General features: G+C 35.3%; 3 protein-coding genes and 2 long non-coding RNA genes across 5 annotated transcripts; 1 reads left to right on the top strand and 4 right to left on the bottom strand.

Annotated features, from left to right (window-relative positions):
• The first annotated feature begins 7,207 nt into the window (after positions 1 to 7,207).
• Positions 7,208 to 16,730, top strand: LOC136809190 (uncharacterized). The gene is made up of 3 exons (XR_010846952.1): positions 7,208 to 7,430; positions 16,135 to 16,257; positions 16,630 to 16,730. It is a non-coding gene; the product is annotated as an uncharacterized lncRNA (long non-coding RNA).
• Positions 16,731 to 21,057: 4,327 nt separating this feature from the next.
• LOC136809191 (uncharacterized) lies at positions 21,058 to 23,030 on the bottom strand. The gene is made up of 2 exons (XR_010846953.1): positions 22,878 to 23,030; positions 21,058 to 22,197 (listed from the first exon to the last, which is right to left on the bottom strand). It is a non-coding gene; the product is annotated as an uncharacterized lncRNA (long non-coding RNA).
• Positions 23,031 to 30,120: 7,090 nt separating this feature from the next.
• LOC136809192 (N6-adenosine-methyltransferase catalytic subunit-like) lies at positions 30,121 to 46,212 on the bottom strand. The gene is made up of 21 exons (XM_067065711.1): positions 46,039 to 46,212; positions 43,748 to 43,950; positions 42,338 to 42,528; positions 41,522 to 41,595; positions 41,047 to 41,098; positions 40,763 to 40,793; positions 40,197 to 40,227; positions 39,863 to 39,920; positions 39,413 to 39,502; positions 39,018 to 39,137; positions 38,265 to 38,301; positions 37,994 to 38,049; positions 37,371 to 37,442; positions 36,519 to 36,563; positions 35,667 to 35,759; positions 34,303 to 34,436; positions 33,335 to 33,443; positions 32,899 to 32,970; positions 31,506 to 31,581; positions 31,189 to 31,225; positions 30,121 to 30,869 (listed from the first exon to the last, which is right to left on the bottom strand). Exons 1-21 carry the CDS (start codon positions 46,098 to 46,100, stop codon positions 30,737 to 30,739), a joined length of 1,776 nt encoding a protein of 591 aa, XP_066921812.1. The 5' UTR covers positions 46,101 to 46,212; the 3' UTR covers positions 30,121 to 30,736.
• Positions 46,213 to 46,565: 353 nt separating this feature from the next.
• On the bottom strand, positions 46,566 to 60,430 carry LOC136809193 (uncharacterized; the record flags this gene model as incomplete). The annotated part of the gene is given in 19 exon segments (XM_067065712.1): positions 46,566 to 47,094; positions 49,521 to 49,670; positions 50,188 to 50,355; positions 51,089 to 51,235; positions 51,581 to 51,735; positions 52,140 to 52,374; positions 53,233 to 53,373; positions 53,777 to 53,914; positions 54,268 to 54,408; positions 54,942 to 55,082; positions 55,665 to 55,802; positions 56,458 to 56,595; positions 57,153 to 57,304; positions 57,693 to 57,918; positions 58,461 to 58,601; positions 58,931 to 59,068; positions 59,319 to 59,462; positions 59,984 to 60,142; positions 60,287 to 60,430. Coding segments are annotated over 19 exon segments (2,825 nt in total), but the record flags the coding sequence as incomplete, so codon positions are not given.
• On the bottom strand, positions 47,877 to 49,451 carry LOC136809196 (threonine aspartase 1-like). Its single transcript, XM_067065714.1, has one exon. It carries the CDS (start codon positions 49,363 to 49,365, stop codon positions 47,983 to 47,985), a length of 1,383 nt encoding a protein of 460 aa, XP_066921815.1. The 5' UTR covers positions 49,366 to 49,451; the 3' UTR covers positions 47,877 to 47,982.
• Positions 60,431 to 62,939: the final 2,509 nt, after the last annotated feature.

The raw sequence follows: 62,939 nt of genomic DNA on the forward strand, positions 1-62,939 counted from the left end.
CCAAACTACTGGAGCGTAAGTTATTTAGGCTATTACAACTACATGAAAAAGTTTAACGTGCGCATGTAAAGTTTAACGAGTAAACAAACTTTTTTCAGGTTTTTGAGAAAGATTTACCACACTGAAAAGACGTAAAAACACTCTAAGTGAGATAAATAATTTTGAAGACCAAAAGAAAAAGTCAACTACGTTTGGATTCAACTTTACATATGCGTACATTCATCTTTTTTGTACTTTGCCGGTTGTTTTACTAAGTTAAGAAGGACTTTCTCGAGTTACGACCGTATGATGGTATTTAAAGCTCAAGAAGCCCTATAAACAATAAAGGTAGTTATCAATAAAATGACAGACAAAAATAAATTATCAAAAAAATATCAAATGTACATTTGAAAACTTAAGCAAATTTCTTTAAAGATTCTGGAAAAAGAATTGAAATCATTGCTGAAGTGAACTTCTGACTTAATTACAGTAGTTAGTATTCAGTTTCAAAGACAAGAAACCAAATTTGACATACAAAACACTTTTTCTAGTCAATGAATCAGCTCATCATCATCATACATTTGGCTAAAGCTTCAGATGCGCATCCGGCTGGACTTAGAATTTTTTTCAAGTTGAATAGTGACCAAAGGGGGTCTCGAACCGGGAACCTATAGTTTCCGAAACCAATGCCCTATCCACTAGGCCAAACCGTTATTTGGGGTTACTTATACGAAAGTCTTAGTACTATATATAAATAAGTCTGACTGACGAGTTAGGCTAACTGTTATGATCGCCATTACTCTGAAGAAGACACCACACGTGTGCACCGCCGGGTGGGTGCACCGCCGGCCGGGTGAGGGGTGCATGCTACGCGCTACTTTTTTTTTTTTTTTTTTTTTTTTGTAGCATAGTATTTGCAATGATAAAAAGATCTAAAAATAGTACAACGTAATTTTGCTAATATTGATGATAAAGTAAAAATCTTTCCTAAACTAAAAAACATTCGCAGGAGTAAGAAGAAGACATTACTGTCTTTTCACCTAACCCCTTGAAGCGAAGTTTGTTTATTTACAGACTAAGTAGTGAAAAAAGTATAAATGTAATATAGTTTATATAATAATAAAAAGAGAAAGAAGTAGAAGATAAAGTTATTAACAAAGAGACATTTCGAGTTTTTACGATAGTATTAAAAATATTTCTCAATGTCAAGATTCATTATATATTTTTTAGTTGATTTATTGAAACATAATTTGGATTTTTCTGTGCAGGATTTTTTGAGTTCTTTGCTAAGAACATTATTCCACATGAATGGACCCCGGTATTTGATTGCAAACCTTTTTACGGCTAATTTCGCGTCCTGTATTTTAAAAGCATTCTTTGAATATCTTGTTTGATATTTGTGTGATATTGTCGGGAATTGGGTTAAAAACGCTTTTGGGCAAGTCTTGGTTTTGACACTACCCATAAAAGAAATTGTTTGCAAGATATTTAATTGATAAATATTAAGTGCGCCCAATTCTTTGAAACGATGACTAATTGGAGCAAATTTGTTTACACCAAACATAATGCGCAATGCATGTTTTTGTTTACTATAGAGTTTTTTAAGGTTAGTTTTAAAAGTACTACCCCATATTATGTTGCAATAGTTAAGGTAGCTATGAATGAAAGCAAAGTATAGTTTTTTTAAGGAATCTATGTCTAGTACCTGTTTAGCTTTATATAAGATACCTATATTTTTAGAGATTTTATTTTCGATGCTTGATATATGTTTATTCCAGTTTAGAGACTCATCAATTATTACTCCAAGAAAAGTTGTATCATACACACGTTTAATTTGAGTATCATTTATATAAAGAGATGGTAACCTTAGGGGTAGGTCATCTACTTTATTTCGTTTGCAAAATAATATATATTTGGTCTTTTTAACATTTAAGGATAGTTTATTGGCAATAAACCACTCGTTTATAAGGGTTAATTCATTATTTACGATTTCGAAAAGTGTTTTTAGATTTTTGTTTGAGCAAAATAAGTTTGTGTCGTCAGCAAACAGTATAAAGTCAAGTATGTTAGATGCATTGTGGAGGTCGTTCACGTAGATGAGAAAAAGTAGTGGTCCTAGTATGGATCCCTGTGGGACACCACACTCAACTGCTTTTGGTGTTGTAGTCAAGTCTCCGTATGATACACATTGCTTACGTCCTGTCAAATAGTTTTTGAACCAGTCTAAGTTTTTGTCAGTTACTCCGTATCGTTCAAGTTTAGCAGTCAGTATGTTATGGTCAACAGTATCAAAGGCCTTTGATAGGTCAATGAAGACACCAATAGTGAATTCATTTTTTTCAAAAGAGTCAGCAATCCCGTCTATTAGTCCTAGTAGTGCATGTTCTGTAGAGTGTTTTCGTTGAAAGCCGAATTGTTTTTGGTATAAGAGTTTGTTAGTTGTTAGATATTCGTAAAGTCTGTTGTACATAATTCTTTCAAGTAATTTTGAAAAACAAGGTAGGACTGAAATTGGTCTGTAGTTTCCCGGTTCGTCTTTTTCGCCACTTTTAAAAATAGGCGTTACTTTTGCTATTTTCATGTCGTTTGGGAAAATCCCCTGTTTTAGAGAGAGATCAAAGATGTGGTAAAGACAAGGTTTTATTATCTCGTATGCATTTTGCACTACGTTGGTATCAACCTCATCAATGCCTGGACTTTTGTTGGATTTTAATGATTTGAAAGCTTGGTCAAGTTCTTCAATTGTCAAAGGTTCAGAAGACATATTTTTATCATAGTCTTCAATGTAAGATAACACGTCCTTATTAGAATTAGGTATTTTTGACGCCAGGTTTTTACCTATCGAGGAGAAGAAATCGTTGAAAGTTTCAGCTATGGCGGGTTTTTGACTGAGAATTCGATTTTTGTATTTTAATTCTTGTGGAAATTGTATAGCTGATCTTGACCTTCCGATTATGTCTTTGATGATATTCCAGATTTGTTTTGAATTCCCTTGGAATTTGATAATGCGTTTTGAATAATGATCTTTTTTGGCTTTCTTTTTAATTTTTTCAAAAATCTTTTTGTAAGTTTTATATGCTATTTCATTATCATAAGTTTTTTTGCTTAAATATTTATCATAAAGTTTTTGTTTTCGCTTGGAAGATTTTATTAAGCCTTCGGTCATCCATGGAAAATTCAGTGTTTTTGGTTTGATCGTGATCTCTGTTTTTGGAAAATTTTTGTCATAGCATCTTGTGAAAATTTCTTTGAAAACATGATAAGAATGTTCTGCATGATTGGTTTCTGTTACAAGTTCCCAGTTCATAGTTTTTAACGAATCACAGAATTTTTTGATTGATTTTTTGTCAACAAAACGTTTAGAAAAAATCATTTCGTTTTTGAATGTTTCTAAATTTTTTTGACAGATGAGAAAGTTTGGGAAGTGGTCAGATACGTCACACTTGATTACACCTGTGAAGTTATTAGTGATGTCATTTGTAATAATATTGTCGATTAATGTTATTGTGTTTGTTGTAATTCTTGTCGGCTTATTTATTGTCGGTACAAGGTTATGTTGAAGAAGAGTATTTACAAAGTTTTTAACGTGTTTACTAGTTTCACAGTGAAGAAGGTTTAAGTTGAAATCACCTGCTATATAAATGCTTTTGTTATTCAGATTCTTATTAGAGATGTGGTTTTTTAAATGTTGTTTAAATTTTTTTAAATTACCCGATGGTTGTCTATATACACAAGAGATTATAATATTTTCAACTTTATTTATTATTTCCATTGTTAAGATTTCACAATCGTTATCATTCACACTAAGAGTTTCATTACGTTTATAATTGAGAGATTCGTGCACGAAAATACACAAACCTCCCCCTTTCTTATGCGGTCTAGCTTGGTGTAAAACTTTATACTCCGGAATAGAATATTTAGAGAAACTGTTTTTGCTTTGATTTTCTTCGCTTTTCGCTTCATCCTTTTTACACCAGGTTTCAGTGATGCAAATGATTTTGAAATTGAAATTTAGTTGTTTCAAAAGATATTTAAAATCGTTAAAGTTTTTTGAAATACTTCTGATGTTAAGATTAAGAATAGAAAAGTCCTGATTCAAATTAGTGATCTTATTTTTTGTTTCATCGATCGATAAAAAAGATGTCTCATGAGTAAAGTTTTCGTAAAGATTAGCATCAGGATCATTAGAGTCGCTTAGAGTAAGCATTTGATTTTCATTTAAGAGGGAGAAAGTAGGATTGCTCATGGTTAGTGTACGATTTTATCAATATAAAGTGAAGAAAGAAATTTAAACGAAAAAAGGGGAATTACCGTTGAGGTGGTCTAAAATCTCTAACAAAGAGTTTGTCGTAAACAACTTTGGCAAATTTTCCATCGTCCCTTGCTTTTTTCATCTGTTTAAAAAGTTCTTTCCTAATAAGCATTGTTTCGTCTGAAAAGTCTTCGTTCACGTAAATTCCTGTGTTTTTGAGTTTGTTACTATTTTTAATGATTGCTTCTTTTTGTTTCCAAGATTGTAGCTTAAAAATTATCGATCTCTTCTTTCCATCTTCCTTTTTCCCGATCCTATGCGCTCGTTCGATCATAATGTTATCTTCAATTTTCAGTTTTTCCCTTATCAAGTCTTTAACTTTCCGTTCACTCTCCTCCCACGATTCATTATCACTTTCTTTTATACCGTCGATGCGTAAGTTATTTCTTCGGTTGCGATCCTCTAAAGTTCTAAGTTTATTTTTAAGAAATTTCGCCTCTTGGTTGGTGTGATAAAGACATTGGTTAAGGTTGTTGATTTGTAGATTAAGTTTATTGTTCATTTGTTGGTCGAGATCCTTAATTTTGTCGTCCACTAGTTCTTGGGTAAATTCTAGGGATTTCTCAAGTTCTTGTATCCTTGAATTTTGGTTCTCTACAGTTTCTTCTACCTTAGCGACTCTGACACCAATATTCTCAACCGATACTTTTATTTTATCTAAGGCATCATATATCAATGTCGAGTTTGATGATATAAATTTTTGGATGTTTTCATCATGCTTTTTTAACGCCTCGTCGATATATGATTGAATTTTCTTTTCCATTTTTCCATCCATAATCAACACACAAATAAACCAATAAAACAACAAACGAACAAACAAACAAGTGATAATGATAATAAAATAAATAACGAAAATTAGATAGCAATAAAGATGTTTTTTCTCTTTTTTCTTTTCTCTGAAAACACGTCCGTTCTGCTTCGCTGCTCAAGATTGTCTACGCGCTCCGCGCGGCCGGATGCATCTGAAGCATTAGCCGAATCTATCATCATAACCAGTCTGCCATTTTGTTTGTTTTGATTTGCACAAGTAATATTGTAATTCGTGTTATATCATACACTGTTTTGATTTGCATTTATAACACTCGCTTCAGCTTTTCAAAGCTAAATCAAAACTAAAATTGTAATATGTAATAATGATAATACCATATAACGTAATATGAAACCGAACATTTACGGAAGAGACTAACTACGGATATGCTTACGCGACAACAACAACAACAAAACAATTCGCAAAATTTTGAGATTCCAGTCCAATATCTATGCGTGAAACTATGAGTGCCTCCTCGTCGCTACGCTCCTGCGGGGGCAATAATAATAAAACGGGATTTAGTTTGTATAAACGACTGGAAGAATCCGGTGTTCCAGCCTTATAGATACAGGGGCTAGCTACGCAGAAACTTGCGTAGCGAGAAAACAATTTATCAAGCAATAACAAACTCTCAAAACAAAATCAACTCAAATGAAAAACTTTCAATACACAAATCCACATACATGTTTTTCTCAAGAATTATTTTGAGCGGGAAAAAATTATAATTGCAAATATTGACACTTTTCTTTTATTTGGAGTTAGTGCACAAAGGTTTCTAGACGACTAAAATTGTTCCCTTTATTACTTTTGCTTTATTTCTACTATGTATGAATTAGTCGTCTAGCTTGCTAGACTATAGAACAAACCCAGTTGGCACACAACGTTGTTTTAACGTTCATCTAACGTTATGCTGCGAAAGTTATTTTCCAAGATTTTTAAGACTATCATCTTTATCATAAGTTGCATCTGAGACAAAAAAAGCTATAACTTTTGAAAGAATTCGAATTAGATAGCTAGTTTTGCGCTTGTTGAAAAGACAAAAAAGAGTGGAATATTATCATAAATAAAAAACTCAAAAAAGATTGGAAAAGGAAGAAAAAGAAAGTCAACTTTTTCAATAATCGTGATATAATTATCGTTTTCACACGAGCGGATTCTTTGATCTTAAAAGAACATCATTAATGTGAAAAAAAATTTTCAAAGAAGTTTATTCCATCGAAAGATATACCCCAGAGTTTATCACTGATTTACGTATCAAAAACCATAAAAAAAACAACAAAAAATAGCCCGTTTCTAAGTCAACCAAGGCAAAGTATTTGGCTGTATTTTGACTGAATGAATATTTTTTGAATCTTTTTCCGCATTTATCTTATGACGTTCTAAGAAGATTGAAGAATTGCTGATATAAAAATGAAGATCATAGCATTATTCTACAAGAAGTTGATTTTCTTCTATCTACTTCATTTTTCATTTCGTTTTTCCATTTTTTAATTTTTTTCTCTTTTGATAATATTCCACTCCGAATTGTCTTAAAGAGCACAAAATCGCTATTTAATTCGAATTCTATAATTTATAAAAAGTTATAGCCTTTTTTGTCTCCGCTGCAAATTATATTGAGACAGACTTTGATATTCATATGTAGATATACTCCTTTTCCCTTGTCTCTCTTCCTAGAGAAGTTTAAATGATGAAAACATGATTCCTTGATTTCATATAATCTTTTGATACGATAGTTTCCCGGAAATACCGAAATACCGACATAAGAAATGGTATTTCACCACCGATACCGAGATGCTCTTGAAATACTTCGGCGGGTTGAAAATCTAGGTTAACATTTGACAGCAAATAATTTCGTCAGAACAAAAATCATTTTCCGTAAAAGTTACCTTTTCTATAGACTATAATTGATGCGCTCTAAAGGCGCTCTTATCTTATCAAATGGTCATCGCGGTTATGAGGTTAGGTAGGTTATCCCGGGAAATATCAGCCCGGAAATATAGCGGAAATGCAATACCTAAAATAGAAATTATTTTTATATTCACGGCGCGCGAACAGAATTTAGAAAAGGTTTTCAAACAAGAAAGTCCGCTTTCCGTGAATACTACAGAGTTACAGGCTTAGACTTTGGACGGCCATTTTTATATCATATTGTCGTTGGCAAGTTGGTTATTCCAACGCTTACTATCTCACACTTTTCCTTCTCAATTTGAATTTTTGGTCAATTTATCCATCTTAATCTACCTTAATCTTTCACACTATGTCTGCTTTAAGACTCATGATAGCTGAGCTGACGTCAGTTGCCAGAACTTCATTGGAGAAGGGCAAATCATGGTAAGAGTTTTTGTTCTTTTTTTGTAATGAACTTTTTTACCTTCAAACTCACAGCACAAGAGAGAATAATAGGAATAGCCAGAGTGTCAGACGTGATGTATAACCTTCGTTCAACAAATTTTTACTTCACTTATTCAAACGTCTGATTGCAAACAAATCTACTTGGTGGCTTGCATTGCCAATTAATTAGACCCTCCCGACGCTCCAGAAACTTCTGGAGTTTTCCGGAGCAGCCAAAAAAACGAGTGTGATTATTTACGTGGGTCCCGTGCCCTCGTGGGTTCGTGCCCCCGTGGGTCCAAAAAAAAAACCCGTGGGTCCAAAAAAAAACCTGATGGTCCAAAAAAAAACCCGTGGGTCCGAAAAAAAAACCCTTGGGTCCAAAAAAAAAACCCGTGGGTCCAAAGAAATATTTTCTTTATCATCATCCAGACTTAAAACTCTTTCGATATCGTCCAGCCAAAAAATCGTTCCTTTTGGAACGACGTCTTCTTCACCTTATAGCCTCTGATAGAAACATCCACTCGCTTTGAAACTGAATTTTCTTCAAAGAGAGGCCTCCCCAGCGATTTGCGTGATGGCGTGACTGGGGGTTTTTTTCAAGCGTGATGGCGCGATTCTGAATTTTTTTGGCTTGATTGCGTGATTGGAAGTTAGAACGTGATCACGATTTGACAAAATTTTGGCGAGGGATGCGTGATTACATAGTGGGCACCCCCCGTGGATTCTGGGGGGGGGTTGAGGATTTTCAGATTTTTAAAAGTAGGTGGGGGTTGGGTTGATGAGAAATTTCAGGTGGGGGTAACCCTATGTAGGTGGGGGTAACCCTATGTAGGTGGGGGTAACATTTTTCAGGTGGGGGTTGTCAAGTTTTCTGTATTTAACTTCGTTTGATTTTGTACTTTTTTGTCTTTTTCAACTTTCCACATACTATACTAGATAAAAATATAAACAAATGACTGTCATAGGTTCTGAAGGTTAAAAAGAGTTCATTTTTTCTCCAGTCTTTTCCTTTCCAGTTTGTAGTCCTCAGGACTTTTAACTTGGATCTTTAGTGTTCCTAAAAGGAACAAGACCTCCAAATTCGAAGGTGTGATTCGATTGCGCCGTTTTGTGCATATAAGTTGGAGTATGGTGTAGCCCCTTTCTACCGGCGAGGTGTTGGCAGCAGTACACAGCATTGAAGTATTCTGAAACTCCAAGATAGAAGAAGAAACTAATTTTAATGAGTGATCGTTCAAACAAAGCACATCTCTTTATATCCATTACCTATGACATATGTTTCCTAAAGGAAAAAAGGATAAACTGAATTTTCAGGTGGGGGTTCGAAGATTTTACAAATTTAGGTGGGGGTTGCTGAAAAAGGTGGGGGTTGAGCTGATATGAGATTTCAGGTGGGGGTAACCCTATGTAGGTGGGGGTGACCTTTTTCAGGTGGGGGTTGGAGGGGTGTTGCCCACTATGATGATTAAACGAAATTTTGCTCTGTATGTATTGCCGATAATTGCGTGATGAACTTCGATTTGGTCATTTTTCGTGATGAGTGATTGAACTTGAAATGATCGCCTGATTTGGGTCTGATTAGGGGTCTCTTCAAAGTTAATGAAGTTTACTTTCGATTAAAGCAAAAATGAAGCAAGTCTTTTCAACAGTGAGAAATCGCCCTGCAACAAACTTTCTCATTTGTCAATTGCTAGAATCCGGAAACTTTCTCTTTCTGGCGGTATTGAAAGAGTTGATATTCGACTGTTTTGTCCTACCTTGAACTCGAGAAAAAGACTTTCGAACACTCAGTCTCTCCCAGACAATATCTAAAACCGACCCGCAGTTTAAAATACACAAGCAAACAATAGAATGTTTGGAGACATTTATTTTTCCGGAACCAAGTTGGATTTTTTTTTCGGGGTTTTTTTTTGGACCCACGGGATTTCTTTTTTGGACCCACGGGATTTTTTTTTGTACCCACGGGTTTTTTTTTTGGACCCACGGTTTTTTTTTTTTGACCCACGGGGGCACGAACCCACGAGGGCACGGGACCCATGGGACCCACGAGGGCACGGGACCCACGGGACCCACGAGGGCACGGGACCCACGTAAATAATCACACTCTAAAAAAACACTATTCTTTCTCTCCGGAAAGTTCCGGAGCTTCCAGAGCAAGTGATTTTTATCACGTTCTAAAAAACCGTTTAAACATGCCAGAACATGGTTACAAAAAAATATTTGAATCTTGTCCTGCACCAGGTGATAGACACTTTAGTCAAATAGAATACTTACAGTCTTTGAGGATGATGGTTCAGCCATTAATGAAATTGAATTTGTCACATAAGCTAGGTATATTCGAAAGCAATATTGGTCAAAATATTGAAACTAATCATAAGTCGGCTGACCTTTTAAAAATACGTGCGTGCGCAGTTATAGTGGAGGTGTACCGGAACCTTCCGAAGTTCCCAGTTTGCAGAGTATGGCAGAAATCATCGAGATCTCAGGGGCAGAGAATGCTTACTTTTCAAGAGCAGGAGCAAAATTTTGATAATATCTACATTTCAGGGGCAAAATTATTGAAAACTACCATGAGATTGGGTAACTTGCATCAGTGGAGGAGGCTAACATGCATAGCCCTCAAATGAATGACCTGGCTGGTCATTAAAATACAAAGTTAAATCAAAACAAAAATGGTAGAGTAGAGCTGCGAGCAGAGCGGTGAAAGCTTCTTCATAAAAGCGAAAGACATGTATATTTTTCGGATCCGGCATGCGGGAATAGTGCCAGGACCTGCAGGCGACCTGGTAGGTTGGGTATGGGTGTGGTTACGGTGTGGTTACGTATCAGATTGGCTAGGAATTGGGTTATTATCAGTTAGGGTTAGGGTTAGAGCTCGAAACAAGCACTCTTTTGTGATTTTCTCCTAATGAAGTTTGGTCCGTAGTTTGTACAATATAAATAGCCGTCAGAAACACTTTACTGGCATAAATTTGTGGCGCAGTGGATAAGGCATTGGGTTTCTAAATATCAGAACTTTGCATTTAGTGGGTTTGAATCCCACCGGTGACGATCTGTCGGTAAGTCATTCAGTAAGTTAGAAAACATAGAAAATAACTCAAAAAGAACCAGAAAGTCAGAAAAACTACTTTAAACAAGAGACTGGAAAGTATGAAATAAGTCCAGATCTGTCTTTCGTCTTTATGAAGAAGCCACGACCGAGCGGAGCTGCATAGTTGTATTTTAATGACCAGACAGGTCATTCATTTGAGGGCTATGCATGTTTGCCTCCACTGATGCAAGTTACCCGATCTCACTGTAGCTAATTTTTTGTGGTGGAAAACAGATCTCAGGGGCAGAGTTTTGATGTTGGAAATTTTCCTTTGGGTAACCATGACATGTTCTGATGCAGACCAATCGCCAAAAATCTTGAATCTTCCGCTGTTCCAGAGCACAAAAAAACGCCACTTTTCGCTCCGGACATTTCTGGAGCACCGGGAGGGTCCTTGCCAATTGCATCCAATCAGTTTTTTTGTAGTCTTTTCTCTCAAAAAAGCTTAATTTTTAATTGCTCCTTGGGATTTGTAGATGTTATTTTTATTTTTGCCTTTAATAGTAAGGTATTGGGCGGTTCCAGTTATATATAGTCTGTTTTATACCCTCTGTGTACGACATGGACTTTCCTTAACAATTTACTTTTGAAAAAATTCAGGATTTCCGTAACATTAAAGAATTTTTAAGGAAAAATCTTGAATTTTCCGATACTTAACCAGAAAATAGAGCAAATTTTATGGATTTTCTAAGACGGATGACCAACAGTTAGTCACACTACAGTAGCGTCCTGCCAAAATGCGTATCAAAGATTAATGCTGCGAAAACGCTATACATTGATTTATTTACTTTACTTGTTTACTTGACTTGCAGGCAAAAAAATGTGCCGCAAAACTTCTAAAGAGATTCATGAAAAAATTTGAGCCAAGCCAACCTTGAAAACTAATTTGAAGATCAACTTCCCAAGAAAAAGATCTACGGCTGGGAGACGGAACCCACCTAGATCTGCGCACTGCCAGACTTCAAACACTGACCCATTTACATGTGTGGAATTGTCTTTACTTTAGCTTATAAACAAGGCTTTAAAAATCGAAGCGCTGTGTTGGGAATTGAATAACAAATTTTGGTTGGTTTGTAAGCTGGATGTGGGAGTTAGTAATTGGTCATTATGTTTTGTTTCAAGCTTTCGATTTTTACTTAATTGTCTTGGGATCTTCAACTTGATTCAGGTAACTCTCACCCTTGTTGTTTCAAATACATCCTGTAGATGACTGATGTTGTTATTTCTAAAATCTTGATTTCCAAGTGTGACTAACTGACCAAGTACCGTAAGCAGCTGTAAGTTGGTCTAATATCAACATCTCTCTTCTAATTTCGACATCCCTCTTTAGAGATAAGAATTTATAGGAAGATCCAAATCACTGATGATCTTCCAAATGATTGCTAAGCAAAGAAAATTAGTTTCAATCAGTGATTCTGACCTTCCTATTATTCTATCTCTAAAGCAGGGTGTCAAAATTAGAAGAAGGATGTCAGCTTTAGACCAAATTACAGTAGACCTTTGCCGATATAAACTTTTTGCCACCAGATAGGGTATTTTTTGAGCACTTAAAAACCTCGTAATTTCGTAATAAGTTGACCAAATTTGACGTTTTATGACGTATGAATTCATATTCAAATTCAATGCTTTTGACCAAATTTGACGTTTTATGACGTATGAATTCATATTCAAATTCAATGCTTTTGACCAAATTTGACGTTTTATGACGTATGAATTCATATTCAAATTCAATGCTTTTGACCAAATTTGACGTTTTATGACGTATGAATTCATATTCAAATTCAATGCTTTTGACCAAATTTGACGTTTTATGACGTATGAATTCATATTCAAATTCAATGCTTTTGACCAAATTTGACGTTTTATGACGTATGAATTCATATTCAAATTCAATGCTTTTGACCAAATTTGACGTTTTATGATGTATGAATTCATATTCAAATTCAATGCTTTTGACCAAATTTGACGTTTTATGACGTATGAATTCATATTCAAATTCAATGCTTTTTCTTTATTATTATTATTATTATTATTACCTTATTTGGTACAAAATGTAGGTAAAAATTTACTGATGTGGACCTACTATAAATAAAAATATAGAAAATAGTTAGAAACAAGTGTATAAGTGATTTAATAAATAGTGTGTAAATATAAATAAACCAGCTGCGCTGGAAGCTCCGGCTTAAGAGATTAAAAGATGTGAAAGATGAGCTTGTTGAGTTAGTTGTGTTAGAACGTTGCCCACAAACTGCTAATCAGAACAGATCAGAAAGCAAAGTAATAATTCTATTGCAGAGCGAGTATGAGAAACAATCTTAACGAATAAATAAACCAGCTGGAAGTTTAGCTCTTCTAAGTGATTACACATGCACTTTCTTGCCTAAAGAACCAACCCCACTCCCCACCCACTCATCCTCGACTAAAAAGCTCAAAATTGGAGCTAAATGAGATAAACATTTAGAAGTCAATATTTCCAAGTTCTTGATTTGATTGTCCAGATAAAATTTCGGGGAGAAAAATAGCCTAAATTAGAGGCCACAGGCTTTTAGCTAAGCATTATTTTTTCTGTTGGGATAATACTTGGGGGAGAGTAGGATAAACCAAATAAAATGGTACAATAGTGTTAATGTAATAAATAGTGGTATATTTGGAAAAAACCTGTTTCGGGTTTGAAAAATCTTCAAAAGGAACGGTCGCCCCAGCCAATGAAATTACGACAAAGTCCAAAAAATATCATTTTCAGTTATAACACTGTGAAAATTTCTCCGATCTTGTTCAAATTTACACAGGAATTGTGTTTTAGTATCCTTTACTGAATTCTCATAGTGATATGTTTGTAAAAAATCTGTGTCGGGTTTGAAAAATTAAAGGAACGGTCGCCAGCCGCAATGAAATTACGATAAAGTCCAAAAACGATCATTTTCAGCCATAACACTGTGAAAATTTCTCCAATCTTGTTCAGATTTACACAGGAATTGTGTTTTAGTATCCTTTATTGAATTCTCATAGTGATATGTTTGTATAAAATCTGTGCTGGGTTTGAAAAATCAAAAGGAACGGTCGCCAGCCGCGATGAAATTACGAACAAAGTCCAAAAACGATCATTTTCAGCCATAATACTGTGAAAATTTCTCCAATCTTGTTCAAATTTACACAGGAATTGTGTTTTAGTATCCGTTATTGAATTCTCATAGTGATATGTTTGTAAAATATCTGTGTCGGGTTTGAAAAATCAAAAGGAACGGTCGCCAGCCGCGATGAAATTACGACACAAAGTCCAAAAACGATCATTTTCAGCCATAATACTGTGAAATTTTTTCCAATCTTGTTCAAATTCACACAGGAATTGTGTTTTAGTATCCTTTATTGAATTCTCATAGTGATATGTTTGTAAAATATCTGTGTCGGGTTTGAAAAATCAAAAGGAACGGTCGCCCAGTCATAAAATGATGAATACAAAACAGGATCATTTTCAGCCATACACATAACACCACAAAAACTGCTCAGATCGTTTTCAAATTTGCACTGTAATGTTGTAATTTTAGTATTGTCTTTCGAATTCCAATGGATGTGTGTTTGAAAGTTTCACAGAGTTTTATGGTTTTGTGGTTGTTTTGTTGTGGCGTCCATAAAACTAGAGAAGTTAGCCATATGCAAGATTTAATTCATGGCCAAAATTTCTCCAAAGTCTTTCCACATTGTTATAGACCAGTATGCATCAGAATTCTCATAAATCATGTCCAAAACATCATGAATAATGATGAAAATGATCACTATCTTTCACTGAGATTTGCAGCTAAGCCCACTTTCGGCAGCCATCTTTTTCTAAATACTTTCGCAATATTATCGAAATCCAGATAATCCGTTTTTATTAAATCGGAATAGATTATCGGATTAGATAAACAAACAAAAAATGTCTTGACCGTCGGAAGAGAGAATTAAAGGCTCCTAGGCCGGAGCAAATATCTAGTTTTTAAATATATAAATTAAAGTTAAAAATTAAAGTATTTATTAGTTAAACTTCCAGTGATGTTATAAGATTTCTAGAGCTAGAATTTGTTAGTGTTTCAGAGCTTGGATTTTGAGAGTTGAAATAGATTGTGATAGGCGAAAGAGCAAAGGGTTTGAGCAAAGGTTTAGGCAACAAAAGCATAAATAAAATTTGATTTAAAATAGTTGATCACAGATCCTCCTTGAAAAAATATATATAAAAGTGTAAAAATTGTAATATATCATAGTGTTAAAAGAGTTTGTCAAAATTTAGCATTGGGAGTTTTGAGTAAGGCAAAAGTGTTGTTGTGGTTAGGCAAAGTGTCCCAAAAGTTGCAAGGTACTTGTAGAATAAGAGAGAATTTATTAGGTATAGATTAACAAGAAGCTGGTGCAAAATCAAGGCTTATAGTCTGATTTTGATGATCAAATTAAATTAAAAACTTTAAATCTTACAGAATACTAAAACTTAGATTTTGGGAGCAATTCAACGCAGGAAGTAGTATATACAGCCAATTAATTTTTTTGAACGTTTTTAAGCTAGTTTCTAATCGTTTATTATTATTAGAACAAACCATCAGAAGGACTGGCGAATAGTCGTTTGGGAGAATGCGACGGTCTATCTGAAAAGCAAATTACTCCAGTATTATAAACAAGATAAATTATCTTGTCTCAAGGTAACAGCTGTGTTATGATTAATAAGACAAATCAATTATATGACCTCATCATTAAAAAAATTCTGCTGGAGTAATTAGTTATTCAAAAGGCCGTCGTCTTTTCTGACTGGGATTCATGTATAAAACATCAAATTGTAAAGCTATAATTGCTTTGCATATACTTTTCGCTTGAGAAAATGATCGACAGATTAAAAAACTGTCCGTGAGGGAGTTGGTGGGTATTCTGTGGGGATTAGTTAGTTTTTTTAACTTGGCCCAATCTGACGGTGCTGTTTATTGGAATCAAAATGACTAGCAAAAGAGCTATACGGTGGGTGCGACGTCATGTCGAATAGTTAAAAACTTCAGGATCACAACATTAGACATTTTACTAATCACGACACCATTTTGACTCCGATAACCTACTAGCGAAGTAAACATAATGTTGACTCCAAAAAATAACATAACCTTAGCGACTGGATAGCCTAACATTTTTAAATTCAGTTTTTAGATCAAGCAACCAGAAATACAATTTTTCCAATTTTTGCCAATGATACAGAAGTGAAAAATATGGCAAATTGCCAAAAAGACGCGTTGGGGATGATGCAGAGTTTAAAAAAAGTGTTATTTGTTATTATGTATATTTTAATGAATATCTTATCAAATTGGCATTGGGTTTAATTTAGCCTCTTTTTGAGTTCAGCGTTTGTCTACTTCCGCATTTCTATGCACAAAAATTTGTTTAGATTTTGAGTTTTCTGTTAGAAATCCAGAAATGCTGCCTTTCTTTTACAAAATTCTGAAACTCTGACTGATTGTTTGCTCAATTCCGTTTCCAGACTAAAAAGGATAAATTTTCACACTTGAATGAAGTTTTTAAACACAAAGACTTGCTGGAAATACCTTTCCTAAAGGGACATTTTAATGGCTCTTCGAATTATATTCTTGTTTTTTTTTTTCATAGGGGACCAACAGCTGCAGCATGGGGAGGTAGTCTTGGATTGATCGGACTCTTCTTAACGGATTGGAAAGTGATCACCGGAAACATCCCTTACATTAAAGACAAATACAATCACGAAGTACCAAGGTATCTAGCAGATTTTTATTCTTTCAATATTTTTGATGATTTTCATGAAAATGCGCAAGATTGCAAGTCGCAAAGTTTGCTCAAAGTCATATGAATGATGTTGTGCTCTATTTCTCAATCATTTCATCTTCATTGAAAAGAATACTTTGAGAGGTTGCCAAAATTTTCAAGATCTAGTATCTAGACAGGGCTCTTAGTGGCTAGGGAAAGCGTGGAAAAGGATTGTTTTGAGTCTTGGAGATTATTTTTAAAAGCTTCCGGTTTGATTTGTTTAGAGCCGATCCAGCTTTGATGGGGATGAATAAGCAAAGAGTCTTTTCATTCAGGATAAAGGACGTGTTGTGATCAGATTTGTGTTTATTTTTCTTTCAGGTAAATTTCGTTGCCGAATCAAGTATTAGAATGCACTGACAATGTAAAGTTTGTAATTTTTTTTTATTTTATGAATAATAATACCAAAAATACCAAAAGAATATCATTTTTCCTTCTTTCTACTGTATTCTACTGTATTTCTACTGTATCCACAAAAAACACAGGAAATTTAACACAAGATTTATTGTCAGGTTTGTGAAGAAAACAATTTCTTTTGGGCAGTTTGCTCGGGTTGAATTGACTTAATGTCCTTAATTGTTAATATCACAAAATTACCTTAAGAGAAGAAATTTAGATTTATAGGCCAAAATCAATTCTCGCTAAATTCAAGTTTCTTTCACACTAGTCTTTATTTCTCCTGAAAACCCCGTTTTTCATCCTTTTTGGACCTACTCCGGTGGAGGTGGACCTACCCCGGTGGAGGTCCTATAAATTAACCTGTGTTTGTTCGTCCGTTCGTTCGTTCGTTCGTTCGTCTGTTACCAACTTTTCTCAGGATTGAATCATAGGAATCTTTTGATTTTTGGTACAAAGGTGCAAAATGGTGGTGGCCAAAATGTGACGGAGCCCGATTTTCGAAAAAACATTTTTTTGGGCCAATTTGGGCCGAAAAACGGCTAAAAAACGGGTTTTTTAGACTTTGTGAAGAATTGGGTCATAAATTTTTTCTGATTTTTTGTATGAAAGTAGGGTACCATCATAGGTAAAAGATGGCTCAAGCAGATTTTTGCAAAAAAGTTTTGTTGGCTCAAAAAACGCATGTTTATCTATAAGAATCACTATTAATAAGCATACATCAATGTTCTTAGTCAAATTACTCAATTTTTTTATGAGATAGATGTTTTTTTTGCTCATGAGGGCTTACTTTTAGAGAGTATGTGTGTTTAGACATGAAGTTTTGGTTGCTTAGCGTGTTTTTATAGAAAAACTGGCCGAATTCGGTATTTTTTTATAAGCACATTATCAATTAAAGGTATTAGCTTTTATTGGGATTAGCTCTTTCATTCTTTATGATTTTTTGCACAAAGATGCATAACTTTAAACCCTTAAATGTGACGGAGCCTGATTTTCGAAAAAAAATGTTTTTGGGCAAATTTGGGCCAAAAAACGGCTAAAAAAAGGTTTTTTTGGACTTTGTGAAACATTGGATCATTGTTTTTTTCTGATTTTTTACATGAAAGTAGGTAAAAGATGGCTCGAGCAGATTTTTGTAAAAAAAGAATTTTTCAGTTAAAAAAACGCAACTTTATTTATAAGAATCACTATTAATAAGCATACACCAATGTTCTTAGCCAAATTACTCAATTTTTTAATAAGAAAGATGTTTTTTATTGCTCACGAAGTCCTGAATATGAAAGATTATTTCAAGAGCATGAAATTTTGGTTTCTAGACGTTTTTTTTATAAGAAACAAACGACTAATTTTAATAAATCGTCACTATTTCTGTTCTGAATGATTGGTACGGTCATGCTCACGTAGATATCAATTATATTTGTTAAATGCATAACCAGGTAGGTCCATAAAAGTATCACATATTATTTAACAAAAAGTGGGTCGTTCGCCAAAATTAATTCTCGCCAATTTTATATCGCCAAGATAAATTCCCCCATGGGCTCATTCGCCAAAATTTCTTCCCGCTAAGATTTGTTCTCTTAAGGTAGTCTTTTACACACTGGAGAAAGATCCCAACAAGCTGAAACGTAGTTGCTATTAGGATTACTGAACCTCAAAGAAAAAAGCCCTATCGATGCCACAAATGGGAAGATGCGTGTTGGTGATACGATATACTATTTTCCTGCCGTCTTACACTCACGGATAAGATAACTGCAAAGTTTTAATATCAGAACACTTATTTAGTCCCTGTGAAGATATGAGGATCCCCCTTTTTCAATTCACGGTAAGAAAATGTTCTGCAAATGCTTCATCGGCGGGCTTTTTTCTGGTAGCTTAAATGGATTAATTTTAGCATGGATTTAATTTGGCGATTGGCAAAAATGAATTTTTGGTGGGGATTTGATTTGGCGAATGATCAATTTTGTTTAATTTAGTGGGAGTTTAATTTGGCGAATGGGAAGGTTTTAGTCTCTGGTAAACTAAAAAAAAAGTATTTATCTTAAAAAGTTTCGTTAAATTTGCCGGGGATTTAACCCTTTAAGTGCCCTCTAAGTTTTTTGAATAAAATCGCTAGTTCAAACTTTTAATAGGCTTACATCTCCGGATCTAGGTAGAAACTCGTTTATAGTTCGTTGGATAGCTTAGAGTCTCCTCTTTCTTTTAGGCGCCGCCTGATTTAGATGCGCGGACCTGCTTGAATGATGCACCAATTTTTTGACAAAATCCGCCAACTTTAATCCCCGCCAAAATTTATCGACTTAAAGGTAGTTAGCCCAAGTTTTAGAGAAACCTTTGTCAAATTTCAGCTATGTTGGGAATTTTGTTTAGGTTTCAGTGAAATTAACTAATTTTACAAAACTACACAGTGGAATCTCTTTAATTGGAACTTCTATAAGACCTAGTTTGGACGGCCGACTTTCTGCCTTGCCTTCCCTCGTTTTTGACGAAAGTCGGCAGAAGGTCGACTGTTTAAAAAGTCAATGCAATACCTTCTTTTGACGTCGATGCAATGGCTTTTTTTGGGCCTATTTGTTTCATCACTATTTTTGCTATATTTACTACAAGTGCACTCATTTCAATTTTTTCTGTCCAGAACTTTAGCACTTTTTGTAAATAAACTTGCAAACTCCTTATCAGCAAAAATAGTAAAAACCTCAACCCGTTGCAAGCAAAGCAAAGATTGCAATTTCTACACAGTAAAAATTGCATCTAAAAGCAGACTGGATGATGTTTTCTTAGCCTGATTGCCGATTTTAAACCAATAAAATTAGAGAAGTGAAGAGCTGAAACTGTAGCTTGCTTCACGCACGGGTCTATATCTGAAATCAAAATTGCAGTTATTTTCATAATGGCGGGATAATGGCCACACAGCCGTGAATAAACAATTGATTGAAAGTTACTTTTTAGAATTATCGATGGCAATTTTATACACGATATTTAAGCATCCCTTACTTTTAGGTATACAAACTTTCATTGTAGTTTTTAAATTGGTTCTAATTTCTTGGTGTTTTTCAAACCTGGGTAGATCTTTTGACCTATTTTTCAGTGGGTAGGGCTTTAAACGTTTCTGTTACACGGGAGATTGGAGATCCCAGTTTGAAAATCTGAAAATAGGAAATCACACAAAAAAGATTATATTCCCATAGTGATTGGGGTGTGGGGCTAGTGTAGAATTGATGCTCGCTCAGTATTTAAGGGATCTGGACATATTTTTCGATTTTACACCAACTTAAATGGCAATTTCTGTATTTTAAAAAGATTAATGTATAACTTTTTGCATATGTCCCGTTAAGCCTACCTTTTTAGAATTTAAAAATCGAAAAATTGAAATGAAAAAATTGAAATGAAGAAGAAAACGAAGAGTTTTTCGAAGAAGAGTATTTCACCTTTCAAAGCCCTAATCGGGGGGGGGTTCATGGTTGGTGGAGGAGCGGAATCGGCCCTTTTTTCGGACGGAGTGGAGGAATTTGGCGAAAATTTAGACGGAATTACGGAAATTGGGTTCTCTGACGGAGACGGAAAATTAAACAATTTTAGTGCGGAAAAACGGAATTTAGCAAAAAAATTTGCGGAATTTCGGAATTGGTAAAAGATATTCAAAATTTGCGGAATTTTCGACAAAAATATTGAATTTCAAAGGAATTTTCGGTGACGGAATTTTGGTTCAATTTAAGACGGTTTGACGGAAATTTTTTTTGTGAAAAGTATATGAATAGTGTCGTTATGACGTTTTATCAAGGTCCATGTCACACTTATTCCTTAATTACTCATGATGTAATTACTTAAATTCATTTTTTTCAAAAGCAGTTTGTTCTTAAACATGTCAAAGAAGGGAAAACATAAGGTTTTATCTTCAAATTCTGAAATTAATTTTTCACTATAACCAGAGCCCTTAAGGGAAGGTGAATCAATCCGGGAGAAAGGGTGACGCCCTCTCCTACCTTCGGGTAGATAGCTATCAAATATAAAGGAGCCTTCGGGTAGCCTCCGACTCCGTCTTCCATCGCAGAGACTAAAACAATGTTTTGGTTTATTTCGTTAACGCCCTTCTTACCAAAACCTCTGCGCAATATAGACTAGTGAGCCAGAATGAATTGACAGACATTTAAACAATGCGATACTTCACTGTTCCCGTCCTTATCTTAACAGACACAACTGTGTGACACGTGTTTAAAAAATGTTTAAAAAGTGATCCATTGTTGTCAGGTCATTAGCTCACTACTCAGAACTTTGGAAGATTGGAAATATCTGAAAGTGTATTTCATTTTTTCAAACTTACTGGTCACAGAGACAGGGACGTCAACACAAAATATATAAGTAAATTTATATCTATTGTATAGTTTGTTGAAAATACCACTCCCAAAAATTCAAAATAATTATGAACCATATTATATTTACAAAATTAGCAGCAATTGGCAGTTCCTAGTAGCAAAGAGTCATTATTTACATAATCATAATCAATAACATTCGAGGAAATATCTCTTAATAGGTGCACATTTCGACCTGCAAAAAAAACGAAAACAAATCCTTAAAATTGAAAATCTAAACAAAATAGCAAGACCACATTTTCCATGAAAACAGTTCAGAATAATCTGGAATTTTAATTTTTTCAAAAGCTTCTTTGGTGCGTTCACCTTTATTTCGTGAACACTCAGCACAGAAACATTTTTCTTTAGGATAACATGTGTTGAACATCTGATCCCAGAGTTTGAAATGAAATCCACAATGGTATGGTGTATTCATCAATGATTTCGCGTGGTGACAGTAATGCTGGAACGAGGTGTTGACAAACCGGTTGTGAGCGCTCAAATAAGGGCTCTCGTAACCCCAATGCAAATAAACACCGTAACCATAGAATTGAATGGCGTAAATCGAAAACATTACATCGATATTAATAGGCATTACTATAGGTAACACCAAAAGAAGTAAAGCACGCATGAATTGGTCAACCCATTCGTCGGCCACAACAGCGAAGGGTGAGGGGTTGTAAAAAACATGATGATGTTTGTGAAAGTCCCAAAATTTGAAATTGGTATGTCCTAATCGATGATACATATATTCGTAGAAGTCGGACACCATGACGATAAAAACAAACATTGAGGCGTGATGGAGAATTGAATATCCACCCCATCCACAATACGCCTTCGACATGCCATGGCGGGCCAGATAAAGACAGAGTGCGGGGCAAAGGGCGGCACATAGTACGCCCTTCATCATAGCCACGATCTCATCTCTTACCTTAGCGGGCGTTGGAAACTTAGTGTTCGATTTAAATTGCCACTTTTCAAAAGTCACTTGGGAAGGCCAGTAATAAAAATAAAAGACGGGTCCAGAGACCGTGAAATTGAGTAAAATGGCGCCAACAGCAATCGCGAGCCAAGTGACAATGAAGGAATCGGTGTATTCCATCATTTCGCACAACATCTTGTCAGATTGTTTTGGCGGTCAAACTACCTACAAATGAAAGATGAAATTGTGCTTAAAAGTTGAGATGTTTGGTATATTGCAGGATTCATGTCTGTTAAGTGGAGAACTATTTTTATAAGCATATCAAAAATTTGAATAAACGTGTGGATGCTCAACTTTGGAACATGACGCAGAAAAAAGGACGCAGAACTGGGAAGTAGTAAAAATTATTCTAGAATATGCAGAAGACTTTTCCGTTTAGACAGGAGTTAGAGATATATTCATTTTCGTGTCCATTTTACATTAAAAATGAGTCAGTTGGTCGCTTGATGAGAATGTTTTGCTAGATATGCGTTAGCAAAAATTGTGCAGCTATCGTAGCGCGAGCGCTGTAAATTTGGTTTTTTTCTTTTATCTTTGAGTTTTTTTTTGCTAGTCGGTCGAGGGCAACCTCATAACAGATGTTGAGTTTTCTTAACGCGACACGATGAAGCTCTAAAGATCGCTGAAAACTAATAAAATCTATGTTTTCGCCCATGTCTTCAGAGCTTCAGCGTACCGAGTCAGAAAATACGCATCTGCTATCAGGTTAGTCGGGTGACGCAAAACGGAGTGAATTTGAAAGTTACTGGAACTGTTAACTAAGATAAGAAAGAACAGTGCCAATAAAGTAGTGACAAACAAAGCCACAAGTATTCAAGAAATTCAAAAGATAACCAAACACTCACCCAATACAATCTTATCTCTTCACGATAAAAAGAAGATTTTCTGCACAAATCACTGCAAAGGTGAAAACAGACCGGCAAACAAGCTAAACTGAGTAGAATAGTTCATGAATTATGAAATAAGGTTTTCATATCTATTGACGACCTTTATACTGTATTCCGACTAGGGGGTTTTCATCTATATATAATAAAAAAAGTTCAAATTCTAACTCTTGGATAATAATATTACTTGAATCAGACGATGGGAAGGTGGTTCCATTTTGAACGTAGAAGGGTGAAGGGGGAGTTCTCTATCTAACGGATACTGTCACGTGATATATTATTAATCACAAGCCAATCATATGTTTGAAATGAGAGATGACATGGTATTGACAATTTTTGTACTGTAAGCATATATAGCAATATCTTTAAGAACAATATCCATCGTCTTTTTATAATAAGAACAACTTTACACGTTTTTTTATAAGAATACACTTTATAAGAATGTCCATGATGAAAATGGCCAAAAATCAAGAATATGCTAAGAATATCACCATCATGGAATTTTGTTACTCAAGCTAAAAATGCCGTTTTAGAGCATTTTCAATTATAAATTGCCAATTACCCCCAAGTAAGTAATGTCATTTTATGCTTGAGACGTATGTACTAAATGTTAAATCGAACCTATGAATGCTGTAAGAATATTTTAGAATGATTTTCCCAAAAAATTTAAGAATATCCATGATGAAATGGATTTACACCATTTTTATAAAAGCGCAAGTATAAGAACCGAGGGTGTTTATGATAATTTTAATTTTCTACTTGTATCATACGGAGAAAATCAATAACAATTTATAAGCCTTCACCATTTGACCAAGTTAAACGATCAACAAAATTAATCCTCTCTCTACGTATTGATGCTTTCAACACTATACGTTTCTTTTTAAGAACATGAAGCCTTCTGATGTTCTTAACTTTTTGAGTTTTAAGCCTAAAATATTCTTAACATGTTCTTATTTTTACACATTTCGTGATTATTTTCCTAAGAAAATAGGTGTTTTAGGGTCTGCAAAGCCTTAAAAAGTCTTATATTCTTACATAGTTTGTTCTTATAAAAAAGAGTACGGTGAAAAGGGAGACTTTAATGTTTTTCTAAGTCTACTTACTAGAATATTATTATCAGTTCCAGATATACGTTGTATGATTTTAGATCAAATCAAATGATAGATTGAAAGTTTCCAAAAAAATAAGGATCGACGGACCGACCTACTTCAAAGAAAATTTTGTTCCATTTTGAATAATTCATAACCGCATTCACTAATAAAATGAAACAGAAGAGGGAAAATAAATTTTTGATTATAATCTCCATATTATTATATTGAGGATTTCAATCATCGACGATCGCTAGCCAGTCTTTTATAAAAAAAAATTAAACACTTTTTCATTCTTAGAATACAAGAACGTTTTTTAATAAGAACGTCAAAAAGATTTTTCAAAAAATTTGAAGCCCTCAACTGTTCTTAGCCTAAAAATACAAGAACGTCAAAAAGATTTTTCAAAAAATTTGAAGCCCTCAACTGTTCTTAGCCTAAAAATACAAGAAACGTCAAAAAGATTTTTCAAAAAATTTGAAGCCCTCAACTGTTCTTAGCCTAAAAATACAAGAACGTCAAAAAGATTTTTCAAAAAATTTGAAGCCCTCAACTGTTCTTAGCCTAAAAATACAAGAACGTCAAAAAGATTTTTCAAAAAATTTGAAGCCCTCAACTGTTCTTAGCCTAAAAATACAAGAACGTCAAAAAGATTTTTCAAAAAATTTGAAGCCCTCAACTGTTCTTAGCCTAAGAATACAAGAACGTCAAAAAGATTTTTCAAAAAATCTGAAGCCCTCAACTGTTCTTAGCCTAAGAATACAAGAACGTCAAAAAGATTTTTCAAAAATTTGAAGCCCTCAACTGTTCTAAGCCTAAGAATACAAGAACGTCAAAAAGATTTTTCAAAAAATCTGAAGCCCTCAACTGTTCTTAGCCTAAGAATACAAGAACGTCAAAAAGATTTTTCAAAAAATCTGAAGCCCTCAACTGTTCTAAGCCTAAGAATACAAGAACGTCAAAAAGATTTTTCAAAAAATCTGAAGCCCTCAACTGTTCTTAGCCTAAAAATATTATTTCAGAGTGTTCTTACTTTTAGCCTTTTTGAGTATTTTAGTCAGTAATTTCCTAAGAAACTGTATGTTTTAGAGTCTTTGAAAGCATTTAAAATCTTTACAGAATGTTATCAAATTCTTGTACCAGAACTCTAGAAGCCTTATGTTCTTATATACCTTGACCAAATGCTTATAAATAACATGTATATATATACTTATTTGGCCTAATAGAAAAAAGTTGTATCAAATTTTAGAGAACAAGTAGGCTTCAATACATATTTTTTTATAAGCATATGCAGGCTCAGTTTTCAGACTTAAACAATGGTTCCATTGTTTAAGAAAAATAGAGTGCTAAGTATAATACTAGCCGGATAAAGACGTGTTTTTTGGAGCGACAGACAAATTCAACAAAATCAGAATTTTTCTGAAAAACTATGAAAAATCGCTCCTAAACTCACTCAAAAACATTAAAATTCCAACATCACAACATTACAACATCACACTCGATTAACAACAACCATGATGTCGACAAGATCAAGATACACACCTAACCCGCTTTGCACCCAACAAGCTTGCGCTGATGACGAGAATGGGGACTGTTTGACTTGTTCAAACTGCAACAGGATGGTCCACTATATCTGCACTCGACTACCTCCTTACATGATCTCAGCTTTCAAAGACGGTAGGAGACTTAACTGTAAGTACGTGTGTACGAACTGCGTGCAAATATCAAAAGATATCCAGGATATTCCCAATCCTGGACCACAACCCTCGATCAGACAGGCTGCTGAACTTTCTAAGCTGAAAACCATAGTGAAAGAAAAGGAAGAAACGATAGATAAACTAAAGAACAATGAACAGCACCTCCTGGAGATAGTCGAAACACAAAAGAATGAGCTAACAGTACTAAAAAAACAGTTGAAAAACGATCCAGCGTTCCATACTGTTGAATACGTAGAAACCAAATTGGAAAAAAAGCTCGAGGACTTCCGAACACAAATCCTGTCAACGATAAAAGAGGAATGCACAAAATCTTACGCCGCTGTGGCCTCTGCTGACAGCCAAATTGTTTCCTCGAACGACGCTATAAAGATAGCCGTGAAAGAGGTGCACAAAGAGGAAGCTGCGGAAGAAAAGGACAAATCAAAACGTTCAAAAAACATCATCATTCACGGTGTTGAAGAATTCACTGATGATCAACCGAAGAAAGACGAGGAGTGGGTGAAAACACTCACCCAAAATCTTCATGCTAAGGTCAAGATCAAACATATGACAAGACTTGGAGCAAAAGTAGCCGACAAGAAACGCCCATTGCTAGTTTCATTTGACAAGGAAGAAGAAAAGGAAAGTATATTCGGTAACCTTCACGTATTGAAGGGTGTGAATATGTATAAAGGGATAAGTATCTGTGAAGATCTAACCCCTGATCAAAGGAAAGAATTCAAAAATCTTGTAATTGAAGCTAAAAGAAAGAATGAAAGCGAAGCAGGTGGGATCTGGCGAGTCCGTGGCTCCTCAAAAAACGGATTCCGCCTCAAGAAGGTAAACAACCAACGACAAGATTAATTTCCGCCAAAGAATGTAAGAAAAAATACGAAAATAACGAAAGAAATAAAACCCAAAAAAACAAGACACAAGATAATACAATAACTGCGAAGAATATAAAAATCATGTATACCAATGCAGACCAACTAACATCTAAAAAATTGGGAGAATTAAAAATGCAATCACGAAATGTAAAACCACACTTGATTGCAATTTGTGAAGTTAAATCAAAGGTTGGTGCACTGAGAGAACCTCATGAATACGAATTTGAAGAGTATTAGCTGGTGAACCATGAAAATATAACATCAAAAAAAGGACGCGGGATCATTATATTAGCTCACAACTCGATCAAGCATCTTATAGTTGGTGTAAAATCGGCGACAGAATTTGATGAATCATGCATAATCGAAATTCGACTTTGCGGCAGGGATGTGTTAGTTTTTGGATGCCTTTACCGTAGTCCAACAAACAACAATCATTCAGAAGAAAACAACGATAAACTCAACGAGCTGATCAAATCTATTGCTTCCGAGAAGAGATACACTCATAAATGTCTCTTAGGTGATATGAACTATCCAACCATAAACTGGGATAACTGGACAACGTCACACTCTGAGGAAAGTAAGGAAGAAAAGTTTTTGGACGCTCTCAGAGACGCGTTTTTCTATCAACTTGTTGTTGAACCAACGCGATGCAGAGAAACAGACGAACCTTCAACGATAGACTTAATACTTACTCATGAACAAAATCAAGTAAGCGACCTTCAGTACCTGAGCCCCCTTGGGAAGAGCGACCATAGCATAATGGTATTTACGTTTGATTGCTACACTCAACGCAAACCCAATTCGAAAAGATACAGTTATGAAACCGGTGACTACACAAAGATGAAACAACACCTAAATGATGGAGAATGGTCGAAAAATTTGATCAACGAATTGAGAGGAAAATCAGTAACAGATATGTGGACAATCTTTAAAAGAAAAGTTCTTGATCTGAGAAGCCAGTTTATTCCAATAAAATATATTGATAATCAAAGCTGGAAACTCAAGGGAGCTATACCAATCAAAAAAGAGGTCCAGAATGAGATAAAACAAAAACGACAACTTCATAGGCTCTGGTTAAAGTCTAAAGACCCGGAAGAAAAAGCTAGGAACCGTACAAACTACGTAACATCACGGAACAGAGTGAACCGAAAGATAACACAAGCTCGAAGGTCATACGAAAAAGGTATCTGCGACAAGTCGAAAAGTAAACCAAAGATCTTCTGGTCACATGTCCGAAGTAAACTAAAATCTGCAAGTGGGGTTTCATCCCTACTCGAAACACCAAATGACATTTCATCTTTAAAACATGAAGACCATGAAAAAGCAGACATCCTGCAGAAACAATTCTGTAGTGTCTTCACAAAAGAACCCGAAGGAGAACTACCGGAATTCCAGTCCCGCACAGATCGCGTCATCAAAAGAATACCAATAACAAAAGATCTTGTTTACAAATCTATACTGAAACTTGATGACAACAAATCGTTTGGTCCAGATGAAATGCATCCAAAAATGTTAAAAGAACTTGTAGACTATATCGCAGAACCCCTTGCACTTTTAATGATCGAATCGTTATCGACGGGAGTCCTACCGGAAGAATGGAAATTAGCATATGTAACTCCAATTTATAAGAGCAAAGGAGCACAAAATTTGGCTGTTAACTACCGACCTGTAAGTTTAACATCGATCGTTTGTAAGCTGATGGAAACAATTCTACGAGCGCACATTACACAGCATCTCGACGACCTGGAACTCCTTTCAAATAAACAATATGGTTTCATTAGCAAACGCTCGACAGTTACCCAACTGCTAACATACATCGATAGATGCTGTGAAAGTACCTCAGAAGGAAAAGTGGTAGATTGTATCTATTTCGATTTTGCAAAGGCATTTGATACCGTGCCACACCGTCGATTGTGCAAAAAACTAATGGGATATGGACTCAAAGGACCTACACTTGATTGGATAAGAGCATTCCTTAACGGACGTAAACAACAGGTAAAAGTGAGTCAGTCAAAATCAACAACAAATGATGTAGTAAGTGGAATACCACAGGGTAGTGTACTTGGGCCACTACTTTTTGTTCTATATATCAACGATCTTCCTGATAAAATCATCTCATCCATACTACTCTTTGCTGATGATACAAAGATATTTAAAGAAGTTGACTCCATCGATGACTCTCTTGTCATACAAAAAGATATTGAGGAGCTGGAGAAATGGTCTAAAGACTGGTTGCTTCAGTTCCATCCAGACAAGTGCCATGTACTTACAATTGGAAAGTTTACAAACATTAAACATGCACATCCATCCTAAATGGAAATCAACTGGAACACGTTTTCATAGAGAAAGATCTTGGTGTTGTTATTGATGCAGAGTTGAGTTTCGAGGAACATATCTCTAAGCAAGTCAACAAGGCCAATTCGATGCTTGGAGTTATTAACCGTGGCTTCCAAAACCTTAGCCCGCAGATTTTTCTTACTTTGCACTGTACTTTCGTTCGACCGCATCTTGAATATGCACAATCAGTCTGGTCACCGAAACTAAGGAAACACGTCAACCTATTGGAAGGAGTGCAGAGACGTGCGACAAGGCTTGTCAAACTTTACAAAAATCTCTCTTATGAGGATAGACTACGAAGCTTACAATTACCAACACTAGAGTTTCGTAGAACTTTTTGTGATATGGTGCAGGTCTATAAGCATCTTCACTTCTACGATAAAGCTACGATTCCAAAGAAAACTACCCATCGACCACGTCCGAATCGACAACATAAAGATGAACTCCAGCCGAACTTTGCAAGTGATGGATTCCGCGGCCCGCAAACAAAGTCGTTCTACTACAGAACCATCCCTACGTGGAATAAATTGCCGTCTGAGGTGGTAGCTGCCGTTTCCATAAAAGGCTTCAAAGAAAAGTTGAAAGAAGCATGGAAAAGCCATCCAAAGAAATTCGTTACACGAAATTTGTAAATTGAGATCGGTTTAGAGGCCCACTGAGTGCCTACAACCTGTAATATTCATTTTAATAATAATAATAATAAAGGGGCAAAAACGTGCTTATAAAAAACATGTAATAATGAACACGACTTTGGTCAGAAAATCTATTTTCTCTGAGGTGTAGAAAGCAAAAAGCACAAATTACCTGATACAGATCGAGAGTGTTTTTTCTTGACTGGTTCTTGTTGAGTTCAGTTTTGATTGTCTTTCACTATGAAACACAAGAAAAAAATTGTTTGTCATACGATATTGAGGTTTTCATTCTATTCAATGGGTGTCGTTGGGCGGGGGTGTCTCTTCCATCTGAAAATCTCCATCTTGCAAATAATCTAACAAAAATCGGGACTAAATATATAACGATTTAAAAGCAGAAACTTGAAAATTGTATTCATCGTAGTTCAAATTCATTGTATTGAAGAGAGATTTTTGGTAAATTTTACAAATCCGCCGATAAAATTGGCGTGTCTGAACTAGGCTTAAAACATACCTTTTTGTCCAAATATCCAAAAAAGTTCTGATAACAGTTCAAGTTTTAGGTGGCATTTCAATATATTTGTAATTTTCAAAAAAAAAAAGACATCTAAAAATTTATAAAATTATTTGCCTACAACATTGAATTAAAAAATAAGTTTAAAAAATCCTGCTTTTATCTTGAAAGGCATGAAAGCAGTTCAGAATAACAATAACGACCTCCGCATGGCATGGCTGTCCAACTATAAGAAAGACGTCAAATTATCACATCACAAAATGATAAATGAAATCGTCCATTTTCGAAATTTGTACGTATTCTGCAGTGAAGTTCTCCAGTTTTCAAAACGAATCTCTTATTAAATCCAGTCGTTTATATACTCATTACCAATCTTTGAATGTATTTTCATTCTATTATAGCCTATGACATTGAGTTATATTCTGATGCGATTGATATTTTGAAAGCTTACAAGGTAACAGAGCTCAGAATGTATAATAAGATTTCTCCACTTCTCGCTGAAAATGGTATTGATTTAGAAACTCTGAAATGTTACTTTTGGGCATGTAACGTTTTCTTCGTAAGCCGTCTTTCAGATAACGACACAACGTGTTGACGCTTCATGAATAAATGCATGGAGAACCATCATGGTGAAGTTTTTCGATGACAGCATTACGAATCAGTTTCTATTCTGTTTTTGGTGCATCAGGTTTCTTGGCTTGTGGCAGACACGACCCACTTGGATACCGTTCCTGGAACCGTTTGATGACGTCAGGCTCCACCAAATTGACACCTGCTAGCTGATTACCTAGTGTTATCCTGTGGAAAAGAGGAATGTGATGAAAATTTGAATTGATTTTCATACAAATCATGACATATCCAAACTCAGTTCCCCTGATAATTATACCAATTAATTATGTCATTTATTCATCCATTCATTAAAAGACAAGAAAACCTCAGGCAAAAGTGTTTTATACATCATCCTAATGGAAAAGATTCAGTTTTAAGCCTTTCTTAATTCTACATCAACTTTGAAATCGCAGTCCAAACCAGACTTGGCACACAACGTTGTTTCAACGTTTAACTTTTTATGGACGTGAACATTGAAATAACGTTGTATGTCGACTGGGTCACTTACCAATTCGGTTGAACATTATGCATACGGCCAAACATTTCTAAAGCGAAAAGTAAAGGCGTGGATTTTTATCAACATCGTGTACTGCATATCAAGGTACCAAAAAATATCTTTTGTTATTGAGCTTGAATATAAAAGAATTGAGTCAGCCTTCAACTCTGCTGAATTGCAGTATGTTTTTAGTTTTTTTTAGCAATTTGTAGTTTACTTGTAGTGAAGTAAATCTATATAAACTGAAAAAGGGCCTCAAATTCAGAAAAAATATTTCCTGTACATGGTCTATGATTAATTGGGAGGAAAAGAATTGCCTGGTTTCTTACCTATCTTTCTTTGACCAGGCGCAAGACGTTCTATTAGCCCATAAACTTCATCTGGTTTGTGACTTGTGTCTCGTACCTAAAATGATGAACACAACAAATGAATAAAGTGTAAGCTTGTAAAAGAAGGTGCTTTATTAACAGAAAGGAGGGTGAATATTGGTGGTTTACAAATCCTACTACTGAACTCCTTAATCAAGTACCTTAGAGTACAACCAGAGACCTGAAGGAAGATAAATTGGCCTTTTTACAAAATTGTAATCTTGAAATAGAAACTTTCACGTAAGAACCTACTTAAAGAGATTTCAAGTTAGCATATATTGACTTTGGAAAAGAGTTTAGCATAAAGATTTGAGGAAGGGTACAGGTAAATATGTCAACCATCTTTAAATGTCAGGTTTATATGGACGTCCGAGCAACACATTACACAAAGAAGGAAGTAAAAGAAAAATGGCCTTGACAGTAATACAAACACTGTTAAATAAACACATGACCACAAAAAGTACTTAAGAAAATGGTACGACAATATGACTCCACTGTTATGTGGGTTATTCAATACAAAAATTCAAAGTCTATTTTTGTAACGAAAAAATCTGCAAATATCAGATTTTCTCTCCTATGGTTAAAGTCTTGTTTCCTGTTAAAAGAATCTTCCCCAGTTTGGTAGCTAGTCACATCTATGCCTTTTATCAAGAAAAGAACTGGAAAGAATTCGAATTCACGTTGAACAAGATAATTCATGTAATGAAAGTGTTTAAGAAATGCAATGAAAATCATTTTAACTTTCCTCTGAACGTTTGATTTATACACTCACAGACCCCCTCTCACTGGAAAAATCGTCGAATATCGTCTCTACTGGGAAATTATACTCCAATTTTTGTCCCCGCTGAAAATGACTTTAAACAAACCCTCACAGTAAAATATTGTGCTACTTTTTCAATCCCCACTGAGTTTTCTGACTTGAAAACAATGGAATTCAAATCCCCAGCCATAAATAAAAAATGAGAATACCAAACCCCCATCGAGTATCAGGCCAATACTAATACTTCCCCAATGGCTGAAAAATTCTACCGGGTCTGTGAGAAAGAGATGTATTTATCTTGTACCCTTTTTAATCCAAGCCCTAATTTCCAGTCTGTACGTTAATTCTACCCTATCCGTCATTATTCTTGGCTTGGTTTTCGCAAAAATACGTTTATTAGAGATTCAGCAGCACACCTTTCCCTCAATTTCTCCACTTATCTTCGAGCTTTCTATTTAATTGCTGAGCATGAGTACCGTCTAGTGAATCTTTGGTGTGACACTGGTTGGAGGTCGAGAATACAAGCTTGTGCACCAGAGCCGGAAGCTCTACCATGCTATGTCTGCTCATACATAAGAATATCACAAACCTTACCTCCGACACAAGGACATCACAATCAAGACCATAATTAAACAAGTTCGGATCAGGTCTTCCCTTTTTGCCAATCTTAAAAATTTAAAGACATAAAATAATCAGATCCAATTTCCAGCTGTCTATAGACAATTTATAAGGCAATTTATGAGGAATTTAAGATAAGTATATCTTAAAAATTTTAAAATACTTTATAGGCTTAACACGTTTGCTGCCAACTACGAGGCAGTGCTTCAAAGAGCACCAAATCTACGTAAAATTCTGTGTCGATTGGTATACAATTCAAAGGCAGTTGAAGCAAAGCTCAGGCCAAAGGAGCCTCTGAATGTCAAACTTTCGAAGAAATTCCATGAGGTTGAAATTTCGATTTCAAGACTCGGCAGTGAACGTGTTAAACCCAAAAAGTGTGCAATGAGTGGGTCAGACTCAAAGAACTTACAATACAGTGTTCTTTGCCGTGGTTTATCCAATGACCTGTTCTACCTGTTCGAATTAAACGTTGAAGTTGGTTGGTCTTAACCCAGATCAATTCGTCAACTCTCTTGTACCTAAACAGGAAAATTATAGCCTATACCAAGTTTATGTATATGTGCTTTTTTCGACTGAGATGTTAAGGTTTTAATTTTCCCTAGATCCCGACTGACTGAGGACGACGATAGATCAGCACTTTTACCGTCCTCAACTTTGCGGGTCAAAACATCAGGTTACCCCAAATCGCTTTAATCGCTTTACCGTCCTCAAAATTGAAAATACATATAAACTCCCTTAAAGCTCCAAAAAAACAACCCTGAAAGAATGTGAATGAAATTTGTTTCAAAGGTTCCTTATAATTACTAGAACCACCTAAGAAAGCCGTGGTCGATTGGATATGTTTTGCAGTCTTTTGTTGACTAGAGTAATATTCTTTGTAGCAAGAAGAAAGTTTTGCAAAGGTTCCACAAAGAAATTTACACGTCAAATATCTCGTGATCTAACTGATAAGAATCTAACCATCTTAAACTATCAACTATGAATCATATCATACAAAGTTAGCACTTTTCCCAAAGCATCACATTTTTTGAGTCTGTGACTCTCAGTACCGTATTACTTTGGATTGCCTTTTCGTTAATATTTGAGTACAATAAAGCCATTTTAGAGATGTGGAAACGGATCAAAATTAGTTTGAAAACAAATGATATAAATATTATGATGTATCTAAGTTCTCCTTTATGCCCTTTATATATTACACTTCCTTACAACAGCGTGTTCAAAACGCCCCTCCTAGAGGGGAGGCGTTTACTCTAGAAGGGCGTTTATTCAAGAGGGCGTTCTCCGTAATGCAGTATTTCTTTCTTGTTAAGGAATAGATGACTAGGATTTTAAAAACCAAAAATCTCCATTATCATTTTTATCATGAAATCTACATACCCCCAAATTTCGAGACATTCTCTTCCGAGTTCGATAGCTCTTCCAGTGACCCATAAAAAGATGTAGCCGTGATCCTGTAACTTGTGAACAGCCATCGCTTTCATTTCGTTGTCCGACATTGTGCCATACGGAAGCTGTGAAAGAAGATGAGAAGACCATTTAAAGGAACGTGTTTTACTAGAAAATCCTTCGTTCTCTCGCACACCCCGCGAGCACAAAATGCTGAATCCTCCGGCAGATTTCACAGTCCGGTGATCCGGTTCAGAGAAAGAATTAATGAGACATTTTAGAAAAAAAACACACAACAACCAGAATTGGTTCTTTTTTTATATTGAGCAAACCCTTTAAACTATTAACCTACTTGGCATAAAGCTATAAACAAAAATAAGCGGTATATCATTATATAAACTTTCAAACCCAACGTCCGTAACATCCATAAGACGTTAGAAGAACGCTGATACATGTTCTTCATGTTTTCGACCGCCAGAGGCGGTTTTTTTTTCTTCTTATCTTGTTTTGGTTGGTCTCACTACTTTGACGGCCATTATTCTTTGATTTCGCTTGACTCGATCAATTTAGTACTCACCGTATACATTTTTTTGTTTCAAAATGATTAATCGAGTCTTATCGATTTAAACGTTACCAGCGTTGCTACGATCAATTTTTTATTAAAATGTTAGCGTTGCTACGATCAATTTTTTGCCGGCGGTCGTTTCAGTGTGATTTGCAAACTGTGATCTAGTATTAAGGGCTCTGACCATAGTCGGAATATTGATTTTAGTATCTGAACATGAAAGTTATGTTTTAGATTCTTTAACACTTTTAACAAAGAATTGCCTTTATAAATTACTTTTTAATCAAATCCCTTAAGAGTAATTAAGAACTTAATTGCAAAAATGACGTTATGAACTTTAAAAAGACGTTAATAATATGTTGCATCACCTTCTTTTATAAAAAGTGCTAAGTTTTAATGGGTAATTAACCTTTTTGTTTCGAAGTTTTTTCAAACTGTCCGCAAAGAATTGAACTATTTCAAATTTTGCGGAAAATGTTTTTAAAAAGATGTGTCAAAAGTTATGACTGTTTTTTTAAAGCAAAATCCAGATGAAAAATTGATGAAAATCCACTATTTTGAAGATTTTGAGACAAAGAAGCATTTACAAAAATTTTCCGCAAAATTTTTTATTGTTCGGTAAAAGATACACCATCTACTGCGAAAAAATTTTCAAAATGTTTTTTCTTCGCCGAAACCAAGCTCTTCAAAGTTGTAAGTATACTTACTTTTGCTTCCATAATGTCGGAGGATACGTAACTTAACGAGACATAAAAAACCTCTACACGCGAACCAGAGTAAGACGACTCACCTCCATATGAATGTCCCACGGGGGATCTGCCATCACTACAGCAAACTTGCCAAGTACATCATAATCCAGTTTACGTACATCACACTGAATCCACTAATAAGAAAAAATCTTTTATGATTCATGCTATTCAAGCAAGATATGTATTTTTTTATACGGAACCAAGCGGAGAAACCAGTTTTTGCCTATAGTGGGAAATTTAAAGAATATCACTAGTCGGACGCTCGGTGATTTTCAACAGTTTGATGAAAACGCAAACAGTGTTACAAAATAAATGTTGTTTTTTTATAAGCATTCGAAATCCAACTCAAAGAAGGTTGAGAGGTTGACAAGGTTCAAATTGTTGACTGAAAAGTGCTTCCATATCAAAACAAAGAGGATCAAAATAAAGTGACCGTTTTGCTAAATAACTTAATTGCACGATGAGTTATTTTTTCTTATTTGGCGCTCCTTCAAAGAGAGCAACAACAATAAAAGAACAACATAGAGAGAAAAGAAAAATATGACTTTCAGTGGAATTTACTTTTCCTAACGGGGAAAAAGTAGTGCGATTAGCTCGTAATCACATAATAACTCGTACAATTCGAAAATTGCACTCGTGATTGTTTTGTTTCGAATTTTCCTCGTCCTTTCGGACTCGGAAAATTAATAACAAAAAAATCACTCGTGCAATTATTCTCGAATTGCACTCGTTATCATGTGATTACATATACTAATCAATCAAAGCAAATCAAAGGACTGACTAAAAGGCTTTATTACTTGGCTAACCAATCGACACTATATATAATTGGATGAATCGACTTCGATGGACTGGAATCAGTCACATGGAAAGTTTATAAAAAATTAAATTGTTACTTGTGGAGGCGTCATTGTAATTTTTCCACCACTCAAATCTGATGACTAGAAGTTAAAAGAAACAAATCATGCTCATTTTTTATCAGAATGATTTAAAGAACAACGAGGCACAAAGCGCTAAACAATGGTAAAAATGGCTTTTACTGCCAAAAAAGTTGAAGTGTATTCAAAGAGAAATTCTCTTACGATACATCCAGGGAAATGCTTCTTATTCTTCTTATTTCAAAGAAGCCTTTTATTGGTCCTTTACAGGCTGTAAAACTAAATGATAAAGTTGTTGAATGCGTCCCCAATACAAAATGTCTAGGCGTGACAATAGACCAGCATTTAAATTGGGAAGCACATATATCTGAATTGTGTCAACAATTTTACGCAAAAGTTAAGAAACTCTATACTATGAGAGCCATGTCGAAAATTACCTTATTGACAATTTATTCCTGAGCTTGGAATAACCGAATTTTGAAGTAAATTACCGGGTCGCATTAGTAAAGACTGGAACAAAACCTAAATAACTCAATTTCATAAGAATAAGAACAAGATAAGAATAATTTCAGGCTCAAAGTGTTGAAAAATAAGAACAGGCGACGTCAACAAAAATTTACTGGATCTTACAAAAAAAGTGTATTACAGGGAGCGCTCGTTTGCACCCAAGGTGTTAGTAATAGTAATGATATGACATTGAGGGAAATCAGGGATTATTACCCCAAGTTTCATTTTGAAATACTTTGAAAGTTATTTCAAAGTCAAGTGTTTCAAAATTATACGAAGGGTATGAATTCTTATTTAACGAATTCCACTCAAATCTTCAAAACAAAATTGCCGACCCGACATGTAGGGAAAAAATAGGATTACCTTATTGACTTTGACAGCATTATTTCCAGTGTTGGTTTCAGCACCACGTGTATCGACTTCGTAATGTACATACTGAAAAAAAGGTTAATATACAATGGAGTCTCTTTAATTCAAACAAGTTTTCTCGCCCCTTCAGTCAACCCTACTGTATTCAGACTATCTATCACACTACAGTTTTACAATCAACGTGTGTCATAGCACAGATAAAGACATACCATTTGGACCGTTCAATGCAATATCGTAGGCCTGTACATAAGATTTCACTTGCATGGTTTGCTTTGGGAAGTTATGTACAGGCCTACGGTATCGCACTTTACAGTCTAAATAAACACTTGCTTAACCTCGCTAAAGACATACCATCGACTCTGGTGTGCGAAGTGTAAGCCCGGCCCCCAGCCAAGTCATTTTGACGACTTCAACATGGTACTCGATGCCTCTGCCCATTCAGGGGGTAACCCAGAGAAAGGAGTGGCACCCTCCTATACCCTTGGGTAGACAACTATAGGAAAGGGGAAATTGGATCGTCCTCGAGTGCGGTCGCAGACTCACTTACGATATCACAGAAAAAATGTTTTACACAAATGTTTCAACAAAATAATCCAACACTTTCGCTGTATACTAACCTTGCAAGTATCCATGTGAAAACAGGTATTCAAGAAAGAACAATCTCCCAAGTGTTCTGCAGAATAAAGAGAAAAAATTGGTCAACTAAAGTCCCATCGCTTTATGTGTATAATACTTGTTTTGCTCGTTGTTTACTGAAAATAAGTTCAATAGTTCAGAGCACTAATTATTAGAGAAATATTATTCTTTCGGACTTCTTCAATTTTCAAAACCAGCTTTCCAAAGGATTAGTACTAATTTCGTAAACCTTCATATTTGTTAGAGTTTTACCGTCTGTGTGTGGTTGTATAATCTTTTTGAAATGAAGCTAAAAAGTAATGTTTACAGAAATTAAGCCTTCATTTCTCAGACAAGTTGCAGTCTTTTCCATTGAGTTTCAAGACGAAAGCTGGAGCAGAATCATCAACCTTTCTAAGGCAAGAAAAAAAGTGATGTCTTATAATTTGCACTGCATTTCGGATTACGCATTGAATCTAGCACTTTGTTTATTTTCGTTTTCTACATTATTTTTTGCGGGGTAAATTTTACTTCCAATCCAGCGTACGTATAAAAATCACACAGACCACGAAACTTATGAAGTTAAAAAGTGGCTTTAAATCCTTCATCTAGCAGATTCGACTCTAATCTCCGGCTATTTTTATTGGTCTTTACTATGGAGAGACGGTCGTAGTGTTTTATAAAAATGGCCAAGTGTGCTTCATCCGGTATCATATCGCCGTTGAAAAATCAAAGGGCCAATCACAAAATTAGTGCCTGAGAAAGTTTTTCTGTCTAGCTAGCCTTAAATTTGAGATTGGCCCTTTTTGCATAGTGAGGAGGGTCCCATCTACATGAAATAGGGTCAATCTCAAAGTTTATGCTCAGACAAACGGAAAAATTCTTAGTTTTCTCAGCCAATAATTTTGAGATTAGACCTTTTGATTTGCCAACGGCTATATATAATAAGTTTGTAACTTATGAAGCGTAGTAAGTGTTTTCTCTAATTTCCAAATATGCAGCGTGTACTGCTACTAAAAAGCTTACCTTTTTACATCTAGATTTTTCAGCGTTACTTCGATAGCATTCATCTCGCGTACCGTAAGGGCAAAACTCGCGCACCATAGCACCACCCTGTGATCGGAACTTCTCCGCCAGAGATAACTCCTAAAGGAAAGTATAAAAAATTACAAATAGAATCGATATTTTACGCGGAGATTCCAGTTTTTCATGATGTTAATTACGTATTGTTTGAGACACTAATGCACTAATGGTCATCGCTCTTTCGAAACGGAATTGTTATTTCAACAAAGATTGTTGGAAATGTTTCGGACATGCAAGACCAAGTAGCTAAATACTATAAGAACAGATTATAAGAAAGAAACAAATCAAAAACGCTTCGTGCAAAAATTAAACAGTGAGTAAATATTTTTGCAGCAAACCTTAGCCGTCGGTTGATTAATGAGTTCGAGGATTTCGTTTCCAATCTTTTTGTTTTCCGATTCTTTCATTGTCGGCATTGAAAGTAAGGTCTGAAATGAAAAACAAAAAATATTTAATGTAATATCAAGAAATAACTTACTAACTTACTTTATTCTCGTTTTGTTTCCTGATATTTCTCGACATTTCGCTCGAATTTTTTCGAATTTTCTTTTCTCACTGCATTTAATGTGATATCTTGAATCGTGGTTGAAATAGTTTTAGAATGATATGTACCTCCTAGGAGTTGAGGAGTTCATGATTGCAGATTGAACACAATCCCAAACAGCAATAACTCAAGCTAAAACAAGACAAGCCTATGCTATCATTGGTTCATTTTAGTATTCCAAGGTTTTTTCAAAGTTTTCAAGGTCTCGTAAACATTGAAAATATTAAAATATGTGATTGTGTACCTCAAGGTCATCTTTAGGTCCTTCGCTGTCTTTCCTTTCACTTTTTCGGTCATTTTCCCTGAAAAAATAATCCAACTTTTTAAATGTTTAAATTTTTCTTTATTCAACCATTGCAATCGAATTAAATAAAGGGGCCCAATTGAGGATGCAGGGGAGAGGGGGGTTAGTAGATTTGAGTTACCAGTTGTTTTAAGCAAATTTGTAAAGGATTGAGAAAGTCATGACCCTTTTCATGACCCTGAAAATATTTTATACGACTTTCTATGTAAGGGGGCTAATATTTAATTTCGAGAATTCCGACTAATAAAGGGATACAAGGAATCGCCATACTTACCTAGTTGATGGTTTTGATGTTTGTGTTTCGTCTAAAGTGCAATATTAAAATTTCATTTGAATTTGATTTTTACATACGAAGAAAATCTAAAATCTAAGACAAAGCTAGTCTTCATATCAAAAGTGGTGTTATAGTGATCCATACAGTATGCCAAAATGGAAAAAAATGAGCTAAAATTGCTTGTCGCGAGGCCACTCTGTTTTGTTTACTTGAAATTTTTTGTCCAAATTACATGGAATCAAAGCAAAAGCTACGCAAAAGTGTAATTGGAAACGTGTATTAAAAGAAGGCCAACCCTTAGGATCTTTCGTGGGACTCAACTGCATGTGATTGGTTCGAAAGTAGATAAAATTTTGAAACTGTCTTGAGAGGGGCCCGCAAAAGATGCTACGAATCCTAAGGGTTGGCCCCCTACTAAATGAAATGATTATTTTTGAACTTTTAATTTTTAATCGATTCAGAATTTCCTGGAAATCTGATACACCAAAATACTAGCCCTTCTAACTAATAAATTTACTCTGGAAGGGAAGGTGAAACTTATGTGAAGAAATAAATTCGTTTCTTACTACTGCCGGTGTTGCCATGTAAAGCCTTCAGCTGAAAACAATAAAAATGGAGTAGAATATAATTGACATTTTCAAGATTATTCCTTCGTAAGGAGTAAAAATTTATCACTTTTTGAAAAAACTGATACAATTATCGTAACTCATGGGTACCAACCCCCCAAAACCGCTACATCTTGAGGGGAACTAGTCTAGCTGTCCCCCGGAAGGTTCTCAATTGTTTTTATTTTATTTTATTAAATATTTTTTGTTCTGAGTGCAACAATTATTACGGCCCGATTTTATACCTTGATATATTCACAATCTTGGATCGTCACTACGTCTTCTCTGTTGGTCAAACTATGCAAAAGAAAATTTTAATTATAGATCATTATATCAGACTATCAAACAAAAAGCCGCAAATATGATTGGTAAAATATCTAACAAGCTGGTGACGCATTTCCACAAGCATAACCAAGTCTCATGAAAAGAATCAAGCTACCTTTTGAAGGAATTAGTTCTAGCGAACATAAAATATGGCAGGATTACCCATTACGCAAGTTCCCGAAAAAATTTATTTTTGTTTCCATCCACAAAATCCACATTTCAGGCATTTTTTTTGTTAATTTCATTAATGACGGTTTTTGATCAAAAACATCTTACAACGACTAAATTGAATTCAATCCAAATTTAATCATTCCAGTCATAGGACAAATTAAAGACCCTTTCTCGACCACCCGCCAAAATTTCTTCCTATAACGAAAAGTAAATCGGTATACATACTGCAATAAGTTTTGAGCTTCTAATTTGAAAAGAGCAGTAATCGTTTCTTCCTTCGTGGTGTAAAGGTATTTGTCCTATAAAGGAAAAAATATTGGAAAAGAAAGTGTAATGCACCTTTTCGACCGTAGCCGCCAATTACCACGCGGGCATTCTTTTGTCCGTCTTACCACCTTAAAACCGTTCCAGTAGCGCGACTACGGTGGAAAAGGTGTATTCAGGTTTATTCGTCCAGTACAATATACTCCTTAGCGGCTTGGTCAGCTTTTGAGATTGATTATTACACGCTTTTTTGATAAGCATAGCATTTATAAGCATATGTAAGCTTAGAGATATGGAAAAATTTGAGCATATACTAAGCATCACCCTACGAAAAATGTATTTTTTTGGCTTCAACTTGAGAACGCCATACGTTTGACTTTGACCTTACTCTCTTCGTTTCCAGTCTCCTCAAAAGATGACTGAAAAAACACTGGATAAAGCTACCATATCCCAGGATGCAACAAAATAATGCACAAACATTCTTTGGCCCCCTCGTTTCCCGCCATGTCAGTTGTTTGTTCATGTTGAATCTGTGGTCCACTAATGTGATATACAATATGGTCTATTCAGTAAATATGGCATATCATTTGGCTTGAACTTGCTTGAGAAACATAGAGGAACTCTACATAGCATCTTATATAAAATGTCTGTAGTTAGTAGGTATATTTAAATAACAATGAACAAAAAACACGTGGGCAAAACCCCTCCAAGAAGGGTAATGCCACTAAACTAAACATCACTTTTGTTTTTCTAAATAAAACAACACGTGACACTCACTTTGTTTACAGAATCAACGATGACTGGTAATTTAGCAGGTAGAGAGATCAACTTGTCACCCAACTGTAAAGCTAATATCTTTTCCAGCTCCTCAGGAGTAGCTTTCTTCTTCTTCCGTTCTTCTCTCTGTCTCTTTGAAGGCGATTTCGAATGAGATGTTGTTGATTTTTCTTTGGATCGTTTTACCGACTCTAAAAGGTAGGAAAGTAAGAAAGTAAAGAAAGAACAAGCAACATGCTAAATCTACCTGAGATAGATACACGCTTTTTCTTTTATAAGAATAGTGTACTTTGGTTGAGGGTGAGCATTATCTTATTTTTCTATTGTTCTAAACAATAGGCCTATTGTTTTGAGCCCGAAATCTCACCCTGATATAAAGAATTTATTCGTATAAAAGTAAAAGCGTGTAGTCGGAAACATGCTGAATGAAGATGAAAATGTTCGAACGAAAACGAAAAGATAACAGCATAGCATAACATAGAGATACGTAAGCTTGAAAAACATGATAGAGCTTGTTTCACACTGGCTTTTAGATTTTTTAGAGGTAAGGAGCCATGCTAAGTTTTGGGCACAAACAAAAAACAATACTTTCTTTCATGTAAAGATAACTCCATCTCTTGAAAGATAAAATCGAATGAAGCAACTTCCACAAATTTGGCAGAAACTTTCTCTTTTAAAACATCTTGAAGTCTTACATTTTAAAGGATTACAATTTTGCATCACTGTGTAAGAAATCCGGAAAAAACCAAAGAAGGAATTTCACACAAAGTCCAAAAAACCCCATTTTTAGGCAGTTTTTGGCACAAATTTGGCCAAAACTTTTTTTCTTTCTTGGAAAGATATATTTAGGCAAAACTATAATTATTCTTTCTTTCATCACTTTTAAAAATTCCTTTGAATTCAAAGATTACAAAATGTTGTCTGAATCCACAGCCTCCTTCTGCAAAACCGCAGGTAGTATAGGAGCACGAATTCGTTAGTGGATGTCAGCAGCCTAGACAAAATGTTGTTTTTGACAGGATTTCCGAGGGGGGGGGCACTTAATGTAAATGACCTACCATACGTGCGGCCTTTAAGGGTATATTTCCAAGCTTCCCAAAGTGCACTGTAAGGGTCGAAATCAGCAAGGATGAGAAAATTGCACTCTAAGGGTGTAAAATTTTGAATATCTGACCATATTTTGATTGAAAATGGTCAAAAAATTTCAAGAAAATGTACCGTAAGGGTCGATTTTTCGAACAAATTTGCTCAGATTTTGCAAAATTTTCTCTGCACTGTAAGGGTCCGACTTCAAAGGCCTAATTTTGGGCCACACGTTTAGTCATTTTTGAATCGAGTGCCCCCCCCCCCGGGAGGATTTCTTACGCAAGTATAGCATATGGCAATCGTGTAAAAATAATATTAACTTACCTTCATTATTAGGTGGTTTTTCATCTTTTACAATATTGTCAGCTCTACTGCTGCTCAGCTCTGTGGTGTTCGAAGAAGGCGCCGGGATGGTTACACCTGCAGCAGCAGCAGCAGCTATTGTCGAAGGTTTTTCTTCTGTTTTGACGACATCAGTGGATGCAGCATCGAGTATGTTTTGACGTTCACGGCGTCGCTTGGCTAACCTTGAAATATGTAGAATATCAAACGGATGATTAACGATGTTCGAATATAGGGTAATGGAATAAATACTTTTGGGTACAAAATAGACAGGGGAATGGACAAAAGTGAAACGGGTAAAAATCTAAAAGTAGGTGGGTGGTTTGAAATTATCTTTAATTCCTGAGATGGAACTTTTTTGAAAGAGAAATTGACAAAAATGTTTTCACTGAAATTAATTCTCGGGAAATTATGGATTTAAGAAATCACCCAGTTTACATACACCTCAAAAGACTTGAAGTACTAACATTTTTTGATGTGTCACATAATAAGATATGGGCATGGCATGGACCAGGGGTTTAGGTACCCCCTAAGAAAATAGGTACCCCCTGAATTTTAGGTACCCCCAAACAACAGACGTTAGTAGGTACCCCCTGTGATTGGTACCCCCTGTGACTTGAGTATATGTCAAGAAATGAAAAAAATTGTATGTTTTTACAATTAACAAGCAACATGCTGAATGGACCTACCTAATGATTAACATCAGATGAAAATAAGAAAAAGGTGACAATAATTGTACAAAAATTCAGAATGGAAAAATAAAGCTTGTGTGTTGAATAATGTAAAATGGTAAAAAGGAATTTCCCCAAATACGAAAATCACTTGAACCATTCAGGCCCAAAAAACCTTTTAAGCTGTTTTTTACCCAAATTTGCCCAAAATAATTTTCCTTAAAAATCTGGCTTCGTCACATTTTGAGCATTGCCATTTTGCATCATTGTGCAAAAAATCAGCAAAAAATTATGAGTGAACATTGAGAAAAGCTATATTTTCTTATTTGGTTAAAGGGAATTTCCCCAAAATACGAAAATCCGTCTTTTAAGGCGAATAAGAATTTCCCGGGAAAAACCAATTCAGTCATTCTTTAGAGAATCTTGCTCTCCATCTTTGTACAAAAAATCAGAAAAAAGTAATTACAGGATTTTGAGCAAAGTCCAAAAAACCCTGTTTTAGGCAGTTTTTGGCCCAAATTTGCCCAAATATATTTTTTTTCGAAAATCTGGCTCCGTCACATTTTAGGCATTACCATTTTGCATCATTGTGCAAAAAATCAGAAAAAAATAATGAGTCAACTTTGAGAAAAGCTATATTTTCTTATTTGGTTAAAGGGAATTTCCCCAAAATACGAAAATCCGTTTTTTAAGGCGAAAAAGAATTTTCCGGGAAAAACCACTTCAGCCATTCTTTAGAGAATCCTGCCCTCATCTTTGTAAAAAAAATCGGAAAAAAGTAATGACAGGATTTTGCAAAGTCCAAAAAACCCTATTTTTAGGCAGTTTTTGGCCCAAATTTGCCCAAATATATTTTTTTTCGAAAATCGGGCTCCGACACATTTTAGGCATTGTCATTTTGCATCATTGTGCAAAAAATCAGAAAAAAGTAATGAGTCAACATTGTTAAAAGCTATATTTTCTTATTTGGTTAAAGGGAATTTCCCCCAAAATACGAAAATCCGTTTTTTAAGGCGAATAAGAATTTTCCGGGAAAAACCACTTCAGCCATTCTTTAGAGAATCTTGCCCTCCATCTTTGTACAAAAAATCAGGAAAAAGTAATGACAGGATTTTGCACAAAGTCCAAAAAACCCTATTTTTAGGTAGTTTTTGGCCCAAATTTGCCCAAATAAATTTTTTCTCAAAAATCGGGCTCCGTCACGTTCTGGGCATTGCCATTTTGCATCATTGTGCAAAAAATCAGAAAAAACTAATGAGCCAATCCTGAGAAAAGCTGGTAACAGACGGACGGACGAACGAACGGACGAACGAACGGACATGGGTTAATTTATAGGACCTCCACCGGGGCACCCGGAGGTAGGTCCAAAAAGAATAATGATAGTTAGATAAAAGCAAGATAAAATATAGTTCCCAAGCCCCCAGACCTTACTGCATAAAAGTTAGATACCCCCAGAGATCATAGGTACCCCCTGAAATTGAAAAAAAATCCAGCCCCCAGCCTTTTTCAGGAAGATTTTGGTTGTAGCCCCCCCCCCCTGCGGGCTGGGGGGGTTCATGCCATGTATGGGTGCAACCTGACCAATCAAAAAGTAGCACTAACCTTTCTTTCAAGTCTTCTCGTTTTCGTTTATGAGCTTGTAACTGATCCCAAGTGTCCGACATGGTGCTTCGTGTCCGATATTCGATGATGATTATCGTAAAATGATTCTTATTGATGTTATGTCATGGTGTATTATGAGTTTTATTAGTTTTGAAATTTTATTTGGTGTCTTAACTATAAAAGAAAAAAAGTTTTTTAATCAATGAGATTATTTGAATCTTATAATCAAAGGCTGTGTGAACTCTTTTTACTGCGGACGTTTTACCCCAGGCGTCCATTTATTTGTTAGGATAAGTGAAAAAAAAACTGGTGAAAACGTTGGTGACTCAAAATCACCGGAAAGTTAAGCCTAATTTATCATAAGATTTCGGGCTTTTCAGAGTTAAATATACGGATGAGTGAATTTTGGCCAAGTTAATTTTCAACTTACAGATGCCTCGAGCAAAGCTTCATGATACAACAGACTTTCTACCCGATACTAAAGCCTCTATCGCAGGTGGCAAAGTACGTCTATTCAAGGGGGCTGTACAGTGTGTCCCAAAAAAGCTGACAGGTTCTTATATGAAGTATGTATGTAAATGTGTATAAAATATTAAGAAATAATATGGTATAAAATAATATGGGTATAAAATGTTTAAAAAAATAATAATGTTCCTCATCTCTAAAAGATTGTAATCGTATAATTTTTTATAAAAAAGTCGGAACAGTTACACGATGGCAAGCGTACACAATGAGATATAGACTAGCAGCTTCTTGACTCAGTTTTTAGATTTATGAAAACCACGCGGCCCGGCAAACCTATGTAGGAAAAAAGTTGACTTCAAATCCTACATAGAGCTATAGCCATCTTCTTCTATATCTCACTGAATATATATCACCGGCGATAACGGTTAAAAAGGTCGCATAGAAAATTGGAATCAGTAAAAATCATGACCCTTAAAATACTTAGAATGTTGGAACAGCTTGAAGTGACGTCATCATCATTCGATCACGTGATAAACCATGACGTTATATTTTGGTCACGTGATTAACCATGACGATTGATTTGGTGTCCATCTGTTATGAAAAAAAAATACATAAAAAGGAATTGTAGAATAGTCGAGACACAAATTGCAAGTGCCTGCAACCAAATTAGTTCAAACTATGACGTTAGAACGCCATAAGCTCAAACTGATTTTCTTGTAAGCGCTTGCAATTTTTCAAAATTCTATCATCTACGTGTAACAGACCGTAGGCTAAACAGCTCGAAGGGCTATTCCATTTTATATCCATACAGGGGGTAGACGAACATTTCCAGAGGGTCTACAGAAAAGGAGTGTTTTTTTTTTATTTTCAAGGAGGCAAAAACTTATTTTAAAGTTTCTACGGGGTTTCAGACTAATTTTAGTTCATCCACCCTTACTTAAAAGGTAGGGAAAGAATTTTTCCTAGGGCTTTATTGAAAATTTTGCCTTTCTCCAGGATGTATCCACAAATTTCAAGAATTTCTTTTTGACCTGAAAATGTCCACCTCTTGTATTGATTTTTAATGGAACAACCCATTGCCTCTCTTTGTGCAAACGTAGAAGATCTCAAAAGCCATCCTATCTAGATTTTTTTATGATTTCAAGTGAAAAAATTGTCAAAAAGCCTCTTTAAGGGTACCAATTTTTTCAAAAATCGAAGAAAGTTTTTCCAAAAAGTCTCTCTAAGGGTCACCTTTTCAGCAAAATTCAGTCCCTCTAGGGGTCGGTAACCCCCCCCCCCCCGGATCTAGAAATGAACGGAAAAGATGATTGAGAGGAATTTCTAACTTTAATAGTTACATGTTATTTTTTTCAAAAAAAAAATGTTCCTGTTAAAAAAAGGGAATATGTACAAGTTTGCACCGTGTACCAAGCCAGCTTTTTATTATGGAAAGATGAAACTTATTACTTCAAGCTTGCTGGGATATCAATTTTAAGATCAAATTGAAAAATGAAAAGCTTTTGTTACAACCCTCTCTTCAGATTTCAAACGGGAAATCATGAAATTTGCCTCCTTCTCACCGGCAGAAATATAGCTCACGCAAAATGAATCAGCCGTGTGAACCAATTGAAAGTCTATCATAGCTTTTCTACCATCTTTGTTTTTACTGAGCGTTACCAATAGCAACCCACATAGCCTCGGTTCCAAGTGATCAGGTACAAGTCTTGAAGAAGTGAAATAATCGTTAATAAAGGAATCTAATTTCAGTATATTCCCAGGATCACGGTACAAGAAATCACACGCGTTCTGAGCAAGGTGTGTCCGTATTATCGCCTCTCCCGTACCAGAACAACATGCGGAAATCGTTGTGTTTTCAGCATATGTAAAGGACCAGCATCCGGCTCCGAAGCTCGTACACGGCCCCAAACGACCAGGTTGCTTCATTGCAAGTCCACCGCTTGAGATTGCAGAAGCGACATTGAAATCATGGTCGACACAAATGACTCCGATAGTGTCACTGATTAAGTCTTCAGTGTCCGAAAAAGAGACATCAATGTCCGAAAAATGCGCAGAACTTATTGGTGGTTTAAGCTCTGTTTGTAAGGTGGAGTTTCGACTTTGGTCATTCACAAACAATCCAGAATGATTCCTCGAATCTTCAAAGGTCTCACTTGACTCATTTGAAATGACATTTTCTTTGGAGGGTAGGCTTTCAGTCGAGTTAATCGGTGATTCCAATCCGTCAACAGCTCTAATAGTTGAGCATTCAAAATCACTAGATAAAGGGTCAAATTTTGATTGTTTGACCGATGAAGATTCGTCAAAGGTTGTTTTTGATCCTTCTCTTGTTCTCTTAAGAGTTTTTCCTCCACTACTTATCGCGTTTAAGCGGTTTTGAAATTTCACAAAATCCTTTTGAGCCTTTGTTGAAACGAGAATTTTATTTTCTATCGTCTTCAAATTCATCTCCATAGCTTTTTTAGCAACGTGATCGCCCACTAACACCATGGGCGGAACTAGCCCTAAATCGTGTCTCTTTTGCTCTCTTAAAACGATCTCAGCAGCTTGAATTGGATTCCAAATTTCTTTTACACATCCGACAGCTGCAAATTTATTTTCGTTAGATTCCATAATGGCGGCCTCGCACTCGACGCTATCATCTTGAGTTAAATTGGAACCAAATCCCGCATTTGTCAATGGACTATTTTCAAGGTGCGAGGTGACAGCTGTAGCAACTTCAATACATGATTTACTCTGGTTCAACAAGTCGACGCCGATTTTGATAGCTTGGTTACAGAGCTCTTTATAAGCGCTACTTTTTGAGTCACTATGGTAACCAGCACCCAAATGTAAACAAAGGAAACCACGCTTCAGTTTCATAATCTTATTTTCTTTCTTTTTAGATACTATTATTATTATTCTAAAAATCAAATGTTTCTTTCAACTTTTAGCTCCGCGGTTTTAAATTTTCAACACAAACTCGAGTTTACTGTACCAAAGGAAAAACACACTCAAATAAAAATAAAAATACTTACTACACTTTCCATTGTGAGCTAATTTGACTCGCCCATTCATTTCGCATTCCGCTTTCTTCAACTGACAACGGTTTGAATAAGTGAGATTATTTGTTCCACAGACTGGGTAATTGAGTGAATCATTGCACTGGATGTCACATTTATTCTTCGCTGAAAATGACAACACAACAAATTATATTTAGCCTGTACTGCTCCTGTATGGTATGTGTTCCACTAATTTTCATTTTTTAAAAGAAAGCTTAAGGGTGACACTTAAAGCGAATTGACTTTAGGAATGTATGGGACTTTTGGCCCCTTGATTGAGGGTAGTTTTTACCAATCTTTTTTTTAATAAATCAATTTTCAGCAACAAAAAAAGGCTATCTTCTCCGAGTAATTTCGCGTCGATTGACCAAAAGATTTTGAAATTGAGCGGCTAAAGAGTATTTATATAGCCTCAAATATTTCTCGTAAGCTCGATTTTCGTAAAAAGTATTTTCGGACCGCGTCACGCAAGTACAAACTACAACTGTATTAAAAGACCGCCTTTCGAATGAATGAGTGGGAACGTCGAATTAGATTTTACCATATATTCGGCCAGAATAAAACGAATAATAAATTAATCATTATCACTTTTTTTTTAACCATAAAAATAGTAGGAGTATCAACCAAAGCGATTTTCACTTACCACAGGTAGCTTGGCATGTTTCTTCATTCACGAAATTGTTGGCGGACCCAGGACAACCGTAACGGCGCATACAACGGTTGAGGTAGTAATCAAAATACCAATAAAATCCTCTGCGTAAACATGAGTATGGATAACTGGTGCGTTCACAATCTCCTTTAGGCTTCTTTCCTGAAAGAGGGTAAAGTACACCTTTAAATATTTTCCAAAGTCGAGATCTTCTAAAAATGGGTCTTTGCAAGGTGACACCATATTGTCTTATTTGCTACAAGTCAAAAACCTTGTAGCTTGGAAAGGAGCGATGACAAAGTGGTCAAAGGCGTCAGCGTCCCAAACCAGTGGCTCGTGGTTCGAATCCCCACTCCTTCCAATGTTCCGTTCTGTTCATAGATAGCAGAGCCGGCTGGCTGCTAACCCCGTGAAAACAATAGAAAGAAAGTCCTAGATTACTGGGCTATCCGTACGTAAAATATTGACTCTTATCTTATTTAAGATTCGTGCTCCTTATATTACCAGTGGTTTTGCAGAGGTCTACGATTCAGACTAGCTGAAAACTTAAAACAATTTCAAATCTACCTGATGAGGTAGCTGAAAATATATATCAACTCCAGACCTAAAAGGACTTGTAGTTTAGACGGCCCACTTTTTGCCCTGCCTATTCAAATTTTGAACTAAAGTGGGCATAAAGTTGGTTGTCTAAAGTCAATGTATAGCCATCTTTTGACGCCAATGCAATGTCTTCTTTCAAACTTTTCCAGCTTTTCCAAGCAATGTTTTTAACTACCAACTGTGTGCCCTCTTTCTGTCTACTCTAACAATTAGAATAGGCAGGGAAAAAAGTGGGCCGTCTAAACTAGAGCTTATTTTTCTATAGTCTACAAGAGAAGAACTCGAAAACACATACCACATTTTCCGTTATGAGCTTTCTTGACCATTCCATTTGAAGTGCATGTTTTGATGGCCAACAGACAAGGGTTTGTGTAGGTGACTTTGTCCGTACCACAAACAAAATCCTCCACTAATCGACAGTGCTTTACACATTGGCTTTGATCTGATAAAAAATATGAAAGAAAGAGAAGAGACTTAGAAACTAGAAATGCACAGTCCTCCTACTGATCTCTTATTAATACCGTGGAAGAAGCTTTTTCCACTATCTTTGATCGAAGTTGCACTCGATTTATTTTGGTGCTAAAGTAAGAAAATAGGGGTGATGTACAACCTCGTTCCCTGCGTATTATTAGCTTTTTTATGGTTACCGATAGCACCGGATTCTCTGACGTCCATCATGAAAGTAAATAAAGTCTGGGTTACGCGGGGACGAGGATGAGCGATGTAGAGAGCAACGATACATGCCACAAACAATTTGAGGCTCAGGTACAATTTCCGTCCATCTTACCAGGATTTCCGAAATAAGTCATTTTAATAACCGGAGCTTTCTTCGTCTTGTCGTTATGGTGAAAGTAAACAATCTCCTTGTCTTGATTATACAAATCTCCATCACGTAATTGATAGCTTCTCGAAGACGGACACCACCCTCGGTACAAGCGTACACTAAAATAGGTTTTAGAAGTATAGAACACTGTGCTATAGTTTAAGATAAACAACTATTTAAGATATAAGCTCCGAGAAAAATTCGTGTACCGTGATTAGTTTTCTCTACCGAAGCATGTTCACAGCCGATCGAGTTTGACGGTTGTTTCCTGAAACACTACCGCTGTAAATTTTTTTCTAACTAGAGTTTTACCTCTACCCTCTTTACCGGTTTTGAGTTAAAGTGGTTGTAATAATTTAGTGTTAAAAACGTCGTCCTCATTGGGACTTACCAGCACTGCGCACTGCACCCTTTATATAAGCCTATTAATTTAGTAACTGATGTTTCCATAGTCCTGACTGGTCAGGACCAGATAAAAAATCCCCGAAAAAAACCACATGACCATAATAAAAATAACACCCACTTGAGATAATACATTCCAGGTTGTCCGTTGAACGTCAATTGATAATCAATCCTGTTGAATCTTATATTTGGTTGTTTGGTTGTCAAGACTCCTTTGACTGATGCCAAACAAGAGGTTGTGGAACCACATACTTTCTTGGTTACAAACACTTTCATGCAACTTCCTTCAGGAAGATTGCCTCTGAATTGATATGGTAAAGCCAGTTGACCTTTGACAATGAATTCCATCTCGACGACTGAAATACAATAGTTATGCTGGTTAAATATAAAATACAGTGTGTCCCGAAAAAAAACGAACAAACTTTTATATAAAGTAAAATCCTCATAATAATTTATAAATTTTATGACTTAGATACTTGATATTTCAATCTTATAGACCTATTCAAGCATCTTTGGAATCAAAATATCTATTGATTGAACAGATAATTGTAATCTCATTTCAATTATTCAAAACCCAGTTTAGATAATGAATTTTCAGGATTTTACTTTATATTAAAATTTGCCTTCTTTTTTGGGACAATGTATTTTGAAGAATTTAAACGTAATTTAATTCACACAGAAAAAAAGCAAACAAAAATTGAAGTAGCGTCTGAAATTATCATTTTTCAGAACAAATTAAAAATCTAAGTATGGAATATCCGAAAAATTAACAAGGAGAGATGGCCGAGTGGTTCATAAGACATATTCCGCGACAAACCAGGGATTCCCGATATAGGTTCTCTCTTCTTCAAATTTTATGTTTGGCCGTGGCCCCCATGAAAAGAATCAAAGGACTGTATGAAAGTTCGTCATAAAAGTTATAAAACATCAACTCTTTCTCCCCAAAAAGGCTAAGGGGAGGGGGTGTAATACAGTGGTCAAAGCAAGGGTTTTCATCTGAGACGGAAAATGTATTTGACACAGCAAATTAGCACATGTTCTTAAATTTCAGGGAAAATCAAAATATACCAGCCGCATTCTTTTTTCATCATTCAACATATTCTTAAATTTCGGTTAATTGTGCAGCATTTTGGATACGGAAGAGTCTCTATCTTTGTATCCTGACGGAAGAACTTTTAACACTGGGCTTATATCTTCAGCACAACGGAACTTACCACATCGACCGGGCGATTGTTTGCGAAGGTTTCGGTCATGGTAACATCTTTGTTTATTTAATTCGCATTCGTTGACATAAGTCTTCCCGTCTGAACCACAAACGTAATCAATATTTCTTGGACACTTTTCAGAACAGGTACCTAAGTATTTTGGAAAGATTGTAATAACAGCCTTCAATTACAGACAAATCATTAGAGGGTATAACAATCTTTTGACCCGAAGGCCTCGTGGGTATTCAAAATCAATGCTGGAATGTGTTGGTTTCACTGCAAATCAAGCAAAACTTGCCATAACAATCTTTATATTATCGATATAGCTTCTCAGATACAGAAACGGCTGAAAACAAATCGAGCACACACGGGGAGCACAAATTTGTTCAAAATAAGGAAATTCGAGTTTTGGAGTAAGTTTTATATGAGGCATTGTAACTGAAGGAACCAGAAAATTTGAGTTAATGTGACATTCGAGTTATAGAGGTTCGAGTTAAAGAGACTCCATTGAACCATAAAATAATCCACATGCACGTTTACAGACACTACTTACCGCAACGTCCCCAATGTTTGAATTTGACGTTTGAATCATGACAATGTGCAATGGATAGAAGACAGTTGTTATCGTATGTTCGACCGTTGGAAGCGCAACGTGGGTCGTATTCGAACGTGCATGCGCTCTTGCAATTCCCTAATATGTAAACAAAATAGAAGTTACGGGCTTGAACTGGCTTGAAGACAAGCAATCTATACGTACGAAAGCCAAAGCTAAACCGACGTTTGCGATGACTCAATCAATGACGCGATATTCTCGAAGCTCGTGTCAAATTTTTGGTCTCTGAAGATGATGCTGAATCAATTAGGCCATTAATCTAAATTGCAATTCGTAAATTATACGTCGTAAATAATTGCATATTCAACCTCTTAATAACAACGTTAGCAACAACATAACGTTGAAGCAGCCTTATCTTATTCACCGTTGCTTTGGTTAGCTTCGGATTAACAATAATGTTTGACATGCACTTCAAACATTCAATAACTTACGACATTGTCCATTGTATTTTTTTCTGATATGAGTTTTGGTGAGACAACTTTCTCTCTTTAAATGGCATTCACTATGATACGTTTTCTGGTTTGACCCACAAACACTCACACCTCCGTTCCTGCATGGAGGACCACACTTGTCTAAATAGGATGAAATGAATAGTCTATTTTAAAAATTCATTCCATTGAGAGGCAGTTAAAACATTAAACGATATTTGAGAACACTAAAGGAAAAAATACTAAAAAGCCAGTTTCTTTAATTCTGACGAGAAATGAATGACATGTGATCCAAACCGTTAACTAAGGCAAATAAAGGCACGATAGGTGTGCTATCAAGTCGATAAGCATGCATCGGACCCGAACCCTTAACCTTCTGATCAAAAGTTAAGTGCGCTAGCTAATGTACTCCACCACCGCCCCCTTTAATATTCTGCATTAGAAAAAGAGGGTTGAGATTTTATATCTTATTTGAATTTGTTGAGTCAAACGCAAAACAGGGGAATACTCTCTGCTTGAAACTTGCAAGAAACCAAGGATAAGGAACTACAGTTACATATAGAGACAACTAAATACTCAGAAAAAAAAGGAGTTTACTGAGTTTGCAACTCGGATCTTAAATAAAAAGAAGTAAGATAGCTTGAAGGAAATACCCAAAAAGGCGTAAAATAACTTACGGCATTGACCATTGTATTGTTTCCTGATGTGAGTTTTGGTAAGACAACTTTCTCTTTTCAAATGGCATTCACTTTGATATGTTTTCTGATTTGATCCACAAACACTCGAATCTCCGTTCCTGCATGGAGAACCACACTTTTCTGAAAAAACAAAAACAAAAAAAAACTCTTTCTACTGATACTGACTGATAAGACATTTTACAGTGACGAACTTCCGAAGTCCATTCGTCTAAATATCCATTTTATGCCAAATCTAATTTTTTTGTTTAATTTTTTCAACAAAATTGTTCAAATTGTAACAGACAAAAATGAAAATAAAAAAATGATGTTAAGAAGAAAATTAACTGAAGTACTTATTCTTTGGTGCCAGAAATTTCTTTTTTTGAGAATTTTTGTAAATATTTTGCTCATATCTATAGTTTTTTTACATTGTAATATAATAAAGAGTTGACAATATCGTTGTTTCAAACTCAGAGTTTCATTGTGCTCAGGCACCAATCATCAGTGAAATCTAGTGTTCCCATTATCTTTACAACGGCATATAAAGCTGTTAGGTGTACAATTTTCATAAAGTACAAAATACCCTATTCAGGATTTTCATATTAAAAAGAGCACAGAGTCGTAAATCCAATTCAAATTGTATTAAAAGTTATTCTTGTCTCCAGATGTCTCTATTTGTAATTTAACACACAGAAAGGAACATTTGAAAATTCAAAATCTTACTGCATTTTCCATTGTAATTTTTTGTGACACTTAGTCTCTCTTGACAGGATGATCTCCTTAAATGGCAATCGGACTGGTAAGTCTTTTGATCAGATCCACAAACAGGTCTGTCGATATTTCGACATTTTGGTCCACATTCTGAAAGATGACGTTAGAGGATTGATGATGTATCCTAGACTACGCCATATCTTACCTTGTTTCAAGTTTAAAACTCTTACTCTTCGGGATACGTGCATGCGCGGAGGTATTAGTGAAAAATTGGAGAAGCTATAGGATAAATATTGAAATATGTTTTCAATTCAAACGATACAACTTAAGAAAAGTGTATGTATGTACCTAAAACGCTACTAGTAGAAGATCGGATGCGAGTTTTCAAGGGGCAAATTGCGTTTAATGTGTATCTATCAGCGAGTCAATGCAATTATACATGACATTTGACGTCATCCGACTCTTGTTTAATTTAAGCCTTCCATTCATCATTTTGCGCAAGGCTTGTTGGGTGTGTTCATGATAATGCATTATTGCAATGTCTTCCACAAACCCAACAGCTGATTGGATGAAAGTGACACTGACAACTACCACTTGTGAATGTTTGCGCTTTTGTTTTAAAACTAATAACTGCCCTTTGGAAATACATTTACACCTATGTAGATTTAAATAAATTTAAAGGTTTGGATAATTATTCTGTTTGCAAGTATTGACCGATTTTACGCTCTTAAAACCGATCAGCAATATTGGGTGATGTAATTTCAGAAGACATTACAGTGGTGCATATAATACACATCCATCTTACCACATCTTCCAACATGTTTGGTGTAGATCCTTCTCTTTTTGTGACAACTCTGCTTCATCATGTGACATTCACTCTGGTAATCACGCCCATCTGAACCACAGATGCCAATGTCTGCATAACAAGGTGGCCCACATTCATCTAGTTAAAGAAAAGTGTTTTATTGACACAGACTTTTGACGTTGATCCTACAGACTTCTTATAAAAAACAATAGAAGGAGCTTCTTAATCCCTATCTGAACCAAAATAATGCACAATCTTTAAAAGTAGACCACAGTTTAGTGGGGGCAATTTATTCAATCAAGACCATTCTCTGATCTCCTCGCTTCCTGCACTGATAGTTGTTTGATTTAACTAACCAGATTGCATGTACCAAACTGTGGTCTACTGTCTTGTAAAAATTGGACATTATTTTGCTTCAATTACTTGACAAAAAGATAGAGAATCTGTGTCTAGTGTTTTTATAAAATATCTGTGGTCAATCCTAACAGGTAAGCTCTAACACATTCTCCCTTCTTTTCCATTTTCCTCCATCCCCCTTTAACTGTTTTATAAGGATTGAAAGGTAATAGGTAGTAGGCTTTTAATATCGATTTATGACATAATTTCGAACTTGGAAGCCATTCTCACTTAAACGTCAGGGTTGAAAGAGACAAACAGACTTAATCAATAAGTGTTTTAAATTTAGAAGTACTAACTGTATCCAACATAATCCATTTCAATTTTCAGATTTTTCTTGGTTGAAGACCCTCTTGGTAATTGGAATTGCACAAGGAATTTATTTTTGAGGTCACCCTTGCGTACACCTTTGTTTGCTCCACTGCCACACCATCCAACATTGATGTGCGCACTGAAATGATATAATTGCCATACCAAAGTTATTACATTTAGGCACTCTCTAATTCGAATTTTTCAAGGAAAATTGGATTTTCATCAAATAAGGTAGCATATATCGAATATAGAGCATTGCTTATGAGAGTTTCTTGTTGACAGTGACTTTCAATACTATCGACTGGTAGAGCGTATCTAGTAATAAAACGTCTGATTAGAGAGTGTCAATAGTCTTGTACTGGTGCAAAGACTAATGCAGGGATTTGACATTAACTCTGGTCAAACCAAACCCAATCAATCAGGTAAGACCTTGCTAGGGATAAAGCGCAATGCTTTACCTTAACCAGAAAGAAGCTTTTAAGTATAAAGCAAGTCTATTGTTAAGTATATTAAAAGACCCTACTCACGTGACATAATAATCTCCTTCTCCACCTTTGCCATCAACTTTAAAGTATACTTTCCCATCTTTGATTTGGATGTTTCTCATGAGTAAAGATCCTCTTTGAGGTATCTGACAATCGTTGCATTGGATTGCATCTTGCACCAAGAGACGAACACAGCTGTTCTTGGTGAGGGCCTTGAAGTAACCATATTTCGGAAGCACCAACTGACCCTCAACAGAAAACTTTTGGACTAAAAGATAATCAAAAAAGGGAAAAGTTAGTTGGCTAGGCCTTTAAGATATCAAGTAATAGAAGAGCAGCAAACTTCCTATTCATGATATGCACCACTGGAGAGTCTTCTGAGAAATTTTCCACCCAATACGTCACTTAAACAATAGAAAAATTGACTTCAATCACAGAGACATAACAGTAATACATAACCATTTATTTCAAATTTTGCAGCAGTCGTGGCAAAATGTCCTATCTCGAATTAATGTCTGAGAAAAGTGACATTTTTCTCCCTTTGCTAACTTAATATTTTGAGTTTGCCCCTTTTCTTTTGTAGATATTTGCTTTTTCACTACAAAGAAAGGGTTAAACTCAATTTTCAAAGTTACAGTAGTAAAGGAAAAAAGATTTCAGTTTTCGAAGATACTAATTTTTAAAGTATACAATTTTGACACGATGGCAGCAATTTGTCTTTGCATTATGTTTTCTTTCCGTTCTTTTAAGGTTGTACAAAGAATCGAATTCTTAAAATTAAATTTTTAAAGAAGATTAGGAAAAACTTACAACAAGAGCCACGGAATTTGATTCTTAAATCTTTATTAACAAAACATTTTTCTTTCTTTAATTCACATTCATTTTGATATGTTTTGCCATCAGAACCACAAACCAGAGACTTCTTCTTTGAACATGTATCAGGACAAGTTCCTGGAAGAAAAAAGTATTATTTGTTATTGAGAAACCAAAAAATAGCCCCAAGATATATCTGGACAAAACCAAGCATTTTTTAAGGATACATGGCAAGACAGCAGAATTAAAAGAATCCTTCAAAATAAAAGCTCAAATCAACAAAAAATATACAATCTAAAAGTCCCATTCTTTTACCAAAACTTCAACTAAAAGAAACAAGATGTCCTGATTACAGTGCAAATTTAAATAAATCTGCTTATTAAGAGTAGAGGAGAGTTTTATATAACTTTGGATGATCAACATTAAAACTACTAAAATGTTAGATTATTAAGGAAAAAGACTATTACCACAAGCGCCGATGTGTTTCAATTTGATCCCTGGATTATTGCATGTTACGATAGAAAGTAAACATTCATTTGAATAGGTTCTTCCGTCAGAACCGCAGACATGTTTGTACTCATAATTGCAGGCTTTGTCACATTTTCCTAAAATGAAATATCAGTGATATAACATAAAATAAAATATAAAATATATAAAGCCAATTAAGTTTTGAAACAAATTAGGTTTTCATTGGGATGAATTAGGGTCAATTTTTAAAGAATTTTAAGTTAAAATAAGCAATTCAATTGGAAGAATTTTTCAGTTAAAACTGTTTGACCTGAGAGGACCTACTGGAAGTCAACCTAAAGAATTAAACATCTACTCCATATTTACAGAAGAGTGTAAAAAACATACTGCAATCTCCAGCGTGCCTCTGTTTGAGTTTTCTATTGTGACATTGAGCCTTTTGGAAAGAACATGTGCCGTAATAGGTGATTCCATCTGTACCGCATATGGTTTTCTTGTCGTTATAATCACAACGATCACACAATGAGCCACCTGGAACAGAAACAATTCATTTTGTTCCAATTTCAATGTCATATCTGGGCAGGGGATATATTTCAATTTTTTTTTCATGGTAAGAACTATGTAAAAACTATAAAGCATGTACTCCATCAATCTACCAACTGCTGCCAAGATAAGCAACAGACTGGAAGATTTCCTTCTCTATAATCTATATCCCTTTTTTCAAAATCAAGAATTAAACAGCCCAGCTGTGCCCAGATTTGTCAACACACTTTACCAATATTATTGTTGTCTATTAAATTTTGTTATAAAATCTAATTTGGATATGGTTAAATCATGATGGGCATGAAAAGTGTTCCAAAAAAAAGTGTCATTTTGATAAAACTAATATATTCTATCTTTTATTTTTAATCAAAATGCTATGGCCCCTGATACACAACTACTCTTATCAAGTTTAGATAATCATTTGTAAATCTAATATTATAATCAACAAGCTTCCATTTTTTTTTCAAATCTTTTTACAAAACAAAACAAGACACAGCCTTTAATCTCACCTTTATTCTTGCATTTGCCATAATGAACAAGCACATTGTTGGTCTTATAAAGACAATTGTTGACATCTAGCATGCATTTATTGGAATAAGTCTGTCCATCAGATCCACAAACAGGTTGATAAGTGAGGGGACAATATTGTCGACAGGATCTTCCTGTGTCTAAAATGAACCAAAAATGGAGATTTAAACTGACTCTAAAGGATATTTTCAGATAAATTACTAAAAGTAACACTGCTCAGGCAAGCAATACCTTTAAAAGAAAAGCCTTTTATTAAAAAAAAGAATCATCCAATGAAAGTTTACCACATGGTCCATGGTATGCCAGGGTGACTGTATCCCCACTTCTGCAACGTTCTTGAAGAAGGTAGCACATGTTGCGGTAGTCCTTCCCATCTGTGCCACAGACAACTTGCTTTGTCCAAGGACAAAGAAGATTCGGCTTGCATTCTAAAAGAAGGATAGTTTTTAATTTAGTACAAAACACAGGAGGGTGATGAAACATTGTTTGCATGAAATTATAAAAATCTTCCATCTAGTTAAATACTATCTGTGTCATTCTATATTAAAAAGATGTATTATTTTCGTTTTAAAAATAAAAAGTATTATCTTGGTTTAAAAACATACATATTCAAACAATATTGAATTACACTATCCCAATACTATCTCTGTTTAAAGATATAACATACATACTATATATTCAATTCAAAATTTCAATTCAATACTTATTTATTCGCCTGCATATCATTAAAAATTTACATATTTAAGTTTGTATAAATTAGGGGAGGGGATGCAGGCCAGGGCCCGGTTGTTCAAAAGTTGATTAGATTAACTCCCGATTAGCGCTAATCGCGATTAGATTTCGATTAGTTAATCCCGGCGATTAACTTCCGTTGTTCGAGCGTCAGATTAACTAATCGTGGACATTTTGCCTGTGTTTTCAAAAATCTCAATCTTGACGTCACTTTTCGAATGTTTTGAAAACATTCGAAAATCTTTTTTTGTTCAAATTTCTCACTTCAATGCAGTGACTTCACTTTTTTTGTTGGAAAAAGTCTCTTAATCCTCGTTAATCCTGGGTCAGAGCAGGTTTGAAATTTGGCCAATTTAAACGGGATTTAATCCAGATTTAAGCCTAATTTTTTTCGAACAACCGACGGTTCTGCGTTAATCGGCGCTAATCGAGATTTAATCGAGAATTAAGCTAATCGGCCACTAATCCACTTTTGAACAACCGGGCCCAGGAGTCTATCCAATAGACGTTTCGGTCTAATCATATATACTATGTTAACTAAACATGATATCATGATAAGCCTTTTGAAATAATACCATCCAGTGCTTTTATATAAGATGGTAGTTTGGATTGGATTGTCTCGCTAATCTGAAAGTTTTGGGAAAAGGTGCAAAACTTGGGAGCCTCGTGTTTTAAGCTTGCCTGTCCTTGCTTGCTGATGAGAAGGAATTCCCCAGTAATCAATATGAACAAAAAAAAGTTAATTGCCAACTCCTGAGCAATGAGCAACATTTTCGTTTTTGTGGTCAAAGGAGTGCGATTCAATAATTGAAGTAAAGATGGTGGATGAAGCAAAGGATGAAATGGATGAAATTGGATAAAAACGCAACAGTTTTGCGACTTTCCGACTTAAAAGATTTGGAAAAATAAGAAAAATTATCAGTCTGTTGGACGAAGCAAACACAAGTTATTTGTGATCCCAGCTTTAGTTATCCAATAGACTGTTATGTGCTTCTAAAGGACTATGAAGTACAAAGTCCAAATTATGTGTTTCCATAAATTTTGTATGAAGAGTTAGCGCTTTACTGATTGGATGTAAAACTCTCATCCTAATTCTAAGACGGTGTCAATCAAACAAATCAAACGCCGAATCAATTGAACACAATCAGTATAGATTTTTAAACTCTTATATCAAGATTACAGGATTTGGAGTGCAGGACAATTTTACTTTCGTTTTCAGTGGTTTCATTTTCGATTTCAACCCAACATCTTAGCAAGGGGATGCTTGCCCATAGTTACAGGGGTTTGTGCAAAAAACTAAACATAGAAAATTTTCTAAATCCCTCATTTCAATTAAAGCAAAAAAAAATAAACTTTTCCATGTTTCACTTTTTTGCACCAATTCTTCAACAAGAAAATGTTTGAGATTTTCAAAGTCCTTCTTACATTCAATGATTTTTACGGCACTTTGTTGACAATCTACCTCTCACATTAAATTTCCCCTTTATTGGAGAATTGAAGATGAGAAATTTTCTACACCTTAGGATCACGGATTGATGAAACAAATAAAAAAGGGGTGTTATCAAGGGTGAGATTTTACAGCCACCCGTCTGCTGGGCAAGGCACTGAAAGGCCACGGGTGCCAAAAGGAAGGGTCGTGTGAAATGTGGCAATCTTATTGGTCGAAATTAAATAGATAGTCCGCAAATGAGCGCCAAGAAGCAATCAGTAGAAGAGACCAGTTTCGTTTTTGTTGCAGATTTCGATATAAACTTCTCACAGGGAGTATTATACTTAGTACTTATGCACACGCTCTTATCTTTTTTTTCCGATGGCGCACTTTAAAGGAGTGGGCCAACTAAATTGAACATAATGGTAGATCAATTGATAGAGTGCGAACTCGTCAGGATTTTTGGCACAGAACAAGGAAGAATTCACCAAAATGAACTTCAATGTACAATTACCTTTAATCATTCAAATATTTTCATTCTTTTTTTAAAAATAAATAACAAATAAAAAAAACTACATCTAAATATCTCTTTTCTTTCCAAAGACTGCCAAAGATATTGATGCTTTTCTATACTATGTCAAGGTGAAAACAAGACTTAGCACTGACTTACGACACTGGAAAATTCTTGACCCACATGGAAATAAATGGCTGTTTCTAATAAACTGGTTCATCTTTTCAATTGCGTTTTTTTATAAGCCAAAGTTCAACAGTCATCG

Source organism: Clytia hemisphaerica, unplaced genomic scaffold (assembly GCF_902728285.1).
Source record: "Clytia hemisphaerica strain Z4C2 unplaced genomic scaffold, Clytia hemisphaerica genome assembly, whole genome shotgun sequence".
Taxonomy (NCBI): Eukaryota; Metazoa; Cnidaria; class Hydrozoa; order Leptothecata; family Clytiidae; genus Clytia; species Clytia hemisphaerica.

Bases quoted from the DNA above. Each gene is read 5' to 3' on its own strand.
- LOC136809192 (XM_067065711.1), bottom strand. From the start codon at position 46,100: ATGTCGGACACTTGGGATCAGTTACAAGCTCATAAACGAAAACGAGAA. The intron at 38,050-38,264 runs GTAAAACTCTAA...TTTATTCTGCAG, and splicing joins TATACAACCACACACAGACG to AACACTTGGGAGATTGTTCT. The intron at 31,226-31,505 runs GTAAGAAACCAG...TTTTCGCTTTAG, and splicing joins GCCTGGTCAAAGAAAGATAG to AAATGTTTGGCCGTATGCAT.
- LOC136809196 (XM_067065714.1), bottom strand. From the start codon at position 49,365: ATGAAACTGAAGCGTGGTTTCCTTTGTTTACATTTGGGTGCTGGTTAC.